At 30.7% G+C, this 71,415-nt stretch overlaps 9 protein-coding genes and 1 long non-coding RNA gene across 14 annotated transcripts; 5 read left to right on the forward strand and 5 right to left on the reverse strand.

Moving 5' to 3' along the window:
• Positions 1-11,075: 11,075 nt before the first annotated feature.
• On the reverse strand, positions 11,076-12,731 carry ZHD1 (zinc-finger homeodomain protein 10). The gene has a single exon (XM_011657692.2). It carries the CDS (start codon positions 12,478-12,480, stop codon positions 11,557-11,559), a length of 924 nt encoding a protein of 307 aa, XP_011655994.1. The 5' UTR covers positions 12,481-12,731; the 3' UTR covers positions 11,076-11,556.
• Positions 12,732-19,083: 6,352 nt separating this feature from the next.
• LOC101213784 (ribonuclease DdI) lies at positions 19,084-20,288 on the forward strand. The gene is made up of 2 exons (XM_004148648.3): positions 19,084-19,462; positions 19,699-20,288. Exons 1-2 carry the CDS (start codon positions 19,136-19,138, stop codon positions 20,125-20,127), a joined length of 756 nt encoding a protein of 251 aa, XP_004148696.1. The 5' UTR covers positions 19,084-19,135; the 3' UTR covers positions 20,128-20,288.
• Positions 20,289-20,730: 442 nt separating this feature from the next.
• LOC101213306 (ATP-dependent zinc metalloprotease FTSH 6, chloroplastic) lies at positions 20,731-24,714 on the reverse strand. The gene is made up of 5 exons (XM_004148646.3): positions 23,502-24,714; positions 22,416-22,956; positions 21,686-21,999; positions 21,367-21,607; positions 20,731-21,285 (listed from the first exon to the last, which is right to left on the reverse strand). Exons 1-5 carry the CDS (start codon positions 24,095-24,097, stop codon positions 20,938-20,940), a joined length of 2,040 nt encoding a protein of 679 aa, XP_004148694.1. The 5' UTR covers positions 24,098-24,714; the 3' UTR covers positions 20,731-20,937.
• A 464-nt stretch (positions 24,715-25,178) lies between these two features.
• LOC101214029 (protein NUCLEAR FUSION DEFECTIVE 6, chloroplastic/mitochondrial) lies at positions 25,179-27,411 on the forward strand. Of its 2 annotated transcripts, none has more exons than XM_004148650.3 (3): positions 25,179-25,431; positions 25,577-25,698; positions 26,399-26,877. In XM_004148650.3, exons 1-3 carry the CDS (start codon positions 25,289-25,291, stop codon positions 26,416-26,418), a joined length of 285 nt encoding a protein of 94 aa, XP_004148698.1. In that variant the 5' UTR covers positions 25,179-25,288; the 3' UTR covers positions 26,419-26,877. The 2 variants fall into 2 exon arrangements, with proteins under 2 accessions (XP_004148698.1, XP_004148697.1); XM_004148649.3 differs by lacking the exon at positions 26,399-26,877 and adding an exon at positions 26,952-27,411 and having other exon boundaries at positions 25,181-25,431.
• Positions 27,412-30,995: 3,584 nt separating this feature from the next.
• On the forward strand, positions 30,996-33,478 carry LOC101214423 (ribonuclease 1). 2 transcript variants are annotated; one of them, XM_004148651.2, is made up of 5 exons: positions 30,996-31,161; positions 31,236-31,286; positions 31,366-31,497; positions 31,575-31,767; positions 33,041-33,478. In XM_004148651.2, exons 1-5 carry the CDS (start codon positions 31,027-31,029, stop codon positions 33,277-33,279), a joined length of 750 nt encoding a protein of 249 aa, XP_004148699.1. In that variant the 5' UTR covers positions 30,996-31,026; the 3' UTR covers positions 33,280-33,478. The 2 variants fall into 2 exon arrangements, with proteins under 2 accessions (XP_004148699.1, XP_011655995.1); XM_011657693.2 differs by having other exon boundaries at positions 31,372-31,497.
• A 232-nt stretch (positions 33,479-33,710) lies between these two features.
• LOC101214663 lies at positions 33,711-38,683 on the reverse strand. The gene is made up of 9 exons (XM_004148652.3): positions 38,456-38,683; positions 37,537-37,663; positions 37,032-37,083; positions 36,824-36,899; positions 36,604-36,686; positions 35,980-36,076; positions 34,684-34,729; positions 34,466-34,551; positions 33,711-34,360 (listed from the first exon to the last, which is right to left on the reverse strand). The coding sequence occupies exons 1-9, from the start codon at positions 38,523-38,525 to the stop codon at positions 34,023-34,025; spliced, it is 975 nt and encodes a 324-aa protein (XP_004148700.1). The 5' UTR covers positions 38,526-38,683; the 3' UTR covers positions 33,711-34,022.
• A 3,703-nt stretch (positions 38,684-42,386) lies between these two features.
• LOC101217305 (E3 ubiquitin-protein ligase MPSR1) lies at positions 42,387-43,109 on the forward strand. The gene has a single exon (XM_011657977.1). The coding sequence runs from the start codon at positions 42,387-42,389 to the stop codon at positions 43,107-43,109; it is 723 nt and encodes a 240-aa protein (XP_011656279.1).
• A 736-nt stretch (positions 43,110-43,845) lies between these two features.
• Positions 43,846-48,104, reverse strand: LOC101214905 (pentatricopeptide repeat-containing protein At5g50390, chloroplastic). 3 transcript variants are annotated; one of them, XM_004148653.3, is made up of 3 exons: positions 45,521-48,098; positions 44,607-44,762; positions 43,846-44,470 (listed from the first exon to the last, which is right to left on the reverse strand). In XM_004148653.3, exon 1 carries the CDS (start codon positions 47,644-47,646, stop codon positions 45,526-45,528), a length of 2,121 nt encoding a protein of 706 aa, XP_004148701.1. In that variant the 5' UTR covers positions 47,647-48,098; the 3' UTR covers positions 43,846-44,470; positions 44,607-44,762; positions 45,521-45,525. The 3 variants fall into 3 exon arrangements, with proteins under 3 accessions (XP_004148701.1, XP_031740897.1, XP_031740898.1); XM_031885037.1 differs by having other exon boundaries at positions 44,607-44,669; positions 45,521-48,097; XM_031885038.1 differs by lacking the exons at positions 43,846-44,470; positions 44,607-44,762 and having other exon boundaries at positions 45,766-45,963; positions 46,083-48,104.
• Positions 48,105-51,312: 3,208 nt separating this feature from the next.
• On the reverse strand, positions 51,313-52,764 carry LOC101215142 (uncharacterized protein At5g19025). Its single transcript, XM_004148654.3, has one exon. It carries the CDS (start codon positions 52,341-52,343, stop codon positions 51,666-51,668), a length of 678 nt encoding a protein of 225 aa, XP_004148702.1. The 5' UTR covers positions 52,344-52,764; the 3' UTR covers positions 51,313-51,665.
• Positions 52,765-62,918: 10,154 nt separating this feature from the next.
• On the forward strand, positions 62,919-63,734 carry LOC105435606. The gene is made up of 3 exons (XR_969658.2): positions 62,919-63,145; positions 63,257-63,324; positions 63,419-63,734. It is a non-coding gene; the product is annotated as an uncharacterized LOC105435606 (long non-coding RNA).
• Positions 63,735-71,415: the final 7,681 nt, after the last annotated feature.

Genomic DNA, 71,415 nt, shown 5'->3' on the forward strand with positions numbered 1-71,415 from the left:
TTAAGAAATTTTTTTTTGTTTTCATGTAGCTGCTTGATTGGTTTAATATAGAATTGAACAGCTATGTAATAAGTTGGCTTTTGAGCCTAATTTGTACTGTGGCCCCTAAATGAGTGTAAATGGGAGGATGGTTTTTGTGGGGCTATTACTGCCTAAAATATTATATATATATATACACACTTCAATTTTAATTTAATTTAATTTCCCCCTACTTTCCATATTATGTATATCGAGACTTTCTATTTTTACTAAATTTGATTCAAATTTAAGTTGAGATTATTGTTACCATAGTCTCTGTGATCTCTTATGTGCTTGAAAAGATATGATACTTTATTGAATTATAATATTTTCAATTTTATTTTTATATATATTCACATATTATATATATGGAATTAGGGATTAAGAAACCCTAGCATATATACGCTCCCATTTTAACATAGTACTTCCAATTTTATTTTTAGCATGCGTGCTTCCGTATCTTTTTCTTTGATTGATGCACTTTTATTGGACGGAGGCGTGATTTGATAGTGTCGAAGAGATGTCAATCTAGTTGAGATATTCGGATGTGCTTACTGACGATCTCTAATTCTCTTTTTTTAAAAAAAAAAAATGAAAAGATGGTAATGTTAGGCCTCGATGATATATAAGAAAGAAGAAAAGAAAGAAATTTATCTTATATGAAGCCTAGTCATGTATAGGTGTAACATGAGCTACAATCATGCATCTATTGTGCAATGTCTTAAATATCACTAAATAAAATATCATCATATAACAATTTTTTAAAATCAAATTATTTTTGTTTTTTCTACAACGTAATATAGCGATTAGCTAAAGCTTAAAGTTGTACCTAACTATTGTTGTGACTAAATTAGTTAAGTTTTGTGATGAGGCCTCGTATAAATATTATGAGACCTAAGTTTAATTAAGAGCATTTAATTTGTTAAAGTATTAAATCCTTCCAAAACTTAAACTCATTGCTAGTTAATTATTATTGATAATCTATTATTTATTTTTGGTAAGAATATATGATGGGCCCTCAACATATTTGAATTAATACATCATTTTTATATGTGTAGTATAAAAAGAAAATTGGTTTGTTTCATCCTAAATGTAGGCTAAATTCTCATTTTTGTCCTTAAAAATTAATCTAATTTGTTTCATATGATTTCTCAAATTCAATTATTGTCCTTCATCTTCACTACAATCCTTTCTAGTCAGACAAATTTGGTTTGCAGCTTAATTATTCCGAAATACCATAAATTTGAGCAAACAAAATGGCTTCTTTCATGTTTAATAATAATAGAGATGTTGTACAAACAAATATTATATGTTGTTGTAGTACATGCTACTTTTTTTTACTTCATCTAACTTTTTACAAAATATATAATACAATTATGCATGGTGTGTAGGTTAATTTGAATATAACTCAACTTATATTAAAGTTTTATTATAACAACTTCAAGATAACATATTTGATTTTTTCCTACGTAAAAAATCAATTATAGTTTAGGAATGTATGTTTATATATAAAAAAAAATCAATTATAGCTTCGGAATGTATGTATACCGTGATTGTTTATCATATATAAATATATTGAGATACGTTCATTTGTGTCTCTCCAACTACTCTCACTACATTGTTCTCTACGACTTGGTTACACCATCTTACTTTGCTTGTCTTAATTAAGTTGCTTTTTAGGAGTGAAGACTATCCAATATATACTTTATTCTCACTCACATATTTTTTAGAAATTTCTCCGGGAGATTCACCTAGCTAATATAGAATAATTGTTCAAAGGTAAAACACGTTTAATTAACTTTGAAATTCATATGAGTAAGTCACGTAAAAGAAAGATGACACATTGTCGTCTATGTAGGATCTATTTGCAACGTTCTTTCTTTTTAATTATTTCTTTAACCATACTTTTATATTATCGAAATCTCTATCATTTGGACGTGTCTTGGTGTACCTCTACAATGCCATCATGTACCAACAATTTTGCATCTTCTTGTAAGCTTTTTTAGGGTTTGGAAAGAGTTCTTATTTCGACAAGTGTTTGTTGCTTTGCTTGTTGTGTGGCACCAAAAAAAACAGTGTCAAAATTTTAAAATTGGTTAGGACTTTGAAATGCTTTAGTAAAATATATATTACAAAGTTTATAAAAGTAGCATTCCACACACACACACACATATGTTAGTTTGCTTTGTTCATTTATTTTTTTAAAAGAAAGCCTACTCTCATATGATGATAGCTACCAATTCACATTAGAATCAATCCATCGAAGTACCCTCTCGGTCTCTCATATTATTGGTAGGCTAATTAATAATGTAATAGGTCAATTAAAATGTTCAATTCTCATTATGATTATATCAAGTTGACACATTATTTAATTTGTATAGATATTAATGCATGCATATTATTATTATTTTATTGAAGTATCATAATGAGTACTAATGTAAGCATAGTTTAATTTAATTGAGACTAACCTAATTTAGATATATATTATTGATTGAAAAGATCAGAAATTTGATTCTCCAAGAAAATGTAAATTAAATTTGTCTCTCATGACAATATAATATCCTTTGTTATTTGATTTTGATTAACAATCTTAATTTGGTAGCTTTTGTGTTCTTATATATTGTTTGTATATATATGGGACCATCGCAAATATAATATAATAATAGATTCAAAACTAACATATGTAACCCAAGGTAAATGAATTATTTTTCAAATAAATATAGCATTATTTAGATTCAATTTTTAGGAGTCTATTTATAGATCTCTTGTAGCATCTTCGATAGAAGTAATCTATTAGTATAGTAGAAAGTCTATTAAATTGTAGTATCTGTACTACGAAATGGTCCAATATACGTGAATCATCATAGATAGTTGAAAATATAACAATCAAATTCAAAATACAATATAGCAACACATTTTTATTAAAAAAATTGTAAATATAACAAAACAACGATATAAATTTTGTATATCTTATCAAATCAATAAAATTGTATAATCTATCAATATTATATTATTGGTAGATTTCTACCGTTGATAGATTTGTATGGTCTATCAATAATAGACCACCAACAATACGAGAGTCTATAAGTATAAGTCGACTTTTCTATATTTGCAATATTTCTTTTAAATGTTGCTATCATTTTCGTTATTTTCGTTATTAAATCATTAACATCCCTCCCTCTTTCTTCGTATTAAACTCTAGTTCTCTCCCCATTAGTAAAAGTTAAAGTTATGTAAACTCCCCTTTATCCCTCCATATATCTTTTGCTTTTATACTAAACCAATGAATTTGATTGTATTTGACTCAATAATTAAAATGTGTTCCTTAAAATTACTTTAGAAAATAGTTTACTATATAAAACTTTGTAGTTGCCTTCTTCAATACACACTTGAATTTACTTTAACTTAATTACATTATTCAAGTCTTATTAAGGCCTTTTCAAGTCTTTATTTCACTGTTAAAAAAGCAAGTTGAACAACTTTTCATTAGAAAAATTAGATTGTGTTTTCAAAGTGATTGGAGAGGAAAATTCTCATTACTTCTCTTCTTTCTTGTGAATTAAGATTTAACAACATTTCATTAGATTTAATACAAAAAGAATTGAAAATGACCCGATAAATGAACAATTATTTAGAATTTTTGATATGTTTTAGATTGATTTTCTAAGCATTTATAAAGATTGAAAGTCAATCCAAAGAGCATCTTTGGGTCAAAATAAAAATCGAACGAGTTTAAAAGTAAAAATAGTATAATTTTGATTTTTTCTTCTATGGATATATATATTTAAAAATATTTTACACATCTAATAAATAAAATCAGATCTAAAAACTTAACCCAACAATAAGTTTTTATAAAACCTAATTCAATACACATAAATTTAAACTTAAAAAGGAGTTTAGGGTTGGAAGGAATTATAAAGTAAAATTTAGAAAAAATGTTTTAAATGATAAAGATGTTGAAAATATTTATAAATACTAGTGAGATTTATTTTGGGTTGAAAAGTAAATTAAAATTTTACTTTATTTTAGGATATTATTTATTTGTTATGGTCTTACCATATTTGAAAAGTTTCCTTTTAAAAGAAGAATAGGTGAGATAAAAATGTATGCATTGGAACATGAGAAAGGTAGTAAACCCCACATAGCAAATTAGCAAAGCAATTTGGATGTGATGACCCGTTGTGTTTGTTAAAGCTTATTAGTTGCTGACACACACACATTACCAAGATGTGAAACCACTATATAATAATACCTCATAAAGAAATATGTTTCCATCTATTCTTAGGCCAATCTTCATTATCCAAAGATCACATGTGACACTCTACTACTCTTCCAACAAATATACATTTTGATTCCCCCTCTTCACTCATATGTCAAAAGGCCAGTGTTCTTTTTCTTTTTTCATTCGATACTGCAACATCGTTTTTGGAACAATATTCAATCCCTATCTGCTTTAAAATAGAGCGAATAAAATCCCTTTTAAAAAAACTCTAGCAACTTGAGTACAAGTGTAGGAGAATTTAGATAGTGTAACTTGATAAAAGGAAGAAGAAGGCAGTATGTGTAGATGATAATAAGAATCCAAATTGAAGACTACTCGCCAACATAAATCGAAGAATAATGTAAAAGTGTTGTCTGTGATAGGCAAGGAGAGTGATACTGTGATACCAACTATGTAGGTAGTACAAATTTAGTAGGGGATAGAAGGGGGGCCCTAACTTTCAACATTTCCTATATATGTTGAAGTGTTGTTTTCTAATAACATCTTCCTTCTAGGTGTTGTTTTAATTACAATTCTTCTCCACTCTCCGCTTCACATTCTCCTTCATTGTTCATCACTTTCACATCTTTACATTTCTGTACATATTCATTTCTGTTTTTCTTTATTTAAATTACAGCTGTGTTTTAATTGTTTTCTCAATCAAAACAAATGGTCTATATATAAATTTTTTTTAAGGCATCTTTTACTATTTTAATTATTATGAAGAATGAGTATTTGTTGTTTAGAAAAAAATATCAATTATTGTGTTACCATGTGTCTTGTTTATTTATATAAGTGCTGGAAAATATTAAATTTCAATTAATAAGAAAGAAATAGACTCAATTTTAATTTAGAATTAGCAAAAAGGACCCACTCAACACAAAGTAGAACTAAAAATAAAAATAGCAAAAATTAAAAACCAAATTGATTATAAACTAATGCAATTAAAATAAAATCAACCCATTGGTTTTGTTCTTTTAATGGACATTGGTTTGTATCCATTCTGTGTAAGTTGAGGAGTGAAATGAGTTTAGGGCTCGTTGGGCTATGTGATTGGCCTATTGGGCCATCTCATTGCCTTTTCTTTTATCTAATGCTTTGGGCCAAAAATGGCCACTAGTAAATGACATGAGGGCCCAAGGTCCAATTTGTTTATCTAAAGAAATATGTGAGCCTTTCAATCATCCACACCTATTAACCATCTTATAATACTGAAAAATAACTTGAAACATGAAAATAAATACAATAACATAAGTTTGGATGCATACATAAAGCAAGATGAACATTAATGATTGAAGTTTACTAGTACATAAATTAGTAAAATCTTAGTCCACTAATACTATTTGCATAGTAAAATCTATCCAACTTTGGTACAAAGTCCTAAAAAAATCATCTCCACCTATAAGAAAAATGATTTTGGAATGATTGAAGTGTGTTAGTATTTAGACTTTTGTTATTGATAAACATATATCATATTGATAGAATTCTATATGTATTAAATTTTATCACTATCTATTTGCTAAACTTCTATTGCTAATAATTTAATTAGTTAAATTATAGACTTTTAATGTTATTAGGGCTATATTTATATTATCAATATCTCCCATTTAATAGAATAGACTTGTACTGGTTGATACAATTATACATATGTATTGAAGTGTTAGTAGTAACTATCACTTGGAGTGTGTTCAACTCATAGGGTTGGTAACCATTGTTTGAGTTTAGGGTGCAAAGTTGTGTTTGGTTGAATTATGTGTGTATGTATATATATGTTGCTATAACTTTTTGTTCTACCATTCAACTACATGAGTACTTTTCAAAAAAATTTAAAACTCATTTAAGATGTAAATTCAACAAATAAAAATATATTTTACACTTTTCTACATGTAACATACAAAATATTTAATGTAGTTTAATGTATTGAGTTGAAGAACTCTAAAACATATTTTCCATAAGTGATTGAGTTAGAATTTGGAGTTGGTCGTCTGAGGTGATCTTTTTCGAATATGGTTGCCTTAGGTTAACGTCAATGTTGGTCATCAAAGGTGGTTGTTCTTGAAGTTGATCATCGTCAAAATTGTCATTAGATTTAGATGTTAAAGCCTTATGTAGATCGTTGGAGTTGATTGAGTGGAAATGCTCAACAGAGTGCAACATCGACATTCCTTGGCAATGGTGGATGAGTGAAGTAATTGAAAACATTAGAGGGATGATGGTATCGTTAGTTGAATTGGTAATCAAAATAATGAACTCAACTAAAGTGAGTGGAGGGAAGTATAAGGTGAATTATGTTTACCTACTAAACTCAACTCTGATGTTGTTGATAAAGAAGACGATGTATAATATTTTTTGGTTGGAAAAAACAATCATTAACACACTTCCAACAAGAATTAGGATGCGTTAGATTGACTGTTAGACAAGTTGGAATCTCTCACTTTATTTTGAGTAGAGATAAAGGGGGAATGGAGAGAGGAAACATAGAAAAAGAAAAAGGATAATTTGGTTGCTTAATGTTGTAGAAGGAGAAAGAGTAAAGAGTAAAGAGTAAAGAGGGAGGAGAGGTAAGTAAGTAGGCAGAGAGAGAGAGGGAGAGATGCGGTTGTAATGTGTTAGGACCACAGCATTTACAAAATGCCCTAATTTTATGCTCCATATTATCATTATTATTATTATTATTGTGGTCCTTTCAATTCCCCATTGCATTAATGCCTCACCCATTGCCTTCCTTACACATTTCTTCCCTTTTCCTTTCACTTCTATCTCTTCTTCTTCTTCTTCCTCTTCAATTTTCCCCCTTTTCCTTTTTCAAATCATTCTAATCCCTTTCAATTTTTTTTTATTCAATTTCAGAACAAATGCTTCCCCTTTCAAATTTTACTTTTATCCTCCCGCCTTACATCCATATGCCTTCAAATCCTTTCAATAAAAGAATATGCTCACCACCTTCTCTAATAATATCAAACCAACACTTTAACTCTATACTTCAACTACATAATATCATACCATTCTACTAAATTCTGCCATCTCTAACTATTCTAATCCTGGCCGTTCAACTCACCATGACTACCCACCTCTAAATTAATTTACTATGTGTTTTTTTAACATCCAAATGTTGAACAATTAGGCGGTGGCTCAAACACACTAATAATAAATATTTTTAAAAAAAGAATTCATTAACTAGAAAAGAAAGGGTGAGGAGTAGGTAGGTAAAACATTAATTCCCAATTATTTCAAACACCCAACTTTTTTAATTCAAGTTTGACTAAGGAAAGGAAAAAAAAGTTAACTTTTTTCTCTTTTTTTTCGTTGGGAGTTGCTATTATACATATACAATTATCAACGTGTGTTTGAAATACATTTTTAAGTAAGTCGTGGTAGAGAAAAATTAGAATGTTTGACAAATACTAAAAACAGATTTTGAAATGTCGTATTTTAAACCACTTTTATTCAAAGAGTTTAAATAAAAGAAAACGCTTCCTTTTTAAGCCAATTCAAGGAAGCCCTAAATCAAAGAACGCAACAACCAAATTATTGAAATAAGATGGCTTGGAGTTAGGGTTATTGTGTTTGTACGGTACATTAAGATATTATAACAAATATTATATAGCATAAATCTACCCTTCAATAATTTTCAATAATGTTTTCAATAATAATTCAATCCCTATTCAGTATATCATTCATTTGTACATGTTAAATAAGAAAATGTGATATTCATAATATTGTTTTCTTCATCAATTTGAAAAAAAATAAAAACTATTAATTATTAAATATATATATATATATATATGCACTTTTTGAATGATACAATCAATCAATATTAATAATTTAACAATTCATTTGTATGATATATTTTAAATAATGATCCAATTCTATAATTCATTATAAACAATTTATTTTTTCATGAAATTTGTCATCTTTGATACAAGCAATATATATGAATAAGTGTTGCTTCAATTATTATATACAAAAAATAAGTAACTCTAAATTTTAGGTTGGTTATTGAATTCTATTGAATGATTAATTAAAACACGTACGACCCAAAAAGTACGTGTCATTTTTAGTGACATCGATAGAATATGAATATTTTTCTATATTTCGTAAATATTTTCAACAATTTTACCATTTACAATAGTTTTAAAATGTTATTAAGAAAAAAATTAAAATTAAATACAAAAGTTATCAATTTAAAAATTAATGTTGGTAGAATGTGTTCTTTTGAATTGATTATAGAACAAAAATGCTTTTATAATTATTTGAATAATTATTAATATAACAATGTTTCAAAAAGATTTTACAATATAGTAGAATCTATCTATTATAAATTGTATAAGATAGGGTTTAATAGTTGAATCTTTTTTTCTTTTGGTTATAATATCTACTAATATTATGTGTATATATATATATATATATGATATTTTTATTAAATTGAAATTAGAGAAATTAGGTTAGAGAAAATTAAGCAAAATTAGTAGGACCAATAATGAGACAAAAGAAAGTGTCATTTTTTAATGCTACTTTAGGTTGATGATAAGCTCTCTTCCATTAGAATCCAATGAAAATAGACTAATGCTTCTTCAAATGGCCATAAATACATATAGTGACATTCATTATTTGTTTTCACTAATTCTCCAAATCAATCAAATTGATAAACTTCACATCAATTCATTAAACTCTAAACTCCTACATGGCTTCTTCCTCTCCACCATTTTTCTACCTACAAGGGAACTCTTTTTATTTCCTAATCATAATTCATTTGTTAAAAAAAAAAATAACAGTATCGATAGAAAATATTTACAAATATAACAAAATAATAGTCTATGGTGATAGATTGTTTTTTGAATTATTGTGATCTAAGATTAATTATTTTACATTATATGTAGATATATAGTATTAGAAAAAGAGATTTTTGTATCCTAATTATTAAGGAGTTGAGCTATTTTTATCAATATAATAGTTGAAATTGACAAGTTGTGAATTATTTTATAGTTGGCATCTAATAAGTTTAAAGGTTCAGCTTTTAAATCATAGATTAAGTGTCCATTTTTGCTATAGTCTAATGTTTTGAGACAGAAAAGACAGCTAAACAAAATTGCACACATTTTATTTACCTAATTAAGCTAACACCTCTAATTATTCTATCCCTAACATAACTTAATTTCAACCCCTCCAAAAAAATAAAAATAAAAAGTTTAATTACTATTAACTTTACATATCCCATTCATCATTCTTTACACTTTGCCTTTTTGTTAATTCTCTACTGCCTATGATTGTATCGAAAACCTCCACTCCTACGGTGTGAACGAAATAATAGCAAATAGATTACTCAAATTAATTGATATAAAAATATCACGGTTCATTCTGAATTCCAGAAATTTTGTTGATACGCTTAAACCTGGATCTAGATCAGGATGGTGGTGAATGTGGGCGGTTGAAAACGAAAACAAACCCTTAAAAGAAAATAATAAAATTAGGTTTGTAATAATTAACGTGAAAAAGCTTCAAACTTTATAGAAATTATTACAATCACATATGATAATTCTCTCTCACAAATCAATTATATGAGCATTTTCTTAAAACTTTTACACTGTTTACACACTTTGTTGTCACTGTCACACACCTAGAGTATAGAAAAACGAATTTTGGTCAATACACTCGAATTTAAATGTTGTTAATTAATTGTGTGACCGTTTGAAACGACTGAATACACATATGTATATATGTTCCTTTTATAGTGTAATTAACACACTCTATATTGGTTTGAATTTTGAAGTCAAAATATGGAGTAGAAGAAACATGTAGTAATCCCATATAATTGATAGGTGTAGTAGCCTAGAGTCTTTCACACAACTCATAAAAAGTACATAGGTAATACCATTCATAAAGCCTTGTATTGTGACAAATGAGTCATGCAGGTCCCAATATCTTTATACTCTAAAAAGATATTTCAATTCTTTTTTTTTTTTCCTTTTCTCTTTTATGAAATATTTATTCAATTTAATTATTATATCATTAATTCAACCAACCATTTCAATTCTCCCTCTCATACTTTTTGTTCCAAATCTATGAAATTTTTTTAAAAAAATAAAACATGGAGCTATAAAGAGATTAAAAAACACACAAAAGCTATCAAGTTTTATAGGGAAAGTATTTTGAACTAGTCTTCATTGTGACACTTTTTTTTTTCATTGTTCCTCATCCATCTAATAATTATAAATGTGATCATAACAAGGTATAAGTCATATTTTCATTAATTATTTCAAGTAAAAAAAAAGAATAATTAAAGAATCAACTCTATCTATCACCTTATCATGACAATAAAGAACTTAATTCAAAATAAAAATTCAACCCCCTAAATAATGGAATTTAATTAAGTTAATAAATTTATACAAAAAGAAGAAAAGAAAAAGAATTGTTCAATAAGCAACCAAATTCAAACTATTTATTTTTCTTTTTCTTTTTTTGTGTGTAAAATTGGCAAAATTACTTTAAACTTTATGTAATTAAATATTAATGATATACAAAAGAGGAATGCTTCCCATTAAAGGAAAGTGGGATTAAATTAAAGAAAGGGGAAGAATTTGTAGAATTAATAACACATGCAAAAAGGGTAATTCGATTATGATGATTATTATATTAAATCTAAAAGCATTATAATTAATTATTCTAATCACTTTCTTTAAATATTAAATGATGTACTATTTACACATGCCCCTTTCCACTTTGCTTCTTTAAACAAAAAAAAAACAATAATATAAAGTACGACCAATGATTGAAAACAGTAAATTTAAAATTAAAATACAAAACCCTCCTTACTTAATTATTATAATTATACATTAATGTAATACATAATCTTTGATAAATGTGCATAAAATCTAATGTTTTAGGCAATATTCTACTTTTTGCTGCTTTCTTCGAGACAGAAGATAAGAGGGAAAAGAAAATCTTTTGGTGTTTGTGATTAGATGTTAGATTCATTAATTTCATAGTTTAGAGTGGATTAATAGATAGATTAAGGAGGAAAATAAAGTAATTAATAAGGATTAATGATTGATTAATGTTTTTTTTTACTCCTCTCTCTGTTCTTAATTAATAATTTCATCTCAGTAGTCACCTCTTAATTCATTAAATTCAACACTAAACTAAAAAATTAAAAAAAGAAAAGAAAAAGAAAAGAAAAAAAAAAGAGAGAAAAACTAGAGCTACCTAGCTTGGATTTCCGTATCAGGGGATGATGATGATGGAGTTTTTATTAATTAATTACTTGGGAGAAGAGCAGATCAAGAAGAAGAAGATGACCCATTTGAGCCAATATGCATATGTAAGCCTCCATCTGGTTCATCTTCATGATTGTTGACGGTGGCGATGGCGGCGGCGACGGTGGCAATGGCGGTGGCGGTTGCGTCGCCATTGGAATCAGGCTTTTTTCCCATGGTGTTCTTGTTGTTATGCATCCAAACTTTAAGAACCCCTCTTTCAACTCCAACTTGATTACAAAAATCTCGAACCAAATCTTCATCTCGTTTCTGCATTTTCCATCCCACCCGTTCGGCGAAATCCAGCATTTTCTCCTTCTGTTCGTTACTAAATTTCGTCCGAAACCGTTTCCGGGTGTTCGGACTCACCGTCGGCACCGAATTATTCCCCTGAGTGTGATTTTCCGGAGGACGACCCGACAAGCCAGCGGAAAGCGCTAATAACATATGTGGCGCAGATGGGTAATAGGAAGACGAGATTGGGGGAGGAGATGCGGAATTGGGGCTTCGGTTACCGGCGAGTGGCGGTGGGGGTGGGTGGTGACGGTGGTGAGGTTGATACTCAATAACATGAGTTGGGGCTGTATTGATAGCTAAAGTTGAAATTGGATCTTCAGGATCGCGGCGGTGGAAATTGCGGTGACAGCCACAAGCGGCGCATCTAAGGGAAGTGGGATCGGAGGGTGTAGCGGAAGGGGAAGGCATAAATTCGCCACATCCATCCAAGGCGTGAGCTCCTAAAGTGGCGGCATGATTTTTGAGACATTCTTTGTAAGAAACAACAACCGTGGAGGAGGGTGGGCGATGGTGGTGATGGTGATTGTGGTGGTGGCGCTTGAGAACGCCGTTGGTGAAAGACGGTGGGATCTTAGTCGGAGTATCGGAGTCAGGGTCGGGGGATTTAGTGTTATTACTACTAGTAGTGATGGGAGCTGGGGCTAAATCCATGGGCACTATCTCTCAAAAACCACACTAAAAAGAAATAAAAAAGGGGGGCGGGGGGTGGGTTTCTTTAAAAATTCAAAATTAAAGAAACACAACAACTAGAAATAAAATTGAGGAAAAGATTAACCTGTCTGTAAAAATTAAGATCCTTACTCATTACTTCTCTGGTGAAGAAGAAGAAGAAGAGGAAGAAGAAGAAGAAAAGAAGAAGAAGAAAGAAAGGGAGTAAGAGAAAACAGAGAAAAAGGGGAAGGAGATAATAAAAATATTTTTATTTTAAGATTTATTATTATTTGTGGTGGTGCTTTGTTAACCCAATTCTTTTCAATTTAACCCTAGTTATAATCTGTGGTTAAGTTGGGTGGACCCACATTGAGGATAGTTGTTGCATGTGTAATAAATATACCTCAATTCAACCACTGAGTAGTAGCAACTAGCAAGTAATGTTTCCATTTTATTACTTTTCTGCTTAATTTTGATTCAATCACTCAGAATTCTGACTTATTAATTTATTATTCTTTTTATTTTAAAAAAAATATATTATTAAAAGGTTATTTGCAAGGTTTAAATGTAATTTGTAGAACAAAATTGAATCTAAATGGTTGGATATGAATATGAGGATGAGATTAGGATAATACATTTGAAGCTCATTTCTTCAATATATATTTCATTCTGGGAATAATGAATATTTGGACAATTATGAATGGGTCAGGAGTGAGTTGACCCGAGAATTATATAATAAATAAAGGAAAAAGAATTGAAATTTTAACTATAGGGTGATGGAGGGAGGACCAGAGACAATACACTGCAAACCCATGTTAATTTTATTTCTCTCTCTCTCTCTCTCTCTCTCTCTCTCTTTTTTTATTTATTTTAAATTTTGGCAACTTGCTTCTAGGACTGGACCGCTTTTAAAGTAACTTTCTTTTCTTCTCTTTTTTTTTTTTTTAAAAAAAAAAAAAAAAAAGAGAAAAGAAAGAAAGAAGTTAATTTTATTGATATTAGGTTTAGGTGTTTGTGTGTTTTAGTTTTGGATTTACATAAAGAAGAGCAGGTGTAATTGACGAAAATGGGAGTTTAGGGGAAATGGTGATGAGGGGTAGATTTGTCTTTTGAAAGGGGGAGCCGGGAGGGGGGAAGTTGGGGGATATATATTACGGCTGGAAGTGGGAAGGGGTATTTATGTCGGCTTCAAAGGAATTTTAGGACGTTGAAACTTGGAATAATCCAATAACCCTTATTTTAATATGTCCATTCCCAAACCACACCGCTTTTCACTTTATATTCTATATTCACTCTTCATCTCCAAAACCCCCCCCTCCTCATCTCTCTCTAACCTTTTCTTTCTCACCTACCTTTTCCCTTATTACTTACTGATCTTATCATTCTCACATTTTTCTTAGAACTCTGCTAATACTAAAAATACATTCTTCTTCCTATCAATCATAATCCTTTTATTTTATGTTTCTATTTCCTCTAAATAAACTTCCTATACGCAATTAAAAATTACTATAAAATACACGTTTGTATATTCCTATAATTTCATTTATGTTTAGGAAAAGATAAGCAAAATAATTAATAGAAAAAGAGAGAGGTTTACATGTAGTTGGAGATATTAGGAGAAATAAAATAGAAGGAATTTGTGAAGGGGGATGCAATGATGGACGAAAGTTAGGGTTTTTCTTATTTATCGAGAAACAGCAATTTGCATCGAAACTCCCAAACAAGCTTTTCCGTGCTTTCATTCTCAAACTCAATTATTTCTTTTTCTCCCAATAATTACACTGTCCTCTAAACCCATAACCAACTACTCCATTTATTTACCTTTTATATTTTACACATATCTCTTTTCTAAATTTCCTAAAATGATTCTTCTCAATTAGTTAGTGACATTTTAAATTTATTTTTAATACTAATTGAAAACTTCAATTAAGTATTCTTTTAATTTTTTAAGTTAATTATAAATTATTAGTAAAAATATAGACTTAGTATATATTCAAATTTAAACCAAATTCAAACTTTTAAAGTAAAATTATAACAAATTTATGAACTTTAACTTAATATTGAAAGTGTAACCTTTCAAAATGTAGGAGTCAAAGTAAAAAAAAACAAAATTCAACGTTTTTTTTTTTTTTTTTTTGTGTGTTTAACAATTTATTAGATGGTAAACATTAATTCATAATAGGCCAAAACACCACTGAATTCAAAATCTAATTCCATCATTTATTTATATAATTTATGAATTCCCATTTGATGAAAATTGAATTACTAATTATTTTTTCTAATAAAACATATTTATAGTAGAAATGATCAAAATTAGATGGGCATTAATTTGATCACAATGTCTATTTCTATAAGATATGACAAAGATTTTATGTGTTGGAAAGGTCCTTTCAAAACTTTGGATGCTGCACAAAGCTATATGAGAGTTTTGATTTCATCAATAATATTATATATATATATATATATAAAAGCAGTAGTGGTGAAATTAATATGAAAAAAAAAAAAAAGAGGGAAGGCTAATAAATGAAATTAGATGATTGTATGTGATATACACACTTAAGGACAGTGTAGGTGTAGGGCATATAGATCTAGCATCAATTTTCCAAGATTTTTTCTTCTTCAATATTAAAAACAATAAAAAAAAAAAATTGTGGGAATATTGTGTTGAGGTACCAAAATGCAAATATAAAAAATTAGGGGAAGTAGGGCCAAAGTATGGAGGGAGGGGGGGAGGGGCATAAAAAGAAAGAAAGAAATGAGGGAAGAAGGAAAATTGATTGAGAAAAAAAGAAGAAAGAAAGGAAGAAAGAAAGAAAGAAAGTCTGGGGTTCCCCATAATTGTAGGGGCATGGGACCTCCTTCCTTACTTACTTACATTGTGGTCCTATTCATCCCTATCATTTTATTAAATTTCATTTATTCCATTCCCTCCCCCTTTTTTTTTTTTATATATATTTCTTTCTCTTCATTTTCTCATTTTCCCCTCTTTTTTTTCTTTCTTTAATATACAAATTCATTTTTGTTTTAAGTGGATTTTAGTTTCTATCACTAATATTTTTTACTATTTTGATTTTTTATTATCCTATTTTGATTTTTTTATTATCTTTGTTAGGAGTGAAATAATTAAATTTGACAAAATAAGTAAATAATTCTTGTTTTAAAAAATAATAAGTATAAGATAGAATGGATTTAGGTTCAAATAAATTTATAATCTCTATTATACTTTAAAAAATGTTTGAAACTTTGTTGTCTGAACTTGATTGTCTAAACGGATCACTTTGATGAAAGTCACTTACATAGAAGCCTGAATTAGTCGTTTGGGCTATGATTGATGTGATTATAATCTCCAAAACAAAAGCTTATTAGATAAAAGTCTGAGTTGCTCTCTTTAAAATGTTTTGTGACTCTATAAAAAGTGTTAGTTCTTGATATTGCTACTAGGATAATAAACAACCTAATGTTCGATCATAATTGTATCGAAATTGATCAAAGTACCAACCCTCATTGATGTTTTTACTTGAAAACAAAAATGAAAGAGAAGAAGTTTGGTAAGAAATATGTTTTTATAGTGAATTTAAATGAAATGATCGAGAAGGAGGACTAGTGATGGATTTTATAACACCTCATTAGTCCTATCAATTCGTAATGGTTCAAACGGTCAGGTCAAAACGTAATGATCTCAACACGTTCAATTGCCTCAACAAATCAAATTTTTAAATTTTATGTTAATATTTTATTCCACACCACACTAGACTACAACTCGTTGGTCCAAACGAACCGAAAGACAACACACATAGGTACCTCTAATGGGTTGGAATATAGTTATAGTTATCCAAACTAATTGAGATTTAGCATTAAAATTGACTTTTAAACCGACCATGAAATTAAAAATGGGAGGAAAACTTAGGATTGTGATTATATTATAGATGAACCAAAGGTTTGATATATAGTTTTAATGGTTGGGTTCATTTACTAGGGGGTGTTAAATTTGTACAGATTCGAGTCCACATTTTACAGATTGTCATAAATGCTATTGTATGTTCTCTTATTGATCTTCATTATTATTGATTTTAATTTTTTCGACCAAGTCATTATATGTCATAAAATGCTATTATTAACTAATAGGATAATGATGTACTAATATCAAAATACTTATAATTATTTATTGAATATAAAATTATTTATACTTTAATTGCTTGAAATTGACATATCACTTTACCATAGATTTTTTTTTTCTTTATAAGTTATCGTTTCAATAAAATTAAATGCGCAAAAAACTTAGTTACTTAGCTGAAATTGCTAGTAGTCATCATATATAGAAAATTGACGCTATTAAATGATGTTGTACATTATACTAACAATTGCCACTGTCACAAAACTTAATTACCACATGCTTGATTGAATTTATATATTATTGTCAATTTTCTAATGTTTAGTGAAACATTAATTAACTCTTTCCATTTCAAAAATCCAATTTAATAAAATGGGTGAGTTGTCACCTTAAAATTAGTATAAAATTATGAATCGGTGATATTTATTGTTATCGTTATTGTTAAGGTCGAATAGTAACAACAACAGCAACGATGTTAATCTAATTGTACTTACAATTCAAGTCTATTGTGATTCATCTATTACAGAATTTCATTTCGATTATACTAATTTTCATTACGGTTTAGTAAATATGGTCTTATATAAGAAAAAAAAGACAGAATATGTTGATGGTAAAGAAAATGTTGCCAAAAAGAGAGATTCCATATCATACAAAAACAATAGTATTATATTCATTTGTTTTTGTCGAATCAACTAGCTCGACTAATTATATTTAATACCACATCTTTTTTTTTGTTAGTAAATTAACGATTCAAAAATTATTTAGAACTATTTTTCAAACTTTATGAACAAAATAGATGTCAACGTCGAGTTTGGCGACAAAAGTGAAAAGAAAAAAGCGATAGGGATATTTATGGGAAAAACGGGGGTTGGATGATTGGGGATCCGGATCGTACGGCTTCCGAGGTTTCGAGTTTGCGGGTGGGCCCTTCTCTTGGTCATTTAGTTCACGATGGGCCTCAATTGAAGGCCCATTTCCTCTTCCATGGCCCAATAACTACGAGATCACTGGATCTCTAGTGCTAGCCCAACGAAATAAATGGTTACTAATGATCAAGTCCAACAACCAAATAAAAAGAAAAGAAATATAAAAGAGAAAACTGTGAGAATGTCTCCAAATAATAAATAACAATTTTTTTTTTTTACTTTTATCCTTCCTATTCATGATGAGGAGTTTGAGGGAGTGATTTTTTGTTGGCTGATTCTTTACTTCTTTCTCCTAATTAAAAAAACTGAAATCATAAAGGGAATCAACATGGCACATTACACAAAACATGTAATCACTTCTTGTTCACTTGAAGCAAAGAAAGGTTACTTTATTGTTGAGGCAATTAGAAGGATAAAGTAGGTAGCCTTAAAGCTCACTTGTGTAGGGTAAGGAAAAAATTAATTAATCTCATAGACTTTTTTTTCATTCCATAGTTTTCCACCCATTACATATTTACAATCTATTGAAGTGCATGATGATGATTTCTTCTTCTTCTTTTTTTTTGTCTTGATTTTGGCATGAATAGTGATATATTATGATTTCTCAAATAAAATTTAACTCAAATTGATGTAAAACATGAGAAATTCAATATTGATACGTAAGATATCTAATTTATGTATACTCATATAAAATAAGATGTTCAAATATTTTCTATGCTACTCCATAAGTAGTTTGGAAAATAGTGATGAATGAGAAGACAAGAACATCATGGCTAATCACAACAAAGTAATTAGGAAATCAAATAATAAATTAGAGAAACTAAAATGCATTAACTTTTGTTTGGGATTAATTAAATCTCACTATTAATTACTTAATCAATTAAATGTCGTATTGGATGAATATATAGGTGAGAACTATTTTCTCTAACAATATATAGTCTTTGAATAAAATAAAAATAAATAAATTTATAAAGACTTAGAATCAAAATAAAAACAATATGATATTTTTGTAGAGATCCCATGCCAATGGTATAATTTTTTTATTAATGTGTTATCCCTTGTTATTTAAGAATGAATTTTAGTTTTAACGCGTTTAAAAAGTTAAAGAATGATTAAATATTTAAAGATAATACAATTGACCATAATAAAGTAAGAAAACTATTGTAAATGGTAAAATTACTTAAACGCTAATAAAATATAACAAAATTTTAGATTTTATTATTGATCTATCAATATAACTACATTGATAAAATCTGAAAAATTTGCTATATTTTTCTATATTTGAAAATGTTCGAATAAAATAACTTACTACTATATATTACTTCATTGTCCAACCGTTCGAAGGAAGAATTTGTAAGTTTCTCGTAAATGAAGGAAAATATTCTTTCTAATAGTAAATAGGATATAGTATATACAGACAAAATAGAGTATTTTCTAGTAAATATTTCAATAATTATTATATCTTCATCTCGTTACTATTGAATTGTATCGTTATATAGAAAGAGGGAATCAAATCTCCAACAATAATATTACGAACTATATAAATAGAATACTAACACTTTTTTTTTTTCAATTTACATATAACTTAGAAAACACAACTTTTATTTTACAAGAAAATATGTTGATGGCAAAGAAGAAAAGTTTATTTATTCTCCTATGCATTTTGATGTTAAATCTTTTAATTGGGGATGCCTTGAATGGGCTAGAAGAGAACATAGCTTTCACGGAATCCAAAAATGATCATCCTAGTTTCTATGGTTTGGAGAGGATGAAAGAAGTTCCATTTGATTATTATCAACTTGTATTGCAATGGCAACCAGCAACTTGCAGCAATGCCATTTGTCTAAGACCCTGGTCGTCGAGGTTTAGCATCAACGGTCTATGGGCTGCCAGCTATTCTCGCCCTATTGGTCGTTGCACTGGCAACGGATTTCTTCAACAAAACGTATGTTTTTTTTGTTCTCGTTAATATTGTGTTTTTTAAATATATTTTCATTATAGTATGATATTCTATTATCGTTTACATCTAATTCATTTTACTATAAAACTAATAAAAAAAAATGTCTGAACTTAATATAAAAATTTTGAATATCTATGCGTATATCCATTTTTTTATTAGCAGTCTAATCTATCAATACCTAAATCTAAATTTTATTACATCTACAAATTATTTTTTACTAGATCACGAGCATTAGAAAAGAGTTGGATGAGGATTGGCCGAGTTTGGTAATAAGTGCAAACCCAGCAGTATGGAGTGAAGCATGGAATTTACAAGGCACATGCTTTGAATCTCCAACATTCCAAATCAATGACTATTTCCGATTAGCACTATACCTTTTTTGGAGAAGCGATGTGCAAAAAGCACTTCAAGAATCTGGGATTGAACCAATAAATGGAAAGCAATATGAAAAGTCGGATATTGAAGCAGCCATAACCAAAAGCTTTGGGAAGCCAGCATTGCGTTGCAACTTGAACTTAAAGTACTTACTTCAGTCTCAATTGTCACAAGTGTTTCTTTGCTTTGATAAATGTCTTGCTCACATCGATTGTCCTTCTAAATATTCTCCTGCCCTTGGATGTCCTACAAAGATCCTATGGAACAAAACATAGTTTTAACTTTTAGTTTTTCCTGGATATGCAAAGGGATAAATTAAATAAATAAACAAAACTTCATTATTCCCTTTGCCTCTTTTAATTTGCTTTGTGTCGGATTATATGACTATATGTGTACGTGTATCATCTCATCATCAATAAAGTTGCTACTCATATCATCTACTTATGTAGAAATGTATCTATATATATATGTAATCATCAATAAAGTTGCTACTCATATCATCTACTTATGTAGAAATGTATCTATATATATATGTACGTATGTATTTATCTATGTATACTACATTTCTAAATTGATGATTTTTCTTTAACATCTCCATTGATCGTCCTGATCTGAGCATCTTTGGCTTTGAATTTGTGATATAAACAAGGATGCTATATTGAACACACCTTCTGTTCTTTTTGGTTCATTTGTTTATTAAAAAAAAGAGCAATAGTTTATTTGGTTTAGCTTTCCATTATTGTTGATGTTTCATTTTTCTCTCTCATTTCCCCTTCCAAAATCCAAACCATTTATGTCGTTCTATCTGCCATCTTCTTATCATTCCTCTACTATATATATTCTTAAATAAATCTAAAATGTTAATTGACTCAAAAGTATGATATCAAAAGTCTGTGAGACTGATCCAAAAACTTAAACGAGTAGATTGTGGCAGCATGAAGAAAGAAGAACGATGATTGAAAAGCTGCAACGTTTCATTTATACAACCATCTTAGTCCTATGATCTCTACTTCTGCCTTTTATTCTATGTAATAAATACACAGCATATTTATAATTTGATGTCCTAACTTGTACACAAAGATTATCTAGGCTTTGACCAATTGAGGTATGGAAGAACTTGTTTGAATACCATTGTCTGAGGGAATATTTGTGAACTCTGAAAGAATCGATCTAAATTCATCTCCTGAGATTGTTTCTTTCTCTAACAAAACATCTACCAATTTGTCAATGGCTTCTCGATTGTTTCTAATATGAGTTTTTGCAATCTCGTACGCCTTTGCTATTGTATTTCGTACCGATGAATCTATGTCTTCTGCTAACTTCTCCGACATGGAGTTTCGAGCTAGCATTCTCATCACTACATCACTGCTCTGTACTGCTGGATCTATCAATGTCCATGGCCCTATCTCTGACATCCCAAGCGTTGTTACCATCTACAAGTTTACACCCCTCTATTTGTTAAATCATATCAATCATCATATTACTTAACATGAATTGACGTGCATATTATTTACCTGTCTAGCAATTTGAGTGACTTGTAATAGATCTCCAGCAGCACCGGTGGTGATCTCCGGCTCCCCGAAGATCACATCCTCAGCTGCTCTGCCTCCAAGTCCACCAACTATTCGAGCAAATAATTGCTTCTTGGAAACAAGAGTTGGGTCTTCTCCAGGCAAGAACCATGTTAGTCCTCTTGCTTGTCCTCTTGGAATTAGAGTTACTTTCTGTACTTGATCATGACCTTCTGTCAAGGTCCTGTTCAATTTCCAAATCTGCATTTTCAAAATCAACCAAAACACATCTACAAAAGTTGAACATTTGTTTTAAACTTACGCGCATACTGCATGACCAATTTCATGGTAAGCCACTAAAATTTTGCTCTTCCCATCCGTCATTGTGGTCCCTTCCATCCCAGCCACAATTCTGTCGATCGAATCATCGATCTCTTTTAGTGTGATTTTGTCTTTCCCTCTTCTTCCTGCTAAAATTGCAGCTTCGTTCATTAGGTTGGCTAGATCGGCTCCACTGAAGCCTGGCGTTCTCATTGCAATGACGCTGAGTAATATGTTGCTGTCCAGCTTCTTGTTGTTGCTGTGGACCTTCAGGATTTCTTCTCTTCCTCTCACGTCTGGCAACCCCACAGTAACCTACGTCCAAGTTGGTTGATGAGTTGAGCCTTTTGAAATCACATTGGCTGTTGAGTTATTCTTTCTATTGGAGATGATGATCCATCCGGGTTGGGATCATATGGTCCAATAGTGGGTGCTTGATATGAAGGGTATTTCAATCCTTCGTTCACTTGTATACGGTATTCTATACAAGTTTCAATATTTCGAAATGGATACAGGTTCATCCTATAAAGTATAAGGTTATATGTTCTATTTATTTTAGTTTTTGAACATCTGTTTTGATTGGCCAAAGTGAGCTTACACAACTCGAATAAAGTATCTGTTAACGATCTAAAGGTTTGTGATTCAAATTTTCTTAAAGTACTTTAAAAAATTCTAGAAAGAATGTTGCTTTGCATAACTACAAACAAGAACGAGAAGAAGTACTAGCTTACTTGTCTATCAAACCTCCCCGGCCGAAGCAAAGCAGAATCAAGGATTTCAGGGCGGTTTGTAGCAGCGATGACGATCACACCGCTGTTACCAGTAAAACCATCCATTTCAGTGAGCAACTGATTCAGTGTCTGCTCTCTTTCATCGTTTCCTCCACCAATGCCTGTGCCTCTCATTCTACCAACAGCATCAATCTCATCAATGAAAACTAAGCATGGGGAATTGGCTTTTGCTTTGTTGAATAAATCTCTCACTCTTGAGGCCCCAACCCCAACGAACATCTCTATGAACTCAGAACCAGAGAGAGAGAAGAAAGGAACTCCAGCTTCCCCTGCAATGGCTCTGGCCAACAAAGTCTTTCCTGTTCCTGGTGGCCCAACTAAGAGAACCCCTTTTGGTATTCTTGCTCCAACTGCTGAGAACTTCTCTGGAGTTTTCAAAAACTCCACAATCTCTTGGAAATCTTGCTTTGCTTCATCAACCCCAGCTACATCATCAAATGTAACTCCTGTGTTGGGTTCCATCTGGAATTTGGCCTTGCTCCTGCGTACAAAAGAAGTACAGAAATTTTAACTCTTTCCTTATGTTGGTTGCCAATTAAGATTGCTCTCTCATGCACTTTAAAAAAAATGTAGTTAAGATTGTTCATTTAGCTAGAAGATTATATTAGATCTACTTAATTCTTTTCTTTAAAAGTTTAGTTGTGTTTTCTTCAGTTAAAAAATCCTAATGGGGTTATAAACTTTCAATTTATATTTAATTGAGCTTTATAGTTATTCAAACCTGAATAATTTTACCAACTTGAAAATAGCTGAGCATCACGTATTTCTTAAAATAATAAAGCAGCAGACATGCCAAACCTCAAAAGCTGATATATAAAACTTGTAATTAAACCTTTCACATATGTTATCAAACTTTTGGCCTAGAGTAAGTAATCTAATTGGCAATGTTTAACAAACAGACTACATCAATGGATTAAAAAGAATCAAATATAGGGGGTACGACTCTTCTAATTCCAAAAGATTGATCTGAACCAATATAACATCCTCAATAAAGAGATAATAAATGCTCAAAAGCCTTAAAGCTACCTTCCAAGTCCAAATGGCAAGTTGGGTCCTCCAGGAGAGTTTGAAGAAGATGATCGAAGCAGCAATGAGCCAAGCAACAACAATGGAAAACCAAAATTTCCTAACAAATCAAGAATTGCAGGCCCCCAATTGATCTCCATAGGATGAGCTGCAAAATCCACATTCTTTTCCTCCATCTTTCTTATCAACTCCTTTGGCAACCCAGGCAACTGAATCTTAACCCTCTGAATCTTATCCAACACAGGATTATAAATCTCAGCAATGGCAACAGTACCATTCTCAAAAACATCAACCTTCTTCACTGCCCCCTCATCCAAATACTGCAAGAATCTCGAGTACGACAATCGACTCGAAGCCGATTCAATAGGACTCTCAGGCTCTGCCCTTGCCAAACCAGAGTCATTGAAGAAGGCATCAGCTGGAAGAGTAAGACCAGTGGAGCTCAACAGATTTCTCTTACTGATTTGAGCGTTTAAAGGAATTTTAGGACATGGGTTTTCTTTGTTAGATGTTTTGGAGTGATGGGTCTTCCTTGAATGATCATGAAGCTTGCAGACAGGAGAGAGAGAGGGAGACAAATATATGGTAGAAGACATAGTTTCTGCTGTGTATTTTGACAAGCGTTTTGAGTGATGATTTGAAAGAAATGTGAAAAGAAAAAGATACGTTGAAGCTTTAAATGGAGAAGTAAAGAAGAGGAAATAGGAGTTTCCAGAAATTGGAATTTGGGGATGTTTGAAGTTTCCATCTGATTCATGAAGGCTCTGGAATTGGCTCCAAAGCTGAATCCAAGAAAGTTTTGATGAGAAAGAACGTTGAATAAGGTGAAAATTTGTATGCTCCAAGCGCCACACACTTGTGCAAAAGGTAACGGCGACTTAAGAATTTCCCACCAAATCATGCATATAACTTTTTTTTTCTTGTTTGTATCTCATTATAGTCATTGCCATAAAATCTTCTTGTACTATTTGAGGAAACCCTTCGAACTGACACTCTTGACCTTCTGTTCCTTCAATGTAGATCATCATGTTAGGAATAGAATTCAATCTCTACAGACAATTGTTTTATGACTTTCCTCATCTAAATTCAAACATTTGCTGATAATGATGACACTAGTGTTCTATTGAGGAAGCATTGTATTACACATTCTTTTTCTCTAACATACATATACACATATATACCTTGGATAAAAAAAATTAAAATAATAAATAATTGACATGGACTTGATTTTCTAAAAAGAAAAAGAAAAATAAAGCAAAGGAAAACTCTAGAAAAATGTATTATGTGCAATAAGCTTATTTTTTAAAAACAGAAAACTTATAACAAATAACCAATGGCATCAAAATCAACATTTGTATTGGTCTCTTTCACATATTTTATTCATATTATTTTAATTAATTAATTATATATGATGGATTAAAATTTAAAAAAATTATTTTAAACGACAATTCTTTTTAAAATATTATAGATATAATATCATTTTACTATATTTTTGAAAATAAATTTGTTTATTTTTTTATATATTTTTTAAAAAAACTTTAATTTTATAAATTAAAAGTCAAGATGTGTCACTAAATTACTAACGCAATGTGCCACTAATTTTTATAATTTAGAAAGAAAAAAAATCAACTTAAATTTGATTATAATTTAATTATGTTGAATTGAATAAAAGAAGGAAGAAGAAAGGGAGGAAAAATGAAATCCCCGGTTTTGTGTAGAGCGGCGGCCAAGGTTTAGCATTTCATTGCCCTAAATCGCTCCCTTCTTCCCTTTCTTTCCATTTACCCATGGCTTCCTTTGCCGCCAGGTCCATTTTTCGATCCTCCTCCGCCAAGGCTGCCACTCTTCTCAGCGCCGGAGCCAGAGCTGCTCCGGCTTCTTCACCATTTCGCATTGCTTCCAAACGACCTTTCTCTCACTGCTCTTTTAGGTAATTCCCTCCCAACCCTTCGACTTCGACGATATTTTTTCAATGTAATTTGATTCTGGAAACTCAGCGTGTGAGTTCAGTTAAGATGCGTGGAAAAGTATGCTGAGTGTTCTCATAGGTATTGTTTTTCACTTTCTCTTTGAAGGCTTCCGATTGAACTGAGCTTCTGCGTCGAGTCCATGCTTCCCTTCCATTCTGCAACTTCTTCGGCATTAATGACTTCGATGCTTTCTGTTTCTCCCCATAGCTTTGGTTGGCTTTCAGAAGGTATTTTCAGTCCTTATTCTTATAGAGTGAATTTTACTTTTTCCTATCTTCTTTTTATCCTGCCACTACGAATTCTGATTTCTTTTGTTCAACATTGGATAGATGCATTCTTGGTCCTACAATCGAATTAGTAGTTTCTACAGTGAATTTTACCTTCTTTTTTTTTTTTCTTTCTTTCTTTCTTTCTTTCTTTCTTTCTTTATTCAATGTTCTTGTTCTGCTGACACTATGAAGTTTCTGATTTCTTTCGTTCAAGAATTTGGATAGCTCCATTCTTAATCTTACTACCGTGAGTTTTAACTTCTTCAATGTTCTTGTTAGCTGGCACTATGAAACTTTCTAATTTCTTTTGTTCATGATTGAATTTGAACTTTTTCAATGTTCTTGTTACTTACCGCGCTTCTATAATATAAATGCTCTTTTTGCTTGATTGAACAAGCATCTTATCCGTCCTTTTTTTTTTTTCGTTTTTTTCGTATCAATGGATTGCAATTTTGAGTTCATCTTCCTAAGATAAATATTAAATGCTGCATTCTGTACTAGGGTCTAACTTTTAAGCTAAAGAAGTAACGAAACCCTCCCCTCCAACTCTAACTTGTAATTTAGTTCTTTATAAGTGATGCTTGTATGTTCAAATCACGACTATTTCATCCACATAATTGATATAAACGCGAGGATACTAATTGTGATGTTTAATCAGTGTTCAATGATGATGTGTGATGACGAATGGTCAAGGGGCAGGAAGTTTTATGTGCAGAGTTCTACATTGTGACAGTGGCACTGCTAAATTTTGTGAACTGATCTGCAGGAATTTGGATTCCCAAGTCTTGACTTTCATTCTAGTTTGCATGTCTTAGATTCTGAATTTGTGTCACTATGGATTACTAGTAGAGTGTATAGGAAGAGATCTACAATCGACAAACATATGAGTTTTATCTGAATAGAAAGGTTTCAAGAAACTGAATTCACAAAGTCTTATTATGTTGAATTCCTTATAGGATTGTCTTGCAATAAAATGAAGGATTCTTTCTCCAGTTGTATGGTTGCTCTATCATTACTTAAGCTATGAACATACTTCATAGTTCTGATGGATGCTTGTGTTTTACAACTCCGAAATCTGTTAGATTGCTGAATGTATGAACTCAACAAGATTTATTAAATACAAAGATGTTTGGTGAACTCTAATCTTATTTTCTGTCTATGAACAGATCTGTGTTACACATCGTTAACGCTATTTAGTATCTATTTGGCAGTGTCTGGCTTGCAAACTTCATGATATATGATGATGATTGGATAAGGTTTTGACCACCTGGGCAACAACATATTCTATTCAACCTGACTTGGCGATCTTATATATTGAATTCTGTTTCCTCAGCAAAGCATATGGTTGAGATTTCCCATAGAAACATGAGCAACAGTTTTGCTAGGATTGTCCTGTGTTTTAGTGACTTCAAAAATTGTTCTCTCGTGGTTAATTTATGGTTTTAATGATGTTAAAAAAGAAAAGGAAAAGAGTTGAAGTGGAATGTGAATGAAAAAGAAGATATTAAGGTCGTGTTTATTCCTGGTGAAACATAATCAATCAAAAGTATTCTAAAAGATGCGTCTTATTTCGTTAGATTTGTTTTGTTACTTATGTTTTGTAATGGTAATGAATTGAAGGAACATAGCTTGCAAATTTGTTATAAAAATGTGTGCAATCTGATTGAAGAAGATAGGGGTGTTTGAAAATGATGTGGGACTCGCTACTTTTATGGTTACATATACATTAGAGAGAGAGTTATGAATTTGTTGCATTTATCATTACCGATATGTATTAGTAGAGGCCTAATTTATTAAATTTGTACGGATGATTCAATTTTCCAACCCAAAATGTCAAATGATTTATTTTAAAATTTAATGTTATTTGATCCAATGTTGATGTCATCATCAGAAAAGATTAATACCAAAATTTCCTCATGCAGTCATGTTTGTCTTTATACCCTTCAAACCTAAAACGAAAACACTTTAATCTTTGAACAGCTTCATTACGTTTGAAATCCATCAATCACTTTGCAAATTTTCCTTCCACATGCGCCCTACAAATTTAATCTAACAAGTGAATTTAATCTTCGTTTCACTTGTGTCTAGCTAATTATGGTTTTGGGATTTTTGCATTTTGTTTATGGTTTTTTGTTTCTTTGTTTTCTTTTTTTGGTTTCAGTATGTTCTATACCATTGAGGTTGAATATGACTAGTTAGAGAGTCAAGGGTTTAGTGAATGTAAGCGAGAGAGATGTTGAGAGCAAGACAAGCCAGACATACGAGCCCAATATCGAGAGCAAAATGGGCTAGAGTGAGTGCGAGACAATTAGAGAACAAGATTAGCAAGACACTTGGAGAAAGCAGGAGAAACAAGACTGGGAAGAGCATTTCTAGCGAGTGTAATTCTAACGAGATGAAATACATAATGCTTTTACTAATTTGTTTTTTCGAAGATATGTTATTGTATGTAGAATTGACTTAAGATGTCGACGCGTATGTATTAAGAGTATGTATTTTTTCATCACACAAATTATATATAATTTCAAAATTTAAGAGTATGTATTCCTTAGCGTACAAAATAGGATTTAAATATACTTTTTTTTTTATCATATTAACTAGAAGACTCAAGACTTATTTAGATTTAAGAAAAAAACAATTTTTTCTATAAAAAAAACTCATTTTTATTTAAACTCTTTTGATAAAGGCAGTTTAAATATTATATTGCATATACATCATAGAAAGATAACCATAACTATCACTAAATGTAACTCTACCTGACTTTCACTTTTGCATGACCCTTTTCCTATGCTTATTTTGAAACTTAGCTATTAGACACTTTCTAATGTTTTGCTTAATTGAAACTTTTGTAAATTCCATCCGATTACATAACTTATTATATTTTGTGAATAGTTTGTAATATTCTTAATTAGACCATTTACTGCAATTGTAATCAAAATTATTGTTATTGAACGTTAAACTTTTTTGTTTTTACATTATTGTCATGAAAATTAATAAGTTACGAAATTTAATTATGTGTACTAAATATGTAAAAAATCAATTAAATATTTTTTACATAATAAATTTAGTTTGTACAATTGACAAAAAAGAAAAGAAAAAAAAACAGATTAGCTAAGCTTGAGAATTCAAAACAAGTTCCCCAAACATAAACATTAGAAATCTAGATTACCAATTTCTTCACTCAATTCCTGCATCCCAAACTTATCAAATAAGCCCACAGACATTTAATTATGAACTTGCACACCAAACACCCTGAAGGACTATACTGACCTGGGATAACACACTCCATATAGTCTAGTTCACATGGTTTCTTATGACCAGCTACTAATGTACCACGCTTGTTTGAAGTGCTACAATATGGTGAATTCAACCCTCCTAATATCTCGCTACTACACTGGTTGGTTGCGTTTGGTGTTCCTCTTATTGATTTCCATTGATTAGTGCGCTCGTTGTCTAGTGATAACGTTGATGGTACATTGTCTGTTGACAATGAAATGTCATCTTCTTCTCAACAAAACTTATACGATTCCTTGTATTGTTTGCTACACACGCATCATCATAACTCATATTTTCAGAACTTGTTCTCAAATTTTCATCATGATACGATTTTAATGTTACAAATAATTGAACTCTACAAAGATCTTTCTAGAAAGGGAGAAAGCGAACATCACCATTGTTCCTTATAATATACTGAGGAAGGCCTTCATACTCTAGCTTTATATTTAACTCTCATTATGATGACAAAGTCTAAAGAACTAATGTTTGTAATTCTGTAGATGTATGCTTTAAGTTCTTCATACTTCAATGTAATAGACACAATAATTCTTGTCAATTTGCTTCCAACATACAAACTTTGGTTCTCATCTTAATCACCTTCGTATCGAACAAGTAGTCATTTTTCTGTCGTCTGCAAAGCAAGAAAACATTTGTCATTAAGTTGTAAAAGAAATTGAACATCAATGCAATATGCAATTACAAAATTGCTCGTTCTCACTATCATTTCCTCTAGATGCCTAGTTATTTTGCTATGTTTCGTTCTCACTAAGTCTTTCTCTCTCTCTTGCTGTCGCTAGTATCGCTCTTGCTATCTCTCGTTTTACCTCCTTCTATGCGTAACCAACCACTCTCTTGCACTTATCTTTAATTTCAATCTTATCAATCTCACTCAGAAACCAATTGAATAGTTTTCAATACTCGAAGACAAAAGATAATTTTCCCAAACTAAAAACAAATAAAGATAACTCAAATTATTTGAATCGACACTCATATTTTATACACTTTGCTAAATAGTAAATAGTGTAATGTGTCATATGATAGGACCCATCACCATTTCCACTCTTGGGAAAGTAACAAAGATTTTAGAAACCCTACAGTTTGGTTTACAATGCATGGAATTAGATGTCATTTAAGTAAACACATTAAAGGAAGTCCTTTCTATTGGTTGGAGATGGTTTACAAACTTAACTTTAAGGATTTAATTCTCAATTACTGTGTCAACAATTATACCTACCTGCATATTTATTATAGTTAATAACCTCAAATTATAGGAGAAGTTACACTAACAATAACCTCATGGATTTTTTTAAAACTAACAATACAATCCAAAAGTCAGAAAACACTCTCTAACAATCTACATTCATTACAAGACACTTAGTGGATAAACTTATTGGCATTTTCATGTATCCTTTGTTACACGACAAAGTCATCTTTGAATTTTTTGAGTTTTTATGATTGAACGACTGAAAATGGAGGTGTATACTCTTGGTAAGGGTTGTGATTTTCAATTCTTTTAACTTTTTCTTAACCACGTTAGTTTATTCATGTCCCCTTCTAAACTCGTTATGTTACAATGCAACATAGTGCCACTGCATACTTTAGCTACAATAAATATAAGAAAACCATATGATAATCTCAACTCTTCGTCTCCTCGATAAAGAAAATGACTTAAGGAAAGTCGAACATTTTCATTACTCAATGGAAAGTGACATTGAAAATGTTAACTAACTACTCTAACCAGTCAAATTTAACCCAAAAAAATTCAAAAACTAGAATGACCGAATACTCTGCCAAAAACAAATAGTCATCCCTTAAGGAAGTTTCTCCTCGTTACATTAACTCAATTGTAATTGCCACGATAATAATTAGTATAAAGCAAACCTTAATATTAGGTGTCAAATCAGCAGACCATTAAATTGAAGCTACAGAAGAAAGGTTTTGGCCTATAAATTTGAGTCCCCCAAACTTCATTATCTTATCTCTTTTGGCCTAAGAAATTGGAGTATACAAATGAAGTTTCATCACCAAACTGCCATGAAAATCCATCCCAACTGTTCTACTCCAATGCTCATTCTCTTTCTCCTTTTCCAGCTTCTTGGTATAACCATATCATGTCAAAACATTGCATCATATAACTCTTCTCAGGTAATTTAATCATAAAATTTTGTTTATTTCTATTCAAAGTTGACCAAATTAGCCCACCCCCCTTTTGTTTACAGCTGTTTTCAGAAGGCAACGGAGAATATGAGTTTTTTTACCTTGTTCAACAGGTAATCAAAATTGTGTTCTTCCCATTTGGGTTTATCTTATGATCACTTTTCTTATTTGTGGCTGTATTGTAAGCATTAGTGGCAGGTTTCTTTATGCAATTTGAGGCCTTGTCAAAAACCAGCAATACCCACTTTCAGTATTAATGGTTTCCGGCCTTCTTCTTATGGGATTCCCAATTGCAAAATTGGAACAAGTTTTGATTCTTCAAAGGTATTTTTTGCTGCACAGAGAGATTAATAAAGAGGGGTTGATATGATTCAAATTCATTATGATGTTCTTTTTAATAGATGTTGGACCTGAAAACTGAGTTAGATAGAGAATGGCCATCACTTGAGGTGGAAGAGAATGAAGAAATATGGAGGAAAGAGTGGGAAAACCATGGAATCTGTTCACAGCCATTGCTAACTCAACACGCATTCTTTGAAACTGCACTCAAGCTTAAGCAAACTTTTGATATCTTCACTATCTTAGCAAACAGAGGTTTGTACTGTTTCAAGATTTGAACAAAACTTTGATCTTCCATTTGAAAAATAGTCCACTTGTCCTTGGTAAGGGAAATGAGTTTATGTTTACCCATAATACTTGTTAATTCTCTTCAAGTTTTGAAAATTGTTGTAAGTTGTCCTTATACTAGTTTATTGTTAATATTGTGGAGAAAAATGTGGTGAGTTAAGGTACCAACTATTTTGAGATAATGGAGAAAGATAGGAAGATCGAGAAAGAACATATAAAGGATTCAATAACCTTTGGAAGAAATACAAGCATGGTCATCTTGATGTGATAACAGATAGTAGGGCTAACTTTTCAAACATGTGCTCAATTAGATGACAAAGACAAGTGCAAAAGAACTATAAAGAAAGTATGCTATTTATTATTTCACCAGAGTTGTGTTGATGCCAAAATTCGGATAGGAAAAAGAGTTGTGGCCTTTCACTTGGTAACAACAATAAATTTGTTTTGAGAGGAAAAGAATATGACTAGCAAAACAAAAAGAAACTTGCACATCGTTGTAGTGCTACACAAACTCTTATGCTTACAGTTAAGAGTAAAGTAGTGTGAAAACTTTAGAATTTGAGAATCAAAATGAGCTTACTCCTCCTTTAGTTACAAAGATGCGTTTATAGAAGTAATCATCCTAGATTATCCAGCTTAAACACACCCGTATGAGATCGAGCATCTCCCTTGGATCCATTTTAGGCATAGAGTCATGCTTTGGGTTGGGGCATAAAGCATGGCACGCCTCACTAAATACTTTGCTACAATGAGATCGAGCATGTTGAGCTTTGTCCAAAGCTCAAGCCAACTCTCTCCCCTAGGTCTATTTCAGTTCTAGGGTGTTATATACAGTTTAAATCTTGTTACTTTCTTAACTTCTTTTCACTTTTGTTTTTGTTTATGTCGATTATGTCCTTTGATTTAAAATCACACTATGTATGAGCAAGTATATCATTCTTTTAACTTATATGTCATATCTTCTTCAGATCATTAATGATAGATTTACACGTTCAAAATCATTTTCAAAAGTTTAAACAATTATCTACAGAGACAACAAAATGTATTTCGAAACAAACGAAAGTTACAAACAATATATTAAATGCCAAAGAATCTCACCTAACATAATAGCATCCTATGTTATTAGGTCAATGAATAAGTTCTTTTCAACTACTTAGACTTTGCTTTCTAGAAATCATTACAAAACTTAGCTCTATTATATTATGTGTTTTTAATGTTAATGAAATGGTTTGGGATGCAGGAATCTTTCCATTTGGAGAGGTGTATGACTTAGAAAACATAAGTGATGCCATTAGAGATGCAACAGGACATACTCCACAAGTGGAATGCAAATCATACAAACAAATTCCTTTGCTCTCCAACATCTTCCTTTGCTTCAAATACAATGATAATGCCATTCATATTGTGGACTGTCCCCTTATAAGAAGATGCAATTTCCAAGCTATCCTTTTCCCTTATGCTCAATTTGGTCCATCTTAGAAACTGAAAATTCACTTTGTAATGGCACTAGAAACAGTCCCATCTATTTTTGCTTCACTAGAAACAATTCCATCTATTTTTGCTTCTGCTATCAACTTTTTTTAGTGTTTTATTTATGGCTGAATTTACACTGCTCCACCTCTGTTTTGATCTTTATGTTAAATAACAAGTAACTTATTAAGATTTACGAAGTGACAAACTCGTTTGTTTCTTTTTTATTTAAATATATAGTTGAATTATAAAGTTTGAGTTCAATCTATTAAAATCTAGAAAAGTTTGTGTTTGGAATAACAAAACTTATTAAAATTGAGTTATTTTATACTAAGTAATGAAATTGGAAGGTAGGAAAAACTGTGTTTTTAGATGTCTAGGAGCAAATCTAAACTGATTATCGTAACAGATGGAAACAAAGAGAAGACATTGAAGACAGCTTAACACAATCTCCAAATTGAATCATATCATTTAAAGCCAAATGGAATAGTATGAAGGGTATAGAATAAGACAAACTATGTAGATTCTTATTTGTTCTTTGAATTGAAACAGACTAATTACAACGTAAAGCCAAATCATTAATTTCTTTTCCCTCATTAGAAATATAGCCAAACCTTTTGTTCTAGTTTGCTGCCAAATCATCAACTCGTCTGATTAAAAATGCTGTGCTACGACAAAAATGAAAGATATAACCACATATTGTAGACCATACAACCTGCAAACATCACTTACTTAGGATAAGTGGCTTGTGCTCACGTGAACGACGCTTTCCTTTCTTGATCCAATCCTAAGAACAAACGTGTTGAGAAAAGCCCAGCAAAACCTTTCGACAGGCAACCTTCAACAGCACAAGGGGATTTGGAACCTACTGTACTATTATGTCGAACCATCTCTATGTTCTCAGCTGCAGTACATGATGGTGAGTTTATCTCCAAGTTCACTGGCCTGCAAGCCATAAATCTACTTTTCTTGACGCTCGTAACAGGAGTAAACTCCATGGCACTGGTTCTAGGATCACTCGGAGACACAATGCCGTCCATTTGCATGTCCTCAGGTAATTTCCTCTTCAACCCAGGGAAAAACTTTAATCCTGATACAATACAACAGTAAAACAAGGCTTTATATAACATTCTGCTTCCAATGGAAGTCCCAAATGTAAAACAGTACATTTTTTTCCTGACAGTTGAATCCATACCCGAAAGAGAATCTTCAAATACACCTGACTCTTCTGAGTCTCCACAATTACAAGATAACTTCGAGACTTTATTAGATCCTGAGCGCCTGCACAATGATTATCAGTAGACCAAGTGTTAGTACAAGACACCATGGGCTTAAAATGATATGCAAAAAAGAACAATTTATCTACATTCAACTTCAAACTCATTGCATCTGTAAAATCCTCAACAAACGAACCTGTACATATGCTCGACGAAGTCATCAATGAGAACAGGCCAAGCACCTGATAGAAAAACACAACTGAGTAACTACAAACATTACATTAAGAAAAGATGAGCATTCTACTTATTTTAAAGCATACCCAACATTTCAAAAGAGTAAGGGATAGAGTGGAGGGTCTTTCTCCAACAGTAGTGATCCATAATCCTCAAATTAATTAGAAAATTTTTATAATATAAAACTAAAAGTACCGGGAAAAAATCAAGTATCCCCCCTTTGAAAAACTATGAAGCTCTTCTTTAACTTTAGTTTTTTGTATTTTTCATAAGCTTTAGTGACAGAAGTACCTTTTTTATATCCGTAAGTGTTTAAGTCAATTTATGTGCGCCTCGACTAATCTCACAGGATAATCCGTCTAACCCTTCAACATTTGAGTGTCAAAGAAACTTATAAAAAATTAAACCTAAGGCGAATTGAGCCCAAGACCTCTTAGCTAGTTATTGAGACTATGTCTCTCTTTTTACCACTTGACCAATTACCACAACCTTTGTTGTATAGCCAACAAATTCAAAATTGGTTTACCATACTGGAAGGATGGGCCAACAAAAACTGCTAGTTGTATTATTCCACTCATTATATAACTATTTGAAACTCAAGGACACAGATTACATGTACAACCTATAGAACAAATCCTATTGAAGTAAGATCATAGCGCCATTATCTGTGAGTTGCATTATTCCACCATTATATGACTATTTGGAACTCAAAGACACAATTATACACCCTATGGAACAAACCCTGTTCAAGTAAGGTCGTAACCATCATATTGATATAACTATCAATCTTCTAATATCAGTGTATTGAAGCATGATCTTTTGCCTTGAAAGCTTTTTACAACTCTACCGTACCTTGAGGCTCGCCCCCCAAATGCACAAGCCAGAAAAACGTTTTAAGGCATTAGGCACACACTTGACACTTGAGAAAGAGAAAACAAAACAATAATACCAAGCGAGCATATATAATGAGATCAATTAATAATTGCATTCTCTTCATATTTCAAGCCCTCCATAGAAGAACAGAAACAGAAGGTTAAACAAGAAAACATGAAAGTGAAGCATTATATTTTTCTTATATAAATGGACAAAATATACTTTTTAGTTCTTAGTACGATAGAATTCAATTGCATCAGTGAAACAACTTCAAAAATTAAGGAGAATGATTACGTAGCGTAATTCCAATGTCTTAACATTCTTAATTTAAATAATATCTAAAAGATTATTTCCATTAAATAAAAATAAAAAATAAAACAAATACCTTCGGGATCATACCCTTCCAGATTTTCATGTACACAGCGGCTGAAAGCCAAGACTTGCTGCCAAGTATCCTCAGAAATATTGTGTCGCTGATTGTTCTATAGAACTCAAATGCATCAGAACCCTTGAGATAAGTGGCACTACTAATCCAAGGGATGAGTTGAAGAATAAAACACCAAAAAATAATATAAATTCACAAAACCAGACAGAAGAAATTTGGTCGATTTAGCTTAGGTACAAAAATTATCAAAATTTACCAAATTCATCTGCTTCAAACATTGAGACAAATGCATGCATTTGTGTAAGATATATCTATGAACATCTATCCAAATGTCTCTGCAGATGGCAACTACATTAAAATTTTCATTCATGGTTATTTAGCATGTACAAATGTTTCATATTTGTTAGGCCCCATAAGCGCAAGTTGATGAAAATGACTTTACGTAGAAATTCTGATTTCCTGATTATTATCATTATGCCTAATTGACAGAATAAATGAGAAAAGGGAAAAGGGTACCTCAACAAAAAGGAAAATAACTATTTTGAACAAGAGCTTTCTATAGGTTGTACATTGTGTCCTTAAATTTTAAAGAAAAGGAAAGAAAGAGAAGGGGCAAAAGAATACCTCAACAAAGTCACACCATTGATTAAGTAACCGAAATCTCCCATCCAAAACTAATCTCCACGCTCTAACAGCCATACTAACAGCTGTAGTTCAAATAAGTAAGTGAAAAAAATATATCAGAATGTAAGAGAAACAACTTATCCAATGCACATTCATGTTATCTTTCATGTTAGGAAACTAATACATATTTTAATATCCAAATCTAAAGAAGGAATCTTACTGATATTTTTTTGACCATTCTCCCGACACACAAAAAAAACAAATTCGTAGAAGCGTGAAAATTCTGAGAAGTCTACCTACAGAATAAAATTGTCAAAATCCAAAGTACAAAAATTTAATATTGCCACCAGCTAATACCAAAAGCTTGCCAAATTAAAGGAAGCTAGAGTAGAGTATGAAACCAAGAAATCTGATAGGAAGAAGATTACCATAAAGTTTAGATATGACATCAGCTTCGATAGTTCATAAACAACTGAGTTCCTGCAAAAGTAATTTTTACTTTTCAGATAACCTGGATTGATATGAGAAGAACTTCTTATGATGTAAAGCTACAAAGGAACAAAAATGATTCGGAATGGCCTCATTTATCCTGTTGTGAATTTGGCACGCTTAGTTTTTCTCCACGTGTCATTCCTTTTTATTGAACTGCAAGAAAAATACTAGACCAAACCAGAACTAAAACAATCAAACTAGCAAGCATCAATGTCTATGAATTATTATATTAAAAATTATTTTTCATTTGATAATTGAATTGATAAACTAACTTAGTTTCACACATCTTTCAGTTAAAAATGTTTGGAAAACGTCTTATATTGGAAGGCAAAAGATATCGAGTCGTAATTCTGTAAATCCCCAGCCTATCATGGTCCATTTGGCATAGAGTACAAATAACAAAGCATCGCAACATATACAGTGTCGGTTTGAGGGATATACCCCATCTGCAGTGAAGATTGCACATATATTAAGAGCTCTGCAAGTGCCTGCTTCGAACTTTTACACATTTGTGTTTCAGCATTTCCAGAGTCTTCATTCCCATGATAGCCATTTTGAGATCGAATATCTATACACAAGTTAGTAAATAAGTTAAAACTCCATTATATGGCTAATTTGAGTTGCTAACACAAAGCACATCAGACTAAGTTCATTAATTCATAGTCTAACCAACGAGGGAGATTTCAAAAATCAGAATTGTGATCTTTTTTTCATGACAACGAAGCGGCAATACAATCAAACTAAAATAGCAAACCTTGACGTGCTCAGAAACCAGAAGAAACCCAAGCACATGATAACCTCATATGATATAACTAACTTGATTCAAAACAATTAAGAGCCAGAACATGATACTACTTGTCTTTCTTTGAGTAAAATTTAATGTTTCCACTTAGCTCCATTAACCCCACATTTTCTCAGTTCCTTTTACTCTCGTTTTCTGTCATCCAAAACAATATTAGTTTCATCTGTCCGCAACGATTAAGTAAAAACTCAAACGTTTCGATAAATTTAATTCATAATTTTCTTAGGAAGCTAACTGACCAAAACATAAAATGGACATTGACCCTTAAAAAAAACACCCATAAACTGAATCTTTACACTCTTTATCATCCAAATTATTAATGCAGGACCCGAAAAATAAAAGGTACCAAAACTTATTAAGCATCCAAACCCACATAGCAAATAACCCATCTTTTCAAAAAAGAAATAAAAGCATCCAGATTTTTAGCATACCGAAGATAGATATCTACAAATAAAGATTGCAAGAGAGTAAGATTGTAAGGGTTTTAGGAAGAATTGAAGAGAAAAGGGGCGGAATCGAAAAGTTGAAAGAGTGGGGGAAGGAGAAGGAAGTTGTTACCACAATATTGTCGATAAATCTGGACGATGTCGAAGCGATTCATATGCGAGAAACCCAGAAGGGAAGTCATGGAAGTTTAAAGATTGTTGAGGGAAAAAGTTGAAGAAGAAAAATTTAGACCTCAACTAAGATTAGAAGCTCTTCTTGATTCTCTTTCTTTCTCCTTCAGTTCTTTGCCCTTTTGGTTTTGCTTTTTATTCTCTTTCTAAACATTATGTCATGCCTTCACACAATTCCTCTTCTATATATTTTCTATTTGTTGTTAAGTTTTCAAAAAAAAAAAAATTCATTTTGTTTAGGATTTGATACATCTAAATGATGTTTAGTGAGTTATTATAATATGTATTTAATATAGTTTGTATTTAGAGTACTCCGTGCACATAATTATAGTTTGGTTATTATAATATAAAAATATTGAAATTGAAGAGTTATGAATAATGACATATGAGAAATAAGTTCAATAGCTCACTCCACTCATTCATAGTTGAAGGTCAAACACCCCCTTAGGGTTTGGTTTTAATTTAATTCTAAAATTTTATCATTCACATATTTATAGAGGTGAGCATGATAGACTGAAAAATCGGGCCGACCGACTCACAACAGAAAACAAAAGGAGTCGGTCGGGGTCAATTACGATTTCGAAAAGTTTCAAATCGAGAATTTTCAAAAAAATATTTATAAGTGTTAAACGAACAAAAATCGACTAACCGACCGACCGACCGACCGACCAACGATTACTAATTGAAGTTGAGGTCGATTACTAAATCGATTATGGTTGGTTCAGTGATGATTTTGTCAAAAAAAAAAAAAAAAACCAACTTCAACTTATTGATGATTGCTCCTAAGTTTTTGTTTTCATTCATACTTAAAGTAAGCATTACTAAAAATTGTAGATATAAGTTTAAATTTTGAACCATAAACAAATTAAACAAAATTTAAATATGAAAGTTAAAATTGTAACATTTTGAAACTTATAGACTAAAATGAAATTAAACTCAAAACTTAGTGATTGTATAGTGGAATAAGATTGATGGAAATTAAGTATGAGTGTGTTTTGGTTGCATTGGAATGTTATCATTTATGAAGAATGCATGAAAATAAATTGTTATTTTATCTAACTTGTAAAATCAATCGCGATATTTTCTTCGTTTGGTTGTGACTTTTTAAACTCAAGGTATTTTTGCTACGATTGTTGCATATATTTTTGAGTTGTTCTTAGAGGTTATTTGAAAGAAGTTTGTATTTGAACTGAACTACTTTAGAGGGAACCTAAAGCCTACTTATTAGAGAAGAGAGTTTTCATTAACTTGGTGGAACCTATGTTTCATAGGTGAAGAGAGTTCACAAACAAACAAGAAAGATACATCAAAATAGAGTTTTATTCACTTTATGGGAGCTTAAGTATTGAAGAGAAAAGTAACATGTAGGGAGAGCCTAGATATCTTGTGAGTTAGCTCTACAAGTGTTTTGTAAGCTTGAGAATCTACTGATAAGTATATCGTTGTAACTGTCCAACTCATTGATATTAGTGAAATATCTTTCTTGCACACACTTTCTCTAACATGATTACCAATTTCTATGTGTTCTTTTGCTTAGTTAATGTGACTTTTATTATTATTACTATTCTTGTTAGGACATATTGTATGATATCTTACACACAACATAAGAGAACCACCCTTCCATAATACTAAAATGTCATATAATTCTTTTGTTAGAAAATATAGTAATTGATATGTTCTATAAGTATGTGAATTATTTTATTGCATTCATTATAGGTTTTTCTATCGTAATATATCATTAGTTTAAGAGACTAAAATTATTAGTAACAAAATTATTGATATTCTAAACACAACCTTGAATTAGTATTTTAAAATGCATATTTCTTTTCTTTTTTATTTAAAAACAAACTTTGCTTTACACTCGTGGAAAAATGTAAACATACTTGCATTAATGTTTTATTTTATTAAATCTCGACTACTCCCAAATCATAAATTAAAGATTAATACACCTTTACTTTGATTTCAAGTTTAATTTGATTCTCATATAAATTAATGAGTTTATTTCTTTAAAATTTTATAAATTATATATCTTGAAAATGTATGAGGTAGAAAATTAAATCATAGAACATAAATAATAATAATAATAAATTGTAGCTTATCCATTGAATTATTCTTAAATGTTTAAACTAGTATGACCTAACTTACAAGTTTACCTTAATCTAATAAATAAATGATGACAAATGTTTAAAATTAATTTAAGGTTGCAAATTACCTAGTACAAGGATTAGGTATATAAGTCAATTTATTTAAGGGAAGCATATAGTAAATTACTTAGATAATTAAGGAGAACTTTGGCATTAAAATTGATGAATACTAATTGAATTAAATGTGATAGTACTATTGTATTACATTTTTCTTTTCCACATGTTAAAAGGGAGTTTCTTATTAATAAATATTTTTAAGAAATGCTTCCATTTATTTAAGTTGAGGATTTTTCTTTTCCACGTTTTGGTTAGCTCCGCTAAGCAAAGAATGTCTTATTTCTTAAGTTTTGTTTTCCTAAAGCTACTGTGAAAGATTAAGATATGTCAATTCAGATTGACCACGAGGATAAGATGGTAGCCCATTTAGAAGTAGACCCCATGAAAATGAGGGAGGTGACTCTTAGACCCCGACTTCTAAGGATCGAACGAGGTGGGCATTAGGGTAGTGTGCACAATTCACTTCGGTTCGATTTTGGATAGATCAAGGGCTAAATCAAATCGTTGGATTCATAATAAAGAATAACAATAGAAAACATATTTTCATCGGTTTCAATTCTTGAACCCAACCAACATGATTTGGTTTAGGTCGTTCAATTAGAATTTTAATTGATTGTTGACTTTGATATTTTTACAAAATATTATTTTCTACTACTTCCTCGTGCCTTTTGTCCCAGCTAGGTTTTACAATTCCTTGGTCCCAAAATCTCAATCGTAAGTTTATCCACAATCTCAAGCATAGTTCATCCAAGTCTCAATATTTATTCATCCAAAACCTCAGGAAAAGTACTTGAATACATTTCATTCGAACTCTCAATCAAAAGTTCAAATTAAAGTCAAAGTCCCTCTAACCCCATTCCTCAATCACCTTCATTAACCAGTAAATACATTAACAAGTTAATTGATGAAATATAAATAAATAGATATAGTTTCAATATTAAGAGTAGGTTCTAAATTGTAATATTAACAATTAACATAAAATTTTAAAAAAAAATAATTAAAAATCAACAGTTAACACTATGAATAATCCAGTAAAAATCACCCATTTTTAACAATCAACCTCTCTGCTTCTTTCCAAACTTAATTTATGAATGGCTGGAATCTATAATTAACAAAATAAAACAGCAACTAATACACAGAAACTACAATTACTTTTTTCTATAAAAGAAAACCCCAAATTAAATTAAGACTAATAATTTTAAAAATAGTTGACATTAACATTACCAACCACTCAAAAAATTGCACAAATAATGAAACAAACAAGTGGACGAATGAATGCATCAATCAATCAGAATGACACAAATACAAAAATATATAACAAAACTAAAAAATATATATATAGATATATTATTATTATTATCATCATTTATTATTAATAAGCGTAGAGAAGAAAGCGTAGACTCCCCGTGTTCTTCCCACCGGCATCAAAATAAATGGGACCGACCTTACCGGCGTCCGGTGGTGGCCCGTCAAGTCGGTCACCGTGCCTTTCTGCCGCTTGCACCTCATCATCATCATCATCATCATCATCCTAGAATTTTCTTCCAGAATCTTCTCACCTTTTCGCCGTGGCCGCCTTCTTCATTTCTCTATTCATATAATACCCTTTTTCTTTCTTCTTCAATTCTATTTGATTTCTTCCCTTTTTGTCTATTTTCTCTCTAAACGACCATGTCTGATTCCGATTCTTCTCCCTCTCCTTCACCGCCACCGCCTCCGCGGACCCTTTCTATGCTTCTCCCTTTTCTCCTTGGCCTTGCTCGAACTACCACCGGATCCAACCTCAACCAGATCGTCGTTCTCGACCATGCTGCGCGAACGGTTGTCGTTTTCGAAGGACACGTTCTTGATTCTCTTCTTCGTGACTTATCGGAGAAATCTGGACCGTTGCCGGCGTCCAAGGCTTCGATCGATGCGATGCCTCGAGTTGGGGTTACGGAATTGGGGATGGATTGTGCGATTTGCTTGGATGGATTTGAAGTCGACGAGGAAGCTAGGGAGATGCCGTGTAAACATATGTATCATTCTGATTGTATTGAGAAATGGTTGAATGTTCGTGGAACCTGTCCGGTTTGTCGGTTCGCGATGCCGGTGGATGATCGGAGAAAGGACGGTGGTGGTGGTGGTGGTGGTGATGAAGAAGAAGAAGAAGATATGGAAGGTGGAGAAGGTGGTGAAGGTGGTGAAGGACGAGTGGTTGTAGTTAATTTGTGGGTTAACGATGGTGAACCGATGGATGTTGAGTCGGGATTGGAACATGGATCAGAGGATTCCGATTCAGAATCACAAGATGAAATTATGGTTGAAGTTGATGGCTCATCAACACAAGAACAAGAACAAGATCCAAGTTCTGAAGATTCTTCTTCATTTTCATTTTCGTCTTTTTTCAATTAGTTTTTTCCCTTTGATTTGATAGGTTTTTCTGGAAGTGTCATTGTTTGATTACTTACGGCAAATTACTTACTACAAATCCTCAGCTTCAAAAGTCCAAATTGGGCCATTCATGATTTTTTCTTCTTCTTCTTCTTCTTCCTCCTTCTGGGATTTGGCAAGTTTTGAAGTTGTAAATAATGAATCAGTTCATGAAGTTTGATTACAAAATGAAAATCCCTTTTCTTATATGTTCTTTCTAGTTACCCAGGTTCAAACATCAGGGTACCCTATGTATCCAAAATATCAAATTTCTATTAGTTCTTGTTCTGTTGATCCTTAGAGAAGTTGAAGAACAGAATGCAATATTCACAAGTGTATGTAATGAATTCATTTCATTATTATAACCTCATTGAAAATGAGTTTAATGTACAATATATCATATTTATTGAATGAAAATCTCATGTCTCAGTTTGACATTTTGCAAGGGTCGGCTAAGGTCGAGGCCACTTATCTCTTCCTAGGGTGATGCTTTGGGTCCTATAATGCTATTTTTCTTACCTCTGTCGCTTCTTTTCGTTTGATTCCCATTGTGCCTTTTTATCATCCTTTAATTTATCAGGTCATGGTTTCTTGATGTGTATCAAACACACTCTTCAATCCAAATGAGAAAACAGTGTTTTAGATGTTCAATGAGCAAATCCAAACTCATTTTTTGCATCAGATTGAAATGAAGATAGAGAAGACAAATGAAGACAGCTTAACACAATCTCCAGGTTGAATCATATCATTTAAAGCAAAATAGAACGATAAGAAGGGTTAGAATTAAGCACAAACCAGTACACTCTTATTCGTTCTTTGAATTGAAACAGACTAATTACAACGTAAAGCCAAATCATTAATTTCTCTTTCCCTCAATAGAAACATAATCAATCCTCTGTTCTAGTTTGCTGCCAAAACCAACTCATCTGATTAAAAATGCTGTACCACAACAGAAATGAAGATGTAACCACATTGTAGATCATACAACCTGTAAAAGTATCGCAAGGGATAAATTGCTCGTGCTCATGTGAACGACACTTTCCTTTCTTGGTCGGTCCAATCCTAAGAACTAACGTGTCGGGAAAAGTCCAGTAAAACCTCTTGACAGACAACCTTCAACAGCACAAGGGGATTTGGAACCATCTCTATGTTCTCATCTGCAGTACTGATGGTAAGTTTATCTCTCCAAGTTCACTGGCCTGCAAGCATCAATCTACTTTTCTTGACGCTCTTAACAGGACTCAACTCCATGGCGCCGGTTCTAGGATCACTCAGAGACACAATGACATCCATTTGCATGTCCTCAGGTAATTTCCTCTTCAAACCAGGGAAAGACTTTAATCCTGACACAATTCAAACCAGTAAAACAAGGCATATATAACATTCTGCATTCCATGGAAAGCCAATACGCAGAATGGTATACTTTTTTTAATGACAGTTGAACGTAATCTATACCACAAAGAGAATATTCAAACACACCTGACTGTGATTCCGAGCTCCATAATTACACATAACTTTGAGACTTTATTAGATCCTGACCGCCTGCATAATGATTGTCAGCAGACCAAGTGTTAGTGCAAGGATGAACCATGTACATGCGCTTGACGAAGTCATCAATTAGAACAGGCCAAAAACCTGATGATAGAAGAACGCAACTGAGTAACTCCAAACAATGTAGTAAGGAAAAAGAAAAATTCTGCTTATTTAAAAGCATACCCAACAATTCTAAAGAGTAAGGGCCAGTGCTGAAGCATAATCCTCAAGTTAATTAGAAAATTTTGATTTTACGAAACTACCAAAAAGAAAAAAATCAAATATCCATCCATTACCACAACCAGCGTTGTATGTCCCAATGCATTCAAAATTGGACGACCACATTTGAAGCAGACAACTATTAGTTGATTACACGCATCATATAACTATTTGAAACTTAAGGACACATAAGTTGTACTTAAAGAACAGATCCTATTTGCCATCATATAACTATTTGTTAGTTGTACTATTCCACCCATCGTATAACTATTTGAAATTCAAAGACACAGTTGTACAACCTAGAGAACAAATCCTGTTCAAGCATCAATCATCTAACTATTTGTCATCATGTAACTATCGAACCTCTAATCTTGTATTGAAGCATGAGCTTTTGCCTTGAAACCTTACAATCGTACCGTACCTTGAGGGTTGCTCCCAAATGCACAAGCCTCAAAAACGTTTTTATGCATTAGGCATACATTTGAGAAAAGAAAGTAACAATACCAAGCTACCGTAACAATACAATGAGATCAATAAATACTTGCATTCTCATCATATTTCAAGCCTCCATAGAAAAACCAAAACAGAAGGTTAGGCATGAAATTGAATGATGAATGGAAGAGTAAGCAATATAGATTTACCAGCATCACCAATAGTCTCCACAAGAACAACTCCCATCTCTGAAATGATGAAATCTGCTAGCATCTCTGATCACAATTTCACGTTTGGTTATCATAGCAATCAGTTTAATCACAGAATGGCAGTCACTGCAAATACGATGGCTTTGCACAATCTGCAATGGCGTTTTCTCTAAAGTGTTTAGAAGACCATAAGCAATTGCCAATTTCTCGCTGTGGTACATCCGTATCTTTTCTTCATTTTCATCAACATCTGGAAGCATGAAGTTCTGTTCTTCAGGTACATAACCAAGCTTTGAGATGTTCAACATTAATTCATCCACTTTTCCCACTACTTTTTCTATTTGGACGTGGTGTTTATCCCCAGATAGGAATGCATGCGGCTGGTTATTAACTTCTATCCAACTGCATGCTGGAAGCATTCTTAAGCCCTTTCTTTTTAATGTCTGAAAAACATCAGCTGCTTCCTTTAACTTACCAGAACTGTTATATATGTTTAAAAGCACAATATAATTACTAAGCTTCTCAGGTTCCATCCCATAAAGTTTTTCAGCAGCAAACTTACCAAGTTCTAGGTTTCCATGAACTCGACAAGCTCTAAGCAATGCAGCCCACATATTTGCCGTTGGTTGAAAGGGAGCTTTCCTTATAAGGGCATAGGCTTCGTCTAACAGCCCTTCTCGACCTAGCAATTCAATCATGCACGCGAAATGCATAGCACGCGGTTTAACCTTGTGATCTCTAGTCATTGATTGAAAAATTTCCCATCCACGTTCAAACAAACCTGAAATACTACAAGCAGATAAAACAGCAAGAAATGTCACATGGTTTGGCATCATGCCTTCCCGAAGCATCTTCTCAAACATATCAATGGCTTCCTCCCCATGACCATGATTCCCATATCCAGCAATCAAAGCATTCCATGATATTATGTTTCTACAAGACATCCTGTCAAAAACATGTCTAGCATCATCTACTTTTCCCCATTTGCTATAGAAATCCACAAGGGCTGTATTAGCTACCACATCTAACCCAAAGCCATTACGAACTAAACTCGCATGTACTTGCTTAGCACGTGCTACCGATGCCAATCTCGAGCATATTCTTATAATTATAGAAAAAGTGAAATGGTCCATCTTAACACCAGAGTCACGCATCTCATGGTATAAATCCAGAGCTTCTTCACTGTAGCCATGGAGTGCGTAACCAGCTATAATTGAATTCCATCCAACTATTGTCTTATCAGGCATCTCATCAAAAACGCAATGAGCATCTTCAAGGCTTCCACACTTGCTGTACATATCAATCAACGCACAGGAAACAAAAATGTCCTGTCCTAGACCAGCTTTTATTGCACATGAATGCAATTGCCTACCAGGAAAAATAATTTCCAAACCAGCTGATGCCCGTATCATTGTAGCAAAGGTACGAGGCCCACAATCATAAAACTCCTCCCGCATCAAAATGAACAATCTAAACGCTTCAACATAATTTCCAGAGTCTACATATCCGGAAATTATAGTACCCCACGAAACCGCATTCCTCGCAGGCATTTCGTCGAACAGTCTACAAGCATCAATCATCATCCCACATTTCACATGCATAAGTAGAACCCTGTTCCTCATGTACTGATCAGGTTCAAATCCATTATCAACCATGTAATTACACAACCTCTTCACTCCTCTTATAGACTTCAACCCAATACACGCATTAATCAACGCATCGTACGTGCTGTAACCAACATGAAAACCATCTTCCAGTTCAAAAATTTCAAACATCTCAAGTGCATCTCGATACTTTTTACACAAAACCAACTTCTCTATTTGACTACAGATCCCAACACTGGATTTCTTAACATGGGTCTCCTTCAATGGGGTTTCTTTACGATCACCCACATCAAGTTTCGAAGGTTTAGGCTGAGGCCGTGGGCGTGGGCGTAGCCCTTGTTCAAAGGAAGAACACTTGATCCAACAAAATGAATTACGGTATTTTCTTGGATTAGAAAGAAAAGAAGTTTTCGTAAAAAGGTCTGAATCTGAGTAACGCAGGGAGAAGAAGGAAGTGGAGTTACATTGAAGGCGATCATAAACATAGTTTTGATAGCGGGAGAGAGGGAGTTCCATGTTCATAAATTGAAATAGGTTTGCGAAATCTAGAATGGTGGGGAGTGAAGGAAGTTACCTGGAGAGATTAGGAAGGTGATGGTTCCACTACAATTCATGAATTGTAATAGAAAACAAAACGGTGAAGAGGAAGAAGAAGAAATGTGGATCGAAGAAGGAGCAAGAGCATCGAGTACTCCGCCCTAGAGCCGGTTTTCTTGTTGGTAGTTCAACTTCCATTTTTTCGTGGGAAAGAAAACCAATTTATATATTAATACGGTGTTGATAACAAAAATGTGATTACATCTCAATTTCAAAACTTAATATTGCAAAGATTCCATTTAAATAATCTATCACTTTAGTCTTTAAATTTCTAACTCTAAACATCTTTCATTTAAATTCTAAATTCTATCTATAAATTCAATTGAAGATCCAATCAATTTAAGTCAAATCACTAAAATAACCCTACCTTAATTGATATAAAACGAAAAACAAAATGAACTTTCACTCTAATTTTTAATTAGATGTATAATTCTCTCATTAACTATTATTTAAGATTAGGGCTAGGGTTAGAGATAACCCCTCCATTTCAAAACCTAAGTTCGAATTTAAGAGCCTAAATTTAAAACTAATATTTGTTTAAGAAACAAGAACACAAAAATGGACAAAAAGAAATTTAAGACAATGAAAATTAAATAAAAAAATATATAATTACAAACTTATCCTATTTTAAAACTTTAAAGAATGGTTTACGACAATTTTGATAGATTCCACCTAAATTTACACATTTTTTTAAAAAAAGATATTTATAATACAACTTGTAACCTTTTCTAGATTGGATCTAGATCTAGGTTTTTGTTTTCAAGATGAAAAATCAATCAGATACATATAAGCATTTCCTTATGTACATATGAATGCTAGTTGAGCTAACTTGTTCATATTTGAATTAAAGATTATTTATGTAATGATAATTAAGTTTGGTTCACTTTTAGTTCAAGGAGTTTGCCTCCTCAACTTTTAAGGTAGATTTGTTAATTACAAATAATACGATGTTTGTACTATCAACTTCAAGATTACACAACTTTTACGAAGAAGAAAATAAAAATTAGAAAATGGAGATTTAAATAGAAAAGAAATTCACACACTTTTTTAAAGGGGTCACCCAACTTGTTTTACAAGAATTGTTTTCTTTTAATTTAATTTTTTAAGAACTTTGAAAGAGAAACCAAAATCTACCTTTTAGAAATCAAATTTAGTGATGGAAGAGGTGTTGGAATTGTTGTTCCCAATTTTAAGCCATGAACTATTCAACATAATAAAATCAATACATTAATTAATCTCCAAAAATCCAACACTTTGTATCCCCATCATATTCAGACTTTCAACCTTACCTACCCCACATTTAATCAAAGATAAATATTAATTTAACCGAAGATTGGATCTCCTAATTTTCTATTATATATTATTATATCTATTATATAGTTTCTTTTGTGCTTTATTGGCATGGATATGGGCATCAAATTTCTTTCATATTTTCCCTTTCTTTGGCATGACACATGGAGTATCCATTCCATCGAAAGAAATCTGATTCCATTTCCCTTTTGTTAGAATTTTAACTCTCCTCCAAGACCCAAAGAGGAATTCAAATCTCTTCTATGTTAATCTCTATCTCAATCTCAAGTGGGAATCCAATTCCATGCAAACCAATTTGCTATGGACCAATTCAAAGAGACATCAGAAATATGATCCACATCTTTGTTTAGACCATTTGATTGAGTCTCACTTTTGTAATTCCTGATGTAGTATGTAACTTGTAGAGTGCCCAAAGTTTGAGTAAAGAATTCAGTTTTTCCTACTACTAGTCCTCCATCACAGTTAGCCTTCTCATAAAGTTTTGCTTACTGATTTTGAAAGTTCAAGTAATTGATGATCAGAATTTCCATCACAATAGGTTTCTAATTTTAAATGGCTAGAAGTATCACATCATTTGGTATGAAAACTCTGATAGCATATCGATTCTAAACCGAGCCAATGCCCCGATACCTCAATCAATGCCTAAATAAAGATCAAACCCAACAGACTCTTCAATGCAAGCTTTTTCTTTAATAAACAGGAATTCAAAATAACAAAAACATATGAACACATGAGCACTGAACAGAAAACTTACACCTGCAAACCATTTCCCAGATATAGGTTCCCAACTGCCAAACACAACAGTTTCACCTTCCTCGAGATGTAACCTTAATCAACCACAGCGATTCTACAGAACTTCCATGGATTATAGGTCCCTAAGAGATCTCAAACACGAGGTTACTCCTAACTTGAATGCAATTCAGCCAAGAACATGGGGCCATAAAAGTCACTACAATACTTTTCAACCATATAGTTTTGTTCATTAGTTGGATGCACATTTATCAAAAATTTATCACAGATCATAAAACCGAAAAGTAGTTGGTTTTATAATGTGATAATAATAGAAAATAAAACCTCTACCAGCCTATGATGCAATAACTTCAGTTCATCATCAAATCACATATAATATAGTTAAACAGCAAACCCATATAGGAGGTAATAGAGATAGAGACATGGGCCTATTGATCAAAGCTTTTCATTAGACAGCCACAATTGACCAGAAAATCAATTCACAGAACACTAAACAGTAGAACTTAATGAGAATTTTACAGCATGAAGCAGCAGGGAATCTATGTAGAAAGGAAAGCAAACAAGTTAAAGATAGATGAGTCATCGGACTAGTCCTGCCCTGAAAGTAAAAGAAAAATGCTGGCCGTTCTTTACTTAACTTTAATAAGGATGGTTAGTATCAGCACCTAAAATGGATCTGCAACTGTTAAGGTAGGTTGTCTTCACCTTGCAACAACGACAACACCATATGTTTATGAGACAGAGAGACTATTACAGAAACAGACTATGCAAGAAAGTCATGTCTTCTTAAGAATATGTAAATGAGATGAACGGATGCTGATGTAAATAGATAGCCCAGGTCTAGAACATGCAAAGTTATAAATTCCTTCCATGAAATATGAAGGTAACCTAGAATCCAAGTAGCGTGAGAGGTTTGCAACAGCAAGCTGGAAGAATAATGCAGTTTAGTCACTTGCCTATGCAACTCACCAAATAGTGAATTTGTTAGTTATTACAAAGCAAAATTACCAAAATAAGGTTCATCGATCAGTATAAAAGAAGCCTAATTTTCCCTAGTTTCTCCAGCCCACCGATTTTCTCGAATACCAAACAGCAAGGATTCCCAAGAGAAATATAAAGAAAATTATGAAAAAGAGTTCCAGCAGTTGGAAATCAAGAATAAATTGTAATTGCAAGAAAGATTAGATAGAGATGTTAAAATGGTCAATTCCCCAAACATCCTATCAATGACTCCCAGGATTCAAAAAAATTCTAACGTTTCGATTCATCCAAGTACTCCATCAAGGACTCTTAAATCTAGAGGAGATGCCTGATCTTCTGTCATACAGAAAATACACAAGCTACACGGGTAAAAACATAGCCTCACACATATCCACACAATGCTTTAATCGTCAAAATACACTAGAAATACATCTATTATACTTAATCACGCCCATCTATAGTAGTTGATCACCTACACGTGTATATCAGGGAAGAAAAGAAAACATGGTGATTAAAATTATATGAAAGGAGATCCAAAAAAAGCTTGTATTTAAATTATAACCTTCAGGTAGTATTATCGTAATCTACTAACATGTATATGTTTCAACAAAAAGTACGATTCATGCTAGCTAATGTGTTTGGCAGAATGACAAAACAAACCTATCGAAGGAGTGAATTGCAATACGAAATATGGATCTAAGAGAGCACATCGAGTTGATGCAACAAGGATTGTATATTCCCTACTTAAAAACTGTATATGTTCCTTACACCTGTCTGCCATGAGCTTATTTAGAGACATCAAATTTCCCACAAGAGTAAGAAAATTTTTCTCCGCATACTGAGTAAACCTGTAATGATATCCTATCTATATGCTTTTTAAACAATATTATTAATAGATACTACTATTTCTTGATCTTCTTCAGCTGCTTCCTAGGCCCCGGGACTTCCAACCTACCGACAGAACAGCCACATCTTGCTCTAAAAATGAGCACTGCTCTTCCATTAGGAGGTGCCATCTTCTTAAGTTCAGCTTCTAATTCACGGTGATGATCACGGGGCAATTCAAAAAGGCCCTTCTTCACTCCATTTTTAACCAATGGAGTGGAGTTCTTCACACACTCCTCTGTCTCCAATTGTATATCAAATTCAGCCGCCTTTCGAAGTCCTTTGCAATAAGGATTTCCACATTTCCTGCTTGTACAAATCAAAACAACCCAAGCAGCTAATGATGCACAGAAAATACTAAGTCCAATGGATCCATAAATCCAAGGAGCACGAGAGACTTCCTCTCCCATTAAATACAGAATCGCCCCAAAAATCTCAAGGGATTCAACGATCACAAGCTTCATATAAGGAAATAACAAAAACCCACAAGCACCAACCACAGCAATCAAAATCACAATATCGATAACGGCCGATCGAGACCGATGACAAACAGGGAATTTCGAACAAGTCGATGAAGCAGTCATCTTTTTGTTTCTTGATTTGGAACTTGAATCGGCTAAATTCACTGAACTCGCCATAACGGTTGGTTGGTCAACGGACTTGCAGACCGAGATCGAGTATGGGAAATAGACCATCTCAAATCAAATTCCAATAGAAAAAAAAAAAAAAAACCACGATTGAAACTCCGCCGATTCAATCAATCACATCCAGCAATTCAGAACCCAAATCAGATCGAAAAGATCGAAATCGAGAAAAGGGTATTGTTAATTGAAGATGAAAAAGAAACCCAGAATTTTGTCGGCGTCCAAACCAATCCAAACACCTCAATGGAAATTAAACCCAAAAAAACAGAGGTAATGGGGTTAGAAGAAATCGGGAAAAGGGGTTAAAGGCAAAGAAGTGGAGACAGATAATAAAGAAGCACAGAGTGGAGAGAGCGTGATTTGGAGGTTTAAGGCCACATACATCTCTTAAAAGAAAAAAGAAAAAAAGAAAAGATAGAAAGAGAGAGAGAAGTTGAAAAATTCGGGAAATGGCAATCGGCTAAGTCAGAGGATGAAGAAGAAGGGAAGAAAGCTTACGTGGGCTACTTCCCCCTTATGGGCTTTGGATTTCACGTTTCATCATGTGAGAATGATTTGGTGGGACACTCCTCCATGGGCTTGGCCCACATCTTCTTTTTTCTTCTTTACCTTCACTATTATTTTATTCTTATAAATCCATTTTTTTTTTTTCAATCTTGAATATTCCACCTAACTTTAACTCCATTATAATATTAAACAAGATTCCAAATTCTTCTACCCACTATTTTACCCATTCAAAATCATTAAAAAAAAAAAAATGCATCCATAAATGCAAATAAATTAGGTGAAACCATACCATTAAGGTAGCAATAATGGTAAATTTGTATCTTGGAAAGAAAGATTTGTTGCAAGTTAACAAGAACTAGATTATGATCGATACAATGTGGTTATGTCATTGCTTATCTTAGAAAGTCTAGGAATTCGTTGTAGAATAGAATTGCTAATGAAGAGTTCACTTACCTACTAGCTTTTGGCTATTCCCGTGGCCCAAATGATGACCCGACTTTGACCAACCAAGTTAGTTTGATTGAGCCAAACTAGTTCTCTTCCTCTGGTACAATGACTTGTGTGTTTATTGTTGTTTTTTTCTTAATTGATAACTTCTTCTTTTTTTTTTTTTGCATCATGTTGTTTTTATCCTTTTAACCTAAAGTTTACCAAAGCCAACATGTATCAAATCTCTTTTAAATAGCAATAGAGTTTAATATAATAGTGTTTTTGAGATTATAGAAATTTAGTAAAATCATTTACAAAATAGTATTAATAATGTAGAATATGAAAAGAATCTCAATTGTTATGATTTTAATTTAGTTTCCCTTTTTAGAAAGAGTGAAGGAAAAAGTAATGGTCTTTAAGACACAATTTTGGAGATTCCCCGTTTGTGCAAGTAATAATTTGATAGTTGGTTGTTAATTAAAGTGTCCTTTTGATATCATTAATAATTAATACACTAGCTAATCAATTATCTATAATACAATATAGCTTTTTCATAGAAAAAAGATTATCTAATAGAATATACCTTTGAAAGGGAAAAAAAAAATAGGAAAAATGAATGTGACCTTTATGATATTATATTTTAAGTTTTTTGAAATTATGCTTTGTCTTTTAATTTTAAGATATTGAAATTTATTTAATAATCCACAAATACTATTTTGTTAATGCACAATAACTTTTATGTATTTTTTTTCTAATAGAATAAACTTAAAACGAAATACCTTTTTTCTTTTAAAAAATGGTAAACAAAATTCATTATCATAATAGGTTCTTTGTTTCTGATAAACATAAATTTAAAAAACAAAAATCGAAATGCCATAATTAATCAAAATTTTAAACAGAAATTTAGCCTCTAAATTTTATGTAACTTTCCTTTTTTTTCAATATATATATTCTGTGAAAAAGACCATTTGATGATGATCAATTAAGGAAAAAAAGGAACTTTTTGGTATCAAAATTCAAATCCCAAACGCAAAGCTTTTGTTCATAAACAGAAATATAAAAATGGTAAAGGAAAGTACCAAACTTTGACTACAAGGAAACCTCTAATATTGTATATAATAAATGATGACAATTTTGTTTGGAGTTTTTGGGTCAAAATGGGAGTTGGCCTAATGATATTTAATATATAGATGAAACCATTTTTTCCTTCTAAATAATTATGGGTTTGAATCTTCTGCACTATAATAATTTATGATATATTGACAAGATAAATGTAAAATCAACAAAATTATAAAAATAAAATAATTAAATGATCCTAGATATATAGTTTCTATTAAAAGTTTAGGGTTTCAGTTTTGTACAATAACCTCCAAGCTTTCGAATTGAATTGTTTACACCCGACTCATATTCAACCATATGATTGGTGATTTATGTTTTAATATACCAATTAAATGGATCCTCTCACATTAGTTGTATAGGTAAAAATGAGTAAAAATGAGCATATCTTATCTAACATATAAAAATTCATACTATTGACTTTAGGTTCAAAAGTTTGTGTATATCGTAAAAAATGGTAATGATAATGTCGTTTATATATTAACTTTTAAGAAAAATGAATATTAATTAAAAATCTCAATCACAAGTGAGGACAAAGAAGAATGGAAAACATAAGTGAAATTTATGACTTACTTGACTTACTTTTCCGGAAGAAGCTAAGAAAGAAGCCTTATGAAAATCACTTATCTCAAAAAGTGAACCCAAAAGTCCTTTCCAAGAAAAGGTAGTCATTAAGTCAAATGTAGGAAAAGAAAATAAAACGCGTTTGGAAGAAAATATATTTTAGAATTAATATGATTTGTTTGTAATAAGAAGAAATTAATTCTTAACATAGTCAAACTTATGGATTATTTATTGATCGTTGAAGTTTAGGGTTTTTACTTATATAAATTTGAATCATATTACCCTAATCAAGTCAAAGTTGATTGGTAATCTATAAACTTACAAATATTGTGTAAATTAAATGACATCATCCTATGTGTGTGTATATTCTTGTTTTTCAAAATTAAGTTTGTGTAAACGATAGTAGTTGAAATCATTGAGTGAGTGATGCACTTAAGCATCGGTTTTATAACATCAAGTTATTGTAGTAATGATTTCCACTAGAGAAGAACACTTATTTCGATATAAGAATGTCGCACCTATAAAAATTTGTTAGTCGAGATAGAGAAACTTACTTACCTAGTATATAGTTATTTTAGCTGATAGGTGAAGGGATTGGCATAAGATCAAAGTAAATTTTTTTAAAAAGCTACTCAAACATCTGAACGCCCTCAGGGAAGACTTGGCAAGCATGGTTGAGAAATACTCCCAAGGCAACCAAGATCAACATTAGGAGCAAAATGGATTGCTACCAATAAATAAAAGGTTATGTTTTCATTGGTCAAGACGATGCAACCAAAGGGAAGGGATCCAATCAATGAAGGGATAAGAGAGTCTGAAGATAAAGATCTACGATTGGTGGAGAGATTATCTACCCTAAATCCACCATGAGCAGTCTGTAGCTCAAAAGGCTAGTAGATCGAGATGGTCAAAACCCATCACAAACTCATGAGAGCTCATTAAAAAAACGGAAAGTGAAATCGTGGAAGATGATGAAGTTGATAGTTAATCATCTTTGTTACGATAAATATTATTTTATAATCCCTAACTAATTAACTACAACATCATTTCAAAATCATAATTTGCTACTTTATTTACTTATTAACATTCATACTTTCTTTTGCTATGATTGATTATTAGTTTTCTCTCAAACTTAACTAGTTTACACTTTAAACACATATCTTTATAATACACGCTAATATAATCTACAATCCAAATACAAACTTTATATTACACTGAAACCTATAATAACCTAAGATTATAATAACTCATTTTCTCACATCATTTTTCTTATTTTATTCTTAGTTTTTCTAATTCAATAGATGTTGGTATTTATTTTTGGTTTTTTGTTTCAAAGAAAAAACAAAAAGCCAAAAACATATTTGGTAATTGATTTTAGTTTCCTTTTCTAAAAAAAATTGAAAAACTAAAAGCATATAGGATAGTATGTTTTTGCTTTTAAAAAATTCAAAATAAGTTGTTGAATGATAAATTTGGGATGAATCACGTATTGTCGTGTCATTTCTCAAATTAATTACAGATTATGAAATTTGAGACTAATTAAAAGTTGACTTATGTCCAAAATTGAAACAAAAGACATTAGTTGACAAATTCTGATGATGCCACCTTTTTTACTTTGACTGACGGATCAAATAAAATATTTTAACTTAATTTAATAGTATTATTTAGGTCAAAGTCTAATTGTGAGCGTAAGACTCAAAATATATGCTTAATTTAGCTCAAAAACGAATTAAACCCAAGATCCAATTAAATTGGACATGAGAACCAAATTCATGAACAAACCAAGACCAAGCCCCACAAAGCCCACTTTGAAAACTCAATAAATTGAGACGTTTTTATTTTTTGTAAATACTTTCTCAAACCAATTGTACATAAATTAAAAAATCAAATACTTGAGATCAAACTACATAGACATAAATACAAGTTCAAATGTACCGAAGATGTTTCTTTAAAATCTTCGTACAAAGTTTTGGTAACTTTTTTGGTCGTAACGTTTAGAAAAATATATAAAATCATTTCTTCTGTTAGCCAAACTATTTTTTTTCCATCTTGGTATACAAATGAAATTGATAAAATTATATGTATTTTTATTTTTATTTTTAGTTTCATATTGATAAAATTAGGTCGTACTTATTAATCACAAAGAAAATAAATTAACAAAAAGAAATATATTGAAAAAACACTAAAAAAAGGCTCATGTCATTACATTTTTTAAATTAAAAAAATAGCAAATTTAAAAGTTGATAACACTATGATAGTCATTTGATATTACTAATTTTGTTATATTTGGAGTATGGAGAAAATATGTGCCATGAACTGTTTTTAAAAAAAATTATTTTTCGCGTCACTTAAAATAGTTATTATTCTCACTTATGCATAATTGATGAACATCATCTTATCATGTTGGGACTAGATCACACTCCAACTTATGTGTCAAATAATTTTGTTCTCAAATCTAAACCCACCACCATAGGAAAGAGCTTGATTGAGTCAAATCAAGATGAAGTTTTGTCAATGAATATTTGCCCTAAGATAAGATCTCCACGCTAATATTTTAAATTTCTTTTTCAAAAGTTATCTCATTTTTAATTAAATAGATCATTAGATTAATTGCCTATACTCTTCTATTATAAATACAAATTAATATTAGCAATGCCCAATCAAACATTAAAGTTAGATTTTATTCTACCAATAGCCTTCTTAAAGACTGCTTTTCCATATATATTTTCATGATTGTGTCATAGTTATCTAGAGTTAGGCAACCAGAATCATTAGGTACACTAAATTATTTTAATAAAGAACATGTACCTATGTATTATCTTTTTAAAATTAAAATATCTTCCATATATAAAATGATATAGGAGTGTTTAAATGACCTAGAGTGAAATTCAAACGATCTAAGTTGTATTCATATTTGTCATTTTTATATTATTTAAAATTTTAAATATAGAAGTGTGTTATGTAAACTCTCTAATTCTAAAAGCGTACTTGTTCTATAATAAAAATTATATTCTTATATAATAATAAATGTGGAGAATGGCTCACATATACCTTAAGGGTGTGGGGTGTGTTTGGGGAATGGTAAAGGTCACGGGAGAAAGAGTTCTTGTTTGATAACTCTTTTCCAATTTCCTCCGTCCTTTCTTATTCCTTACTCAATCCTTTCTTATTCCTTCATTCTTCTTTCTTCAATCCTTCCTTATTTATAATTAATTATTTTAAGTTTAAATATTATTTAATTCATTTTTTCCTCATTTATCATTTTTATACTTACGAGTTTTTGTTAATTTTAATCTTTTTATTTAAAAAATACAACTTGTTTTTAATTTGGTTTAATTTAAAATTTTAATTTATTCTTTTACTCTTGAATTAGGTCATTTATTATGATTACACCCCTTGACCTGTATTTTCTTTTTGCTTCTGCATTACAAAAACTATGATGATTTAATAAATTAAATTACGAAATTTGTGTATTGGATTTAGAATATGAAATTCAAAAAAATTAACAATTTAATCAACTAACGATTACGTAAAAAATGTTGAAAATGGATGTCGTATTTAAAGAAATTACTACAAATTATTTTACAAAAACTACGACCATTTGGTAAATGAAATATACGAAATTTTTATATTGGATTTAGAATATGATCTTTTTAAAAAATAAATAAATAATTTAATCGCACCTAACAATTATGTAAAAATGATTGAAAATAGATGTCGTATTTAAAGAAATTACTACAAATTATTTTATGAAAACTATGGTAATTTGGTAAGTTAAATATATAAAATTTGTGTATTGAAGTTGGAATATGAATTTATTATTAATAATAATAATTTTTGCTCTGCATTGTGTTCCATGTAATTAACTTCAGTTTATAACTCCATTTCCATAAACTATTTTGTTATTCGTACATCGTTTCATTTAAATGAAATTATAGTGCAAGTATTTGATTTAAATCAATCATGCAATTTGTGTATTGCATTTAGAATATCAATTAAAAAACAAAAATATAATATGAATTTTAAAAAAATTAACAATTTAATGGCACATAAAAAAAAGTTTAAAATGGAAGTCGTATTTAAAGAAATTACTGAAAATTGTTTTATAAAAACTAATATGATTTGGTAAATTAAATATATATAATTTGAGTATTGGAGTTAGAATACGAATTTAAAATAATAACAATATTTTACTGGCACGAAACGCTTGCATAAAAAACATTGAAAATAGACCTTATATTTAAGAAAACTAATGTAACTTGTTTTATAGAAAAATGACAATTTGGTAAATTAAATATACGAATATTTGTGTATTGGATTTAGAATACGATTTTTTTTATAATAAATAATTTTCATAATGCTTCCTCAAACAAATATTATCATAATACAACCTATTATAATTATTCCTTCAAACACATACTATTATAACACTGCTATTCATAATCTTTCTTCCAAACATATGTTATCATATAACACTACCAATAATAAATCTTCTCCAAACACGTTTTTGGGGAAGGGATAGGAAAGGGAAAGGGAAAAGGAAACGACTATATCATGTTTTGGAGGTAAGGATTAAGGGGTCCCTCTTTCGTTCTCTCAATCCTCCTATTTCTCTCCTAAAAACAATCACATCAAACTTTTCTCTTTTTTCCAAAATATAAATATATTTTTCTTAATAATTATATTTTAAGAAATATAATTATCTTTTCATTTTTTCATAATAATTATATATATATCCACATATACATAGAATTATCAAATTTCTAATAAAATTTCACTATGTTTCACTATTTAATTCAATTAAACAGACACCCACAAATATTTAACTAAATTTAAATTCATCAACACTAAAAATCCAAACCCAATGACTAATTAAATATACAACTCATAAATAACTCATAACTATTTAATTAATTTTAATTTCACAAAACCATAAATATTCAATCAAATGATTGTCCATTCTTATTTTAGTTTTCATTGTTTTTTTTTATTATTTTGCATTATCTCGATGTACAACGTAATTGACATCACCGTTTAATTGCATTCCAAATTTTAAAAAATCATATTTTATTTCGTTTCAATGCTATTATGTTCATCTTCGTTTGTTTAAATCAATTATTAACGATATGCAATTTTCCAATATTGCACTTGCAACATCAATTTTAAAAAAATAGATATAATTTCTTTCGCACGTAACACATCAATTAATTTATTGACGTAGAAAGATTGTGTACAAAACGCTCAAAATTGACATTGTATTTATGAAAATTAATGAAACGTGTTTTTCAATAAAAAAATTTAAATTTTAGTAAATTAAAAATACAAATATTTGTATATTGGATTTATTATACAATTTTTTATAAAAAAAATATAATAGTACAAATTAAAAAAGAAAAGGAAAAAAGAAATAATATTTTTTCTTTTTTGTCACAATCCATCCCATATAATCCTCCCCACTTATTTCTTTTTCCAGTCCTTTGAAAATAATGCAACAAAAAATAAAGAAAAAAGAGCATATTTTGTTAATGTATTGGATTTATAGACCAAATTGAACTACAAATTAAGGACAAATGAAAAAATAAATAATACAAATGTTTTGTGAATTAGAATAATTGTACAAATTCCAAAAACATATTTTACACAAAGCAAAAAAAAAAAAAAAAATACAGTTTGTTTTGTGTATTAGATTTAAGGTAAAAAAATAAGAAAAAAAGCTATTATACAATTGAACAAAAAAAACTTCTTTCACGTTTAAATGTGTACTGTGTACGTTACAAATAAAAAAAAGTATTTATACAAATCAACAAAAACAAAAAAAAACAAAATTTTGGTGTATTTGGATTGCAATACAACTTAACTAAAAAAATGAATTTGAATATAACTTTTTTGTTGTAAAGGCTTTATGGTACGAAAAAATATTAGCACTTTTTTCATTATGTATTGAGTTCACGAATAAAAACAAGAATTTCATACGCATGAAAAAATAATAATTTAGCTTTTTTCGTACAATTTTTTTTTACACAAATGAAGAAAATACAATTTTTTTGTCATTATCCTTCCTCCAAACAAAGATTATAAATAATGTGGGTAATAAACATTTTCATTTTATAATCCTCCCTCTTTCCCTTTTTCTTTCCATCCTTCAAACACCTCCTAAGTCTAAGGCTCACAAAGATACGTGGTGGTGAGTTTTCCTTTTCATTTGTCCCAAGTTGGTATAAATACAAGAGCACTTGTGGAGATTTACAATAGTGGAAATAAAGGGGTCTTTTCCAACACACGTTTTTATTTGTCCTATTCGGGGTTTGGGCAAAGAAAAGTTTTCTTTTTGTTTATTTTTCCAACTGTTGAAGCTTTAACTTTTTGGATTAAAATACATTTTAGGGTTAATTGTGTGCTTTTTATTTTTTAGATCTTTATCCATAAAACAAAAATGTTTTTTTCTTCATCATGATCTTCTTCTTCAAGAAGCAATGAACTGTGCCCGATTTATCAATTACCTTTTCATCTCTGCCTATTCCGATTTTGAACATTTTTTTCTCTCCATTAGATTATTCCAATCCTCCATCTAACGAGTGCACATTTGAAGGTCGATACTATGTTAGCCTTGTGGAGAGCAATCGACAAGAACGATTTATATCATAGACGATCGTGCCAATTTTGTTTCAAAGCAATGATTTCAACTTTCCACGACACAATAAAATAGTTCCAAATTTAGAGACGAATAACAATAAATTGCTCTTCCTCTATAGATATCAACACATCCAACAAACCACGTAAATTTTCATATCAATTTTCTTACTCTTTTGGAGATTAAAAGAAAGTTTCATATATAAAATAGACATTCATTTTTTTTTAAATTCAACTAATATAAAAATTATGAAAATCAAACTTTCCATCTCTAATCTAAAATAGAGAGTTATGTTAGTTATTGTTAAGCTTATTTTCACGATAATCATTCAATACCCTACCATTAATGAGTTATATATAAATAAAAATTAAAAGTATACCGACAGTATATGAAAATAAAATATGAACATAAATATATATATATATATATATATATATATATATATATATATATATATATATATATATTAACAACACGATTGTCTTCCCTCGAAATTCCCATTTTGTGTATCTTAAGTAAACTTTCAAGCTCTTATTAAACTATTTATTTTAGTAGAGGGGAAAAAAGTAAAAATTAAGCCTCAAAGAGTGTGACACCATATGGCAATTAAAGTAATCTAATTAAGTGTTAGATTTAATAATCTCTCTCATTTGACTTTGGCACTTTCACCAAAGAGAACTCACAATGTCAAACATATAATATAAAACCATTTGATAATCCAATTTTTAGAGCAGCATATGTCTTCAACTATATACACTACATTTCAAAAAGTGTAAATATATGTATATCATTGACGATCAAATTTAGATAGAGAAGATACGAGAAGTTATAATAGTATATGGAACAATCGATTGTGAAATCAAGATAAAATTAATTTTGTTCGTATCATAAATAAATATTTAGAACTAAATCTAATTGGATGAATGATTAGTCTGTATTTAAACTTATTTAACCTAAGTTCACCTTATTTCAAATATATCTTTACTTTTTTTTTATGACTTTTGGCTTATTTATCAAATCTAAATTCACCAATATGATTAGAATTAATTATAATAGACTGAAAAATCGAATTGAAATACCAAAACGAAGGTAGTCAGTATAAAATTAGAAAGAGTTTAGTCGGTGAATTTGAAAAAAATTCAAAAGATGACAATATTGTAAAATATTCAGAAAATTAAATCAACTCAGATCGATAAACGGTTCTCCTTCACACGATTTTGACTCGATCATTTATAAACTTGTGTTAGTTTAATTGAAAAACTGATTACGACCGATGGATGCCTCTACCTTTAATTATCAAAAGTTGAATACAAAAATAAATAAAAGGAAGAAAGTATATAGTGGACTTCATTTTCCTGTAAGAAAAATCTTATCCCCTCAATGCCTTAGTGCTTTACAATTGTGCAATAAATTTCTTTGGATCTGAAGCCTTTCCCATAATTTCCTTTTCCTTTCCTTGATAACTACAAAACCCTCTCTCTCTCTCTCTCTTTCTGTCTCAAAGTAACAAAAAAGTTTGGTAGAGAGAGAAAGATTATGGTTCACCCTAAACTTTTCTCAACTCTTCTTCTCCTTTCATGTTTTCTTCTTCTTTCTTTCACTCATGGTACTCAAACTTCTTCTTCTATTTATTTTCTAATCCTTTTTTCATGTATATTTCTATATATATATTCGTCTCCTGAGCTCACATCGTTTATTTTTAATTTTTTTTCTCAAGGATTAAAAGTGGAAATGATTGAATCTTTGGGACATGGAAGCAATGTTAGAATTAGTCCATCACTCAAGGTGTGATTTTCTTTTTCAACAGTTGATAAAAGGGTATGTTTTTGTTTTAAAATTTTGGAATAATAATAATTTGATTATTGTGTTAACTTAGCAGGGAATTGGTGGAAAATCAAGAAAAATGATGATTGAAATAATGGATTATGCAGATCCAGGGCCAAATACTAATACAAGAAGTGGGTATCTTAATCCTCCTCCTCCTCCTTCACCAGCTACTTAATTAATTTGTAATAGTTTTTCTTTTCTTTTTCTAATAAAAAGACCACAGCTAATAATATATATTGTTTAATTTCTGTGAGGTTTTTCATATCTAAGATATATTATGAATATTATTTTTCTTTTAACTTATTTATTCCAAGTGTAATTCATGCATGGTGGTGAGATAAATTGGAGGTTTTGTTGTCTTTTACTCATTGGTGAACTTCCACTCAATTTCCCTTGTATGTTAAGAAAAATAATAATGGGAAGGGACCCATTTCTTCCCTGCTCAAAGTTATTAAATACAAAAATTCAAAATTACTTGTTTAGAAAATGAACTAAAATATTTATGAAATTTAGAAGGGTGGGAATCGATACCATTTCTTTCTGTCACTAGTTAAAATTATTGGATAATTTATTTGGATAAAAACTCTCTCAAATATATTCTTTAAGCTTTCAAAACTTAAAAAAAATGTTCTTTTACAATTTAAAAAGGTTAAAAAAATACTATTACCATTGGTTTCAAAAGAAAACAGTTAAATTTTGTTTAAAAATACGATTGAAAAGTTTCATAAACACTCTTAAATTAAACATTAAAAAATAAAAATATACTCTCGTTAATCCAAATTTTATACTAAATTTTTAGTATTCAAAATAAAAACCAAAATTTTTAATTAAAATTATAGTTTGAATTTACATCGATATGTAAATATTTCAATCGATATTTTCACATTTTCATGAGTTTGATATTCTGAATCAATATTGTTTCTATTACATCGTAGAAAAGTCCACGAACTACAAGAAAAAAAACATCAAGATATTACATCATAGAAAAGTCCACGAACTACAAGAAAAAAAACATCAAGATTACACTGATGTAAATAATAGGCATGCATGTTTACTTGTTCGAGAACAATAAAATAATTATTTACTAACTCAAATTTATTTTTTGAACTTTTTACTTTTATAATTTTTCTAGAAATATTGATCGAAATCAAAATTTATGTAAAATTAAGAATTCAATATATACATCCACGTTTTATATAGAACTATACAAAGTCTCACAAAATCCCAAAACAAAGATTTCTCCTTAAAACATACTAAAACAATAATTAGTCAACTAAAAAAAATTTCTCTCACCACTAAGTATATCCGACTATCACTTAAGTTATTTATAATCAAATACATTGTTTATTTGACAAACTAATTGTATGTTAATTATAACAATAACTATTGAAATTGGTTGTGTTCGTGATCTATCACTCTGTATTAATAGTCAAATAAATTTAAAACTATAATTTTAACATAAACCTTTGTTTTGTGAGAAATTTGATGTAAAATTTGGATAAATGTGAACACATTTTAAAACTTTTTTAAAGCTCAAATGTATTTATGAAACTTTTCAATAGTTTAGAAGTGTTTTTGAAACAAAACTTTAACGGTTTTCATCTAAAAACTAACGGTAAGGTATTTTTGAAACCTTCTTAAAAGTTTAAGAGCATTTTAAATTTTTTAATTTAACCTATATAATGATATAGCTTTAAGAAAGGTTAAAATCTTATTTTAGTTTGGTCCGTAAATTTTGCATCTTGTTTTGTTTTGGTTCCTGAACTTTTAAAAGTGACTGTTTTTTTCTTCAAACTTTTGAAAAAAACTTACTTTTGTCGATGCTTTTAGAATTGGTTATCTTTTAATGGAATGATGATGTAGCGGCTCTAGACTCATCATATTAATTAAATTATAAATAAGAAATTTTGTTAATTTATTTTGTTAATCTTTTATGTCAACACATAAATATAATTAACACACTTAAATTAAATAAATTGAGATTAAAAATGAATTTTGTGCTTTTTCTCCAAAACTTAAATCTCTCACATTCTCCTCGGGACTCCACACCATTTATTTATTTATTCAAATTGAAATCTTGAAGCAAATCAAATCAAGATCAATATTGAGTAGAATAAAAAAATAAAATAATTTTAATATCCATGACAAGGTAAAATAAACTGAAAAAATAAAATAAGTACAACTTGTTTAAAATAAATTCTACAAAATTGTAAACAAATATTTCCATGATGAATTATAAACTCCAAGAAAAAGGAAGAACGATTCATTGAGAGGAAGAGAAAAAAATACCTCAATAAATCACAAGATATCTCAAATTTAACCTCCATAAATCACAAGATATCTCAAATTTAACGCATTAAAAAAACAGATAACTTGTTAGTGAGTCCCAAAACTTGATTTTTTAATGTTCATAAATTAATTTTATACTTTTACCTAACGTAATTATTGGAGGGGAATGTGATTTGGATGATTTTATCCATATCAAAATCACTACTAAATAAAAAGTTTGGAATTGTTTCTAAAATAATTAAAAAAATAATAATAATAATAGAAAAAGAAAAAATGGTAAAAGATCCAATCTAATAACTTAAATGGTTAAATAGGAAAAGGAAGAAATAGATGAATCATTTTCTCAAAATCGAATTAGATATTACAAATATGGTCACATTTTAGTTATAGTGAACAAATATAATAGGTGCCAAACTTTAGGTATGAAGACAATTTTTAGCTTAGCCTAATAGAAAAAGGAAAGGTATTTTTTCTTTTATTGTTATTAATAGAAACTTTCCTTCTTCATTCTTTAAACAATTTGAAAGGTAAATTTAATGAATTGAGCTATTTGAGGGATATAATATAATTAGATACGAAACAAATTAAAAGGGAGAAATAAAGAAAGAAAAGAAAAAGGAAAATATGCCAAAACAGTTTGTTTCCTTCATTTCTCACCCACCATATAATATGCAAATTAATGTTTTTTTATTTGACAAATTTAATTACATCTAACTAATAAATTAAATTCAACTAATAAAGTATATAGAACAAATTATCATAATTTTTTTATTACAAAAATAGTAGGTTTGGATACTTGTATGATATTTAATATAGTATAAATTTTGAATGAGTAACCGTATCGATTCAAACATTAAATTTTTAGTTTTTTAAATTTATCAACTTACACTATTTTCTTTCTAATTCAATCAAAAGTGAATTACTTTAGACTATATTCATGAAAATTATTTTGTAAATGAGAGTCCATGGATTAATTTGTTAATCAAGACTCGAAGGATTAATTGGTAAAATTATAAATTTCAATTCAAACGAAATAAAGTGATAGATTTATAAAAGTCTAAGAATATTTGAATTGGTACGATTACACTCAAAAAATTTAGTTGATACAACCCTCAAATTAAGAAAATTAAGGAATGATATAAATTATTTTTTCTCTCCTTTGGTTTAAAATTTCAAATATATTTGTTTGGCTTTTTTTGCTGATTAAAATTACAAATTTAACCTCTAATATTTCAAATTTGAATAAATGTGTTAATATGTTGTTGAGTATAAAATGAAGTGTGATATGGAGAGCCATATATATCATATACAATACTTTAATAGAGTTGGTTCATAACCACGTTTGGGGCTCACATTATAGAAAACCTAATCTCTCCTTTTATCTCTATTTTTCACTATTTCATGCTTCTTCCCCAATTCTTTTCAAATTTTCAGAGGTGAACTCCACCAGTCATTTTTCATTTTTCTCTTTCATTCCTTTTTTTTTTCTTCCCCTTTTTTCTTCCTAAAATATATGTTTAAAGTTTATGGCAGACATTTTCACTTCCTATATATGCATTATAATTGTTTCTTCCATTAAGTTCTTTTTTTTATTTGTTTTAGTACAATAATTTTAATAATATTGATTGTGCATGAAATTTTGGTCAATTAAATTTTGTCACGTCATCGTAGCAAATATTATATTAATTATATTTTTATTGGATTTTGATAATTAAACTTACTCAACCCAACCCAATTCAGTTCCAATAAACAAATGGGCTCAAGCCTAAATCCACAAAGCAAAATTTTGTATTTCAGGGAAAATATATATGCATCGAAAAAAAATTAGTGCAAAAGGAAGATCAAAATTTAATTTATGGTATGAACGTCGTAATTAAAAAGCTTTTTTCATTTGATGTACCATATATATGCATGCAAAAAACAAAGTAGTGAAAAGTAACGATTTAATAATAGCAATTTTAATTTATGAAATGAGCGCCGTATTAAGTAAAATTCTTTGAAGAAAAATATAACATTTCATGACAAATATATATGCATGGAAAGAAAGATTAGTGGAAATGCAAGATCAAAGCTTAAATTATTGCTAGGAACGTCGTAATTAGAAGCTTACTTAATTGGATGTACAAGATATATGCATGAAAAAAAAATTATGAAACATCACGATTGATACTAAATTTATTAAACGAATATCATAATCAAAATTATTTGATAAAATAAATTTTTGAAAATTTAGTTCGGATCTACGATATATATTTTAGAGAAAAAAAGTTATGAACAACCCAAGTTATAATAGTTTTGCACCCCAAACACAGTTTATAATAACACAAATTATGATAGTTTGCACCTTAAACATAAACTATCATAATACATAATATCATAATCTGCACCTCAAAGTTACAAACACAGACTATCAAAACAAACTATAGTAGTCTCCGCCCCAAATGCAAACTATGATCATGACACAAACTATAATAGTCTGCACCTCAGACGACTATAATAATACTAGAACTATCATAAATCACTCCTCGTCCCAAACGCACTTTAAATTTGTATCATATATAATTGAGACAGAAAATGTGACCGTTGTTGTATATATCTTCTATGTTGTCAAGCATGTAACATGATCATTAATAAAGTTATTATAGTACAATTATATTTTGAGAATTATATATGTTAGTCCTTTGCTAAACGACTAATTATATTTGTTTTTGGAGTAATTATAATTGGTGGCGATTTTAGGAATTATAATTAGGTATATAGCAACCCTTTTTAATAATTGCAAACATAGCAAAATGTATCGATGATAGTCTTCTATCCCTGATAGACCCTTATGATAGACCAATATTTGCAACATGATCTATCACTGATAGACTTTGACAGTTTTTGCTATATTTGTTATTTTTTAAAAAAATGTTGTTACATCCTTAATTATTTTGAATCTAATTGCTATATTTGCAACTATCCATTTGTTTTAAGTTTCCTAGCTTGAGCTCTATTTTCGTGGTTGTTCCATAATATGTTTCAAAGTTATGATGTCTCAAATGTTATGGATCTTGCATTATATTATTTCTTTGCATATGTACAATATTATTATGCAAATTTGATCAACAGCCGGGATATTTGTCTTTTCCAGAGCTCAATCGATTTATTATGTGGATAATTTTCTTTGCTCTATTGTGCTATTAATTAAGCTCAAGAAACATTTGTTACTAAAGTTGTGGCATATATATGTTCTCTTGTTTGTTTTTCATTGTCAATTCGTTAGAACATTATTGTACAAATTTATAAAATGATTGCGTAAATAATTGTTTTTTTATTTTCATAATCCAAAAGTACAATTACCATAGTTTATGAAAAAAAAAGAGAAAATTAGCATTGTTGAATAAAAAAGGTTCGTTTCAAATGAAAATGATCACCATAAAAGTAGATTATTTATGACAATAAAAAGTGCACCGAATAGTAGGGGTGTAAGAGTAATACAATATATAACCCAGACTTCCCAACCCATATTATATGGATTGGGTTGGGTTCGTGTTATTGAATGTCTTGAGCCCTTTGGAAGCATTCCCCTAATAACAATCGGTAAAAGTTATTGCATTAACACGTGATAGTCATGAGATTTTAATACCATTACTTTGCTTTCCTTCACCGAAATGTTTGAACTATAAACATCAGGTACTTTCAACTCGTACCAACATCTTACAAAACAGTTGTTTCTTCAATTTGGACAAAGTGTGTAAAGCTGGAGGAAGATATACTCGACTCCCGCGTTCTTCTGGGTGTCAGTCGTGTCGTATATTCATGTCTTGCAAATCTTTATGAGCATTATATCCACTTTTTGATTTTCCATTAATATCCAACAATGTGTCTATTATGCTCTCACATACATTTTTCTCAACATGCATGACGTCTAAGTTGTGGCTCAATACAAGTTCCTACATTAGCGTAAAAGCATATCAGTACATTACCTAATGTAAAATGGAAGACTAGCCAATTAAACGAAATTAGTGACAAAATGTATATATGTACCTTCCAACATGGTAAGTCAAACAAGATTGATCATTTTTTCCACATTCCTTTAAACTCTTTTTGTCTCTTTCATTTTCTTCTTATCAACTTTTCCAAGGAAATTTTGAAAATTTGTAAGTCGGGTATCAATTGCATTCCCATTCGCAATCCTAAGAACTTGTGGGTCTTCAACTTTGCCAACAAACCATGGCTTCTTTCTTTTATACGAATGAGATGAAGATAAAAAAACATCTATGACCCATATACACTATTTTGTTACTATGGTACAACCACTGAGAATGTGTACTCCTCATAAATTGGACATGTCGCCTTGCCCTTTGTTGTACACCCAACAAGATTTCCATAAGCAGAAAATTCATTGATCGTCCACATAAGCACAACTCTCAATTTGAAGTTCGATTTGCTAACTACATCGTAAACTTCCACTCCGTCCCATAACAATTTCAATTCATCAATTAGTGGTTGCAAAAAAAATGTCAATGTCATTGCCAGACTGTTTAGGACAAGGAATCAGTAAAGTTAGCATTATATTTTCTTTTGACATGCATAACCAAGGAGATAGGTTGTATGTCACAAGGCCAACAACTGTACTTACTACTAAGGTTAGAGAATGGGTTGAAACAATCGATTGCAAGACCGAATCTCAAGTTTCATGGATCATTCAAAAAGTCTAGCCACTTTACATCAATTGAGTTCCATGAAACACAATCGACTGGATGACGCATCTTTCCATCACTACTTTTATGGTTCATATGCCATGTTAGTAATTCAACAACATCATGCATTTGGAACATTTTTTCCAATCTTGGAATCAATGAAAAGTAATTTAACACTTTTGTTGGAACACCCCGCTTCATTCTTTTGGTGCGCTTATCCACCTTCCATCAAGAATGTCTAAAAATTTAGACATGTCTTTAAATCTTTATTCTCTTTCGTAAATAAGCAACAACCATTTTCAGAAGCATGAATCTTTTCATATCCTAAATCAAATACTTTTAAGAACTTTACTTCATAAGTAGATTTTGGGATAACATTGTCAGGGGGTAGCATATCGTGCAACAACTCTAAAAGGCTTTGTGAAACTTTTATCAGTCCAATTATTAGTAGGCTAGCTTTATCTTATATAAAGATACCATAGCCAACATTCTTGTATATTTTTTACTATGAGGATACAAATAAGTATTTTCATCTACGACCTTTTGATTAACATCACTATTTACTAATGGTTCATCAGCTTTTTCGTTGTTCATGAAAGAAGTACTACAAAAGGGTTGACCATTAAACATACACTCTACCGGTACGTACTTCTTCACCATGATGGTACCAAAACCTATAAGTAGGATTCATACCTTTCATAACCAAATATTCATATACAACATCAAAGGTTTGATGATTCATGTTCCTACATGTCTTGCATGGACAAAAAAATTTGTCTACTTCACCCAACATGTTCTCCACGTGTTTCACAAAATTTCATGTTTTCCCCTCAGATATTCATTGGTTGTTCTATTAAAATATCCAAGTTTGCAATTAATATAACTAATTATATTAATCTATTTTAATTTTATAAAAATTTGACATTCTTTCAAATGAACCCAATCTTCAAATTATTGCTACAAGAATGTGAAATGTAATTGAAAACCAACTTTACCCAAAGTGAAATCTAGAATACTAAGTATACAAAAGTAATAATCACAATTACCATCAACAAAGTAATAATCACAATTACCA

Source organism: Cucumis sativus, chromosome 5, assembly GCF_000004075.3.
Source record: "Cucumis sativus cultivar 9930 chromosome 5, Cucumber_9930_V3, whole genome shotgun sequence".
Taxonomy (NCBI): Eukaryota; Viridiplantae; Streptophyta; class Magnoliopsida; order Cucurbitales; family Cucurbitaceae; genus Cucumis; species Cucumis sativus.

Coding starts and splice junctions, on each gene's coding strand:
- ZHD1 (XM_011657692.2), bottom strand. CDS start 12,480: ATGGATTTAGCCCCAGCTCCCATCACTACTAGTAGTAATAACACTAAA.
- LOC101213784 (XM_004148648.3), top strand. CDS start 19,136: ATGTTGATGGCAAAGAAGAAAAGTTTATTTATTCTCCTATGCATTTTG. Junction 19,463..19,698: donor ACGGATTTCTTCAACAAAAC/GTATGTTTTTTT, acceptor ATTTTTTACTAG/ATCACGAGCATTAGAAAAGA.
- LOC101213306 (XM_004148646.3), bottom strand. CDS start 24,097: ATGTCTTCTACCATATATTTGTCTCCCTCTCTCTCTCCTGTCTGCAAG. Junction 22,957..23,501: donor TTGCCATTTGGACTTGGAAG/GTAGCTTTAAGG, acceptor TTTTGTACGCAG/GAGCAAGGCCAAATTCCAGA. Junction 22,000..22,415: donor CGGGGAGGTTTGATAGACAA/GTAAGCTAGTAC, acceptor ACTTGGACGTAG/GTTACTGTGGGGTTGCCAGA.
- LOC101214029 (XM_004148649.3), top strand. CDS start 25,289: ATGGCTTCCTTTGCCGCCAGGTCCATTTTTCGATCCTCCTCCGCCAAG. Junction 25,432..25,576: donor TTCTCTCACTGCTCTTTTAG/GTAATTCCCTCC, acceptor TTCTCTTTGAAG/GCTTCCGATTGAACTGAGCT. Junction 25,699..26,951: donor CTTTGGTTGGCTTTCAGAAG/GTATTTTCAGTC, acceptor TCTATTTGGCAG/TGTCTGGCTTGCAAACTTCA.
- LOC101214423 (XM_004148651.2), top strand. CDS start 31,027: ATGAAGTTTCATCACCAAACTGCCATGAAAATCCATCCCAACTGTTCT. Junction 31,162..31,235: donor CATCATATAACTCTTCTCAG/GTAATTTAATCA, acceptor TTTTGTTTACAG/CTGTTTTCAGAAGGCAACGG. Junction 31,768..33,040: donor CACTATCTTAGCAAACAGAG/GTTTGTACTGTT, acceptor TTTGGGATGCAG/GAATCTTTCCATTTGGAGAG.
- LOC101214663 (XM_004148652.3), bottom strand. CDS start 38,525: ATGACTTCCCTTCTGGGTTTCTCGCATATGAATCGCTTCGACATCGTC. Junction 37,084..37,536: donor CAATCTTCACTGCAGATGGG/GTATATCCCTCA, acceptor TTACTTTTGCAG/GAACTCAGTTGTTTATGAAC. Junction 36,687..36,823: donor GAATGGTCAAAAAAATATCA/GTAAGATTCCTT, acceptor TTTGAACTACAG/CTGTTAGTATGGCTGTTAGA.
- LOC101217305 (XM_011657977.1), top strand. CDS start 42,387: ATGTCTGATTCCGATTCTTCTCCCTCTCCTTCACCGCCACCGCCTCCG.
- LOC101214905 (XM_004148653.3), bottom strand. CDS start 47,646: ATGAACATGGAACTCCCTCTCTCCCGCTATCAAAACTATGTTTATGAT.
- LOC101215142 (XM_004148654.3), bottom strand. CDS start 52,343: ATGGTCTATTTCCCATACTCGATCTCGGTCTGCAAGTCCGTTGACCAA.